This window comes from Nerophis lumbriciformis, linkage group LG28, assembly GCF_033978685.3.
Source record: "Nerophis lumbriciformis linkage group LG28, RoL_Nlum_v2.1, whole genome shotgun sequence".
Classification (NCBI taxonomy): Eukaryota; Metazoa; Chordata; class Actinopteri; order Syngnathiformes; family Syngnathidae; genus Nerophis; species Nerophis lumbriciformis.
Genome location: NC_084575.2, coordinates 29,891,514 through 29,952,461, shown reverse-complemented (window position 1 = coordinate 29,952,461; position 60,948 = coordinate 29,891,514). Strand labels below are relative to the sequence as shown.

Genomic DNA, 60,948 nt, shown 5'->3' with positions numbered 1-60,948 from the left:
TTGACTATTTGCTCACGCAGTTGTGGACAAAGGGGTGTACCTCGCCCCATCCTTTCTTGTGAAAGACTGAGCATTTTTTGGAAAGCTGTTTTTTATACCCAATCATGGCACCCACCTGCTCCCAATTAGCCTGCACACCTGTGGGATGTTCCAATTAAGTGTGTGATGAGCATTCCTCAACTTTATCAGTATTTATTGCCACCTTTCCCAACTTCTTCGTCACGTGTTGCTGGCATCAAATTCTAAAGTTAATGATTATTTGCAAAAAAAAAAAAAAAGTTTATCAGTTTGAACATCAAATATGTTGTCTTTGTAGCATATTCAACTGAATATGGGTTTTGTAAATCATTGTATTCCGTTTATATTTACATCCAACACAATTTCCCAACTCATATGGAAACGGGGTTTGTATATGGTCTTCCCCGAGGCAGGCCCGGTCCTAACCAATCTGGCGCCCTAGGCAAGATTTTAGGTGGCGCCCCCCCACATCGGCAGTGAAGTGTATACACTCACAAGAAACGGAATAGCTTTGTCTTTGACCTTTTTTTTTTTTACTTACAACTATACCTAATATATAAAGGGGTGGAAAAGTGACTATTACCTGCAGGGCAAACATTAGCTAACCAGAAGGCAATAACAATGTAAACAAAAAACACCTGCTTAAAAGATCTAATACAAATGTCCCTGAGGAATGTAAGGTGGGAGTACTGTAATTACCTAACGTTACATTATTATTTTCCATAACAATTTAGCCCCCTCCACAATATTAACCCGACGTTAAAACAGAACTAGCTATTTATTGATTAGCAATTGCCGAGTCATGTAACATTAGCTTAATGCTAAAAAGCCAGGTTACTATCACATTCTGTAACAGACAAATAATTTCATGTAGGCTAACGTTACCTACCTGCTACCTCTGTCTTTTTCTCGTTTCTCCTCCTCTTCTTTTCTCTTTTTTCTTCCCTGGGCACCTGACAGTTTTGGCCGTTTTGACATCTTGTGTTGATTTTTTGATGTGGTGACGTCCAAAAAGAGTCATGATACGGGAAGGGAGGGGGCGCACTGTGTTGTAACAAATAATATTTCTATTATATAGGCTTTACTTTGCATTTTAATTAACGTGGGATTATTTTTTGTATTTAGAAATAACAGTACCAACTTTTTTCTTTTTTTTCTCCTACATTTGTGGCACTGGCGTGGCGCCCCCTGATGGACGGCGCCCTTAGCATTTGCCTATACGGCCTATGCCACGGGCCGGCCCTGATTTAATTAGTACATGTACCATTGACATCAATGTAATGATTGAGGCTAGATGTTCGAGGTAAGATGGCTACAACGTTGCTACGCTGGAGAATGATTGGTCATATGAAAAATGCTCACAGCCAATCAGAAAGAAGGGGCCGTCTAAGCATACCCGCCCCCAAAGTGCCAAAAAGAAACATGACAGCGCGAGGAGAGATGCCAGGAGTACACAGAGAGCGCGCAAAATGGTGTCGCGCGCGCGCACGCAAAATGGTGTCGCGCGCGCGCACGAAGTGGAGAATCAGCACGCGATAACAGTTTTTATGCGCTCGGATTTTTGGCACTAATGCGACGCCATACAGTTGCCATTGTTTCCAAACGAGCGAACGGTCATGGAATCAGCCGGAGAAAAAATCGCAAACGAGTCTTAAACCGAAAAGAAAACTGCAGTCATTCCGTGAAGAATATTCAAAAGCCTATCCGGGAATAATTATCCGTTCCAAAAAGGGTGAAAACTACGCGAATTGCACCTCGTGCAGACAAGATTTTTCGATCGGACACGGAGGAATTAGCGATGTAAAAGACCACGTTGGGACAAAAAAAACACAAGTCTAATGCCGTTGCTAGCGATACAAGTGGAAAACTTTCAACGTTTTTCGTCGCCCAAACAGTGATGGTTTTAGCAACATTTTAACCTGTCTGAATGCTAATAATCATTTTGAACCCCCCCACCAGGACTTTGTCCTGGACCTACCGGGGCCTGCGGCCAGGGCCGGCCCGTGGCATAGGCCGTATAGGCAAATGCTAAGGGCGCCGTCCATCAGGGGGCGCCACGCCAGTGCCAAAAAGTTGGTATTATTATTTCTAAATACAAAAAATAATCCCACGTTAATTAAAATGCAAAGTAAAGTCTATTTAATAGAAATATTATTTGTTACAACATTACGCCCCCCCCCCCCCCTCTCCCCCGCACGGTGCGCCCCCTCCCTTCCCGTATCATGACTCTTTTTGGACGTCACCACATCAAAAAATCAACACAAGATGTCAAAACGGCCAAAACTGTCAGGTGCCCAGGGAAGAAAAAAGAGAAAAGAAGAGGAGGAGAAACGAGAAAAGACAGAGTTAGCAGGTAGGTAACGTTAGCCTACATGAAATTATTTGTCTGTTACAGAATGTGATAGTAACCTGGCTTTTTAGCATTAAGCTAATGTTACATGATTCGGCAATTGCTAATCAATAAATAGCTAGTTCCGTTTTAACGTCGGGTTAATATTGTGGAGGGGGCTAAATTGTTATGGAAAATAATAATGTAACGTTAGGTAATTACAGTACTCCCACCTTACATTCCTCAGGGACATTTGTATTAGATCTTTTAAGCAGGTGTTTTTTGTTTACATTGTTATTGCCTTCTGGTTAGCTAATGTTTGCCCTGCAGGTAATAGTCACTTTTCCACCCCTTTATATATTAGGTATAGTTGTAAGTAAAAAAAAAAAAGGTCAAAGACAAAGCTATTCGGTTTCTTGTGAGTATATACACTTCACTGCCGATGTGGGGGGGCGCCACCTAAAATCTTGCCTAGGGCGCCAGATTGGTTAGGGCCGGGCACTGCCTGCGGCCCCTGGCTACTAGGTTTTTCTGATTTCAAAAGTTGGCAGGTATGGGAGAGGGAAGTCTGGGCTTCCCTGCTTAGGCTACTGCCCCCGCCACCCGACCTCGGACAGGCGGACGAAGATGAATGGATGGATGGATGGGTCAGGACAGGTCTTGTGCAGAATACCGTATGTTGACAGCTGAGTACACGTTGACTGAAATGACCCGCACAACCCCCTTTTTTCTTTCCGCCGTGTCACCACCCCCCCACTTTTTCCCCTTCATAATGACGCATTGTTCAGAAGCGAGACTGTGGCCGAAGGGAACAGCCAGACCTGCCTGGACTCTGGGGCCGGCCAGGGAGTCCTCAAGCTACGAAGAAGGGAACTACAGCAACAGAGGTTTCGAAGTCCGCAAACCCTTCAAGACCGTCCTACAGAAATAAACCAGTAAGTTCCTCGGCTATGACTGTCGTGTATTGATGCCGATCATGTGACGTTCACCACTTATTCATCGGTACAATTGCATCAAGGATAACTACCAATCATATTAAAAAGAACATTCATTTAAATGTGTTCCCCGCTCTTGGCTGATTTAATCAGGGGAGGAATGTGTTTTCTCTTAGCAGGATTAATACCTGACCTCCAGTCAACGTTTATCCCTCGGAAAAAAGTACTTCATACAATCATGTAGATCGCTCAGTCTGTATTGCAATGTAAACAGAATGCTTTTTTTTTTTAAACAAAACAAAAAAACACTACTCAGTCTTTGATTATGCGTACATGGAATGGTAATTGTCGTGGGTGAGGGTTCGAAGTGGTGTGGAATTACACTGCACTATGTTACTATATGTCGCAAACACAATAGTCGTACTTCTTTTAGTCAAAAATGACATGAGCTGAAGAACCTCAGAAACTTGACTCTCTCTTTTTTCCCCTTGACCTAGTCTTTGGACCCTAACCCTCGCAGACTATTGTCACTTTCAGAGTAAACATTCCTCTGGTGTTCTCGCCAAACCGCTAAATTGTCTCTTCGCCTCACCAATTACAACACAACTAGGATGTGACTAGGGAAAAAAAACAGTTGCACATGTAAACGTTATAATTTATATAGCACTTTTCTCTAGTGACTCAAAGCGCTTTTACATAGTGAAACCCAATATCTAAGTTACATTGAAACCAGGGAGCAGGTGGGTAAAGTGTCTTGCCCAAGGACACAACGGCAGAGACTAGGACAACGGAAGCGGGGATCGAACTTGGAACACTCAAGTTGCTGGCACGGCCGCTCTACCAACCGAGCTATACCGCCGCAAAAATACTAAACAGTGTCAGTTCAGCAAGTCCCCAGACAACAATAACAATATAATAACGAGGTGGTGTAGCTCGGTTGGTAGAGTGGGCGTGTCAGCAACTTGAGGGTTCCAGGTTTGATCCCCGCTCCCGCCAATCCGAGTCACTGCCGTTGTGTCCTTGGGCAAGACTCTTTACCCACCTGCTCCCAGTGCCACCCACATTGGTTTAAATGTAGCTTAGATATCGGGTTTCACTATGTAAAAGCGCTTTGAGTCACTAGAGAAAAGAGCTATATAAATATAATTCACTTCACTAGTAATATAATACTTTATTTCGATCTCCCTCGGGAATAGCTGATCCGGAGCCAAGGATGCACAGAAAATACAATTGGGACTATAATGTAGTGCAGGCCTGGGCAATTATTTTGATATATTCATATTCATATATATATATATATATATATATATATATATATATATATATATATATATATATATATATATATATATATATATGTATGTGTGGGAAAAAAATCACAAGACTATTTCATCTCTACAGGCCTGTTTCATGAGGGGGTTCCCTCAATCATCAGGAGATTTTAATGGGAGCATTCACATACCATGGTTTATATAGGGCACAGAGTGGGTGGGTACAGGCTGGTGTAGGGGCGTGGTGATTGGCTCATGTGTTACCTAGGAGGTGTTTCCGTCTGTGGCGGCATGCTGATACAATTTCGCTGCGCTTGTTGAGGGATGACAGGTCTGGACGGTAAATAATAAACAGTTTCTCTTTCAAGCATAGGTTGCATCTTTTATTACCACTATTGTAAGGTGTGCTGGATGCAAGAATTTGCCATGTTATTGAATATTCAACATTATTGTCTTTGAGGTCCCAAATGTGTTTGCTGAGTTCTGTGGTATTCCACAGGTTTTGGTTCCTGAAAGAAGCCTTGTGATTGTTCCATCTGGTTTTAAACTCTCCCTCAGTTAATCCTATATATGTGTCAGATGTGTTAATGTCCTTGCGTGTTACCTTAGATTGGTAGACAACTGATGTTTGTAAGCACCCCCCGTTGAGAGGGCAATCAGGTTTCTTGCGACAGTTGCAGCCTTTGTTGGTTTTGGGGTCGCTCTGTCTGGGGGCCGACGGCTCATTTGCAATTGTTTTGTTGTGGTTTGAGATAATTTGTCGTATATTGTTCATACAGCTGTGGCCAATGTTAGTTGAGACGTTTTTGCTGTATGGGGGGTTGTACCAGATGATGTTGTTTCGTTTTCTGTTCTTTTTTGGTTGGTTTCCTGGCGTGGGTTCATAGGTAAGGGTGAAATTGTATCCGCTTTCATCATTTGATGAAAGCGGATACAATTTCACCCTCACCTATGAACCCACGCCAGGAAACCAATATATGTATATGTGGGAAAAAAATCACAAGACTATTTAATCTCTACAGGCCTGTTTCATGAGGGGGTTCCCTCAATCATCAGGATATTTTAATGGGAGCATTCATAGGTAAGGGTGAAATTGTATCCGCTTTCATCATTTGATGAAAGCGGATACAATTTCACCCTCACCTATGAACCCACGCCAGGAAACCAACCAAAAAAGAACAGAAAACGAAACAACATCATCTGGTACAACCCCCCATACAGCAAAAACGTCTCAACTAACATTGGCCACAAATTCCTCACTCTGATTGACAAACACTTTCCCAAAGGCAACAGCCTAAGAAAAGTATTCATCAAGAACAACATTAAATTGAGCTACAGCTGCATGAACAATATACGACAAATTATCTCAAACCACAACAAAACAATTGCAAATGAGCCGTCGGCCCCCAGACAGAGCGACCCCAAAACCAACAAAGGCTGCAACTGTCGCAAGAAACCTGATTTCCCTCTCAACGGGGGGTGCTTACAAACATCAGTTGTCTACCAATCTAAGGTAACACGCAAGGACATTAACACATCCGACACATATGTAGGATTAACCGAGGGAGAGTTTAAAACCAGATGGAACAATCACAAGGCTTCTTTCAGGAACCAAAACCTGCGGAATACCACAGAACTCAGCAAACACATTTGGGACCTCAAAGACAATAATGTTGAATATTCAATAACATGGCAAATTCTTGCATCCAGCACACCTTACAATAGTGGTAATAAAAGATGCAACCTATGCTTGAAAGAGAAACTGTTTATTATTTACCGTCCAGACCTGTCATCCCTCAACAAGCGCAGCGAAATTGTATCAGCATGCCGCCACAGACGGAAACACCTCCTAGGTAACACATGAGCCAATCACCACGCCCCTACACCAGCCTGTACCCACCCACTCTGTGCCCTATATAAACCATGGTATGTGAATGCTCCCATTAAAATCTCCTGATGATTGAGGGAACCCCCTCATGAAACAGGCCTGTAGAGATGAAATAGTCTTGTGATTTTTTCCCCACACATACATATATTGCGCTCTACTACGGTATCGAGCACTATTTTTTGGATAACCTTATTAAGACATATATATATATATATATATATATATATATATATATATATATATATATATATCCGTAATATACATAATATATATAAAATCCCCTGAAGAGCAGGGAAACCTGCGAAACAGGCTTGTAGGGATGAAATAGCCCCTGTGTTTTTTCCTGACCTAACGTATGTATATACATATATATATATATATATATATATATATATATATATATATATATATATATATATATATATATATATATATATATATATATATATATATATATATATATATATAAAACTGTTAACTGTGAAAATCTGCTGTACAGTATGTGTGCTTGGGTCCTAATTTTAGGAAGACTAATACAAAACCTCACAATAATGTCTGATTGAAAGCTAAAAAAGTTATGACAGACCGCCTTAAAAAACGAAATGGAATTTAATTTTTTTTTTACTGATTGAGACAACCGGAATGTACATGAAAATAAAGAATGTGGGATTTACACTATTACCTATGAACGATAAAACACTGAATATTGACAACGTATGAACGTCACACCCCCTCTCCATCGACATATTTTACGATCAAACAAAAAACGCAAAAAAAAATGCAACAAAATATGAATGCGAAGGGTAAAAAAATAAACCCACCTACAATCTGATACATCTGATACATCACTAAGCTTTAGAACTTTGTAGTAAAAATCTCCTTCCGCGTCTGTTCTCTTTTAACACGTTTATTTACACTTCTGTTAAAATGTAATAATCACTTATTCTTCTGTTGTTTAGATGCTTTGCATACTTATTTTAAGGTATTCTTGGGTTCATTGAGGTTAGCTAATTTTACTTGTTTTGGAAAGTCTTGACAAGCCAAATTTTCTTGTTCTATTGGCAGATAATTTTGCTTAGTTCATGTAAAATACCCCTATTTTTTTTTTTTTTTTTTTTTTTCTTGTTTTTGAACACTGACTTTTTGCAGTGTACTTTCACACCTGTACTTCTTGGGTGTACCACCTGAAGACTAAGCTCCTGCTGGTATATAACTCTTAAGGTCACTCTAGTATGCAAACCCCCTCACCACAAAGTCTAAATAAACTAAAAAAATAAAAGTAAAGTCAATAAAATTGTCATGTCTGTGTAATCATGTTTTGTTTTAGTCATGTTTTGTTTAGTTATTGGACTCTTTAGTTTCTGGCTTTTCACTCCCTTGTCTTGTTTCCATGATTACCCATTAGTTTCACCTGTTCCACGTTTGGACTCATTGTGCACTCTTGTTTGTCACCATAGCAACCCATTAGTTTTCACCTGTCACGTCACGCACCTGTTTCACGTTTTGAGTCACGCACCTGTTTTCGTTAATCATGTCTAGTATTTAAGTTCATTGTTTTCAGTTTGTCTGTCTGGTGACATCCCACAATTATGCTCGGCACATTTCTGACACTTGATTTCATGTCCATCGTTCATGCTGCTCCTTTTAGTCCATGCCAAGTAAGTTTTGTTTATTAATGCTATAGTCTTTTGGTTTCATAGTTTGTTCTCCGCCACTGTGCGCGCTTTTCGTTTGTACTTTATTTTGATATATTAAATAAATCATGTATTTACATTCCCGTCTCGCCCGAGCCAACTTTCCGTTGCATTCCGGAAAAGCAAACACCCAGGACCAAGTAATGACAAAAATAAAGTGTTCCTTATCCACATTTCATCAACCATCACATAGTTTATCTTAACTTGACGGTCTAATTCTTAAATTGAATTTAATCTTAAGTAGGACTTCCCACACAATAGCCAATATATACAAAACTACAAAGTACAGTAGTCTTATGAACAATGTTTGTAATAACCCTGTTACTTTGACTTGTAACGAGTAATCTGATGAATCACTTTTAGGTCCGTTAGCCACAGCTACTTTTTATGTGATTTTAGGTCGACAACAGAGTGCGGAAAGTTCAATGCAGGAAATATATGTTTACTAGTGAAAGCTAGAAGTAGCACTGCACTAAAATAAACTTGATATCAAATAGAACAGCAGACAACATACGCACACGATGGGACTATTGAACAACAAGTCAATGACTTGCCATCCAAACAATACACCGTTTGTTGTCAAGAAGATATGACAGCCATCCAAGCACATGCAATCTCTTTATCAAGCCTAAGTAAACACGATCCGGGGAAAAGACTCAAAAGAGCTGGCGTCAAAAGTGCTAAAGCTAAAAAAACATAACTTCGATGATCCATCCATCCATCCATCCATCTTCTTCCGCTTATCCGAGGTCGGGTCGCGGGGGCAGCAGCCTAAGCAGGGAAGCCCAGACTTCCCTCTCCCCAGCCATTTCGTCCAGCTCTTCCTGTGGGACCCCGAGGCGTTCCCAGTCCAGCCGGGAGACATAGTCTTCCCAACGTGTCCTGGGTCTTCCCCGCGGCCTCCTACCGGTTGGACGTGCCCTAAACACCTCCCTAGGGAGGCGTTCGGGTGGCATCCTGACCAGATGCCCGAACCACTTCATCTGGCTCCTCTCGATGTGGAGGAGCACCGGCTTTACTTTGAGCTCCCCCCGGATGGCAGAGCTTCTCACCCTATCTCTAAGGGAGAGCCCCGCCACCCGGCGGAGGAAACTCATTTCGGCCGCTTGTACCCGTAATCTTGTCCTTTCGGTCATAACCCAAAGCTCATGACCATAGGTGAGGATGGGAACGTAGATCGACCGGTAAATTGAGAGCTTTGCCTTCCGGCTCAGCTCCTTCTTCACCACAACGAATCGATACAGCGTCCGCATTACTGAAGACGCCGCACCGATCCGCCTGTCGATCTCACGATCCACTCTTCCCTCACTCGTGAACAAGACTCCGAGGTACTTGAACTCCTCCACTTGGGGCAAGATCTCCTCCCCAACCCGGAGATGGCACTCCCCCCTTTTCCGGGCGAGAACCATGGACTCGGACTTGGAGGTGCTGATTCTCATCCCAGTCGCTTCACACTCGCCTGCGAACCGATCCAGTGAGAGCTGAAGATCCTGGCCAGATGAAGCCATCAGGACCACATCATCTGCAAAAAGCAGAGACCTAATCCTGCAGCCACCAAACCAGATCCCCTCAACGCCTTGACTGCGCCTAGAAATTCTGTCCATAAAAGTTATGAACAGAATCGGTGACAAAGGGCAGCCTTGGCGGAGTCCAACCCTCACTGGAAATGTGTCCGACTTACTGCCGGCAATGCGGACCAAGCTCTGGCACTGATCATACAGGGAGCGGACTGCCACAATCAGACAGTCCGATACCCCATACTCTCTGAGCACTCCCCACAGGACTTCCCGAGGGACACGGTCGAATGCCTTCTCCAAGTCCACAAAACACATGTAGACTGGTTGGGCAAACTCCCATGCACCCTCAAGGACCCTGCCGAGAGTATAGAGCTGGTCCACAGTTCCACGACCAGGACGAAAACCACACTGTTCCTCCTGAATCCGAGGTTCGACTATCCGGCGTAGCCTCCTCTCCAGTACACCTGAATAGACCTTACCGGGAAGGCTGAGGAGTGTGATCCCACGATAGTTAGAGCACACCCTCCGGTTCCCCTTCTTAAAGAGAGGAACCACCACCCCGGTCTGCCAATCCAGAGGTACCGATGTCCACGCGATGCTGCAGAGTCTTGTCAACCAACTTCGATGATGTCACACGTAAATATGCAACAAGCCCCCCCTTTTAAAAGCACAGACTCTGCATATGCCAGATATTTAAAACATGTTTTAAATAAAGTATAAATTACTTTCCCTAGTAATGAATTACATTTATTGAAGAGTAATTCCGTTGGTAATTCAATTATTTTTTTTCGTAAAGTCGCGAGTAAGTACCGTAATTTTCGGACTATAAGTCGCAGTTTTTTTCATAGTTTTTCATAGTCTCCAGTGCAACTTATATATGTTTTTTTCCTTCTTTATTATGCATTTTCGGCAGGTGCGACTTATACTCCGGTGCGACTTATACTCCGAAAAATACGGTAAAAGGAATTAATTACTGAAAGTAATTTTCAGAACACGACTTACGAATAATAATACAAAAACTGGCATGATCCGTTGCCCGGATCATGCTTTGTTTAGTTTTGGACTCCCTCGGTTCCTGTTTTTGAGCACACCCTGGGTTTTGTGTTTTAGTTGCCATGACTGCAGATTGTTTTTCACCTGCCTCTGATTAGTGTTCGGGATGCTCACCTGCTCCTGTGCACTAATCAGAGAGCTACTTATTTCCGTTGTTCGCCACACTCAGTCTGGCTTCCTTATTTACAAGTTACGTCGTTTACCCTATAGGCACGCTTGCTTTGTTTGTTTGTTCCCGCCTGATTTATGGACTTTAAACCATTTTCTTACCTGTACGTTGCCTCCGGTGTTTTCCGTCTGCATCCTGGGAGAACGATCCACGCAGTAAAATACAAAAACATTCTTCTCAAACTAGTTTATCATCAGGACAGATGCATCATGCTTCAAAGTTTCTGCCTTCTCCATTTTACACAGAGAAACTTAAAAACTATTTGTTTTATTCAAAGTCTATTTGACCAAATATGCCTGATGAGGACTCCAACAAGTCAATAACATCAACAAAGCTCACCTTTGTGCATTCACGCACAGCATAAAAGGTTTGGTGGACAAAATGAGACAAATAAGAAATGGCATTATACAAGTCTTTCTGTGGCAGCGTCGGAGAAAGTTTTGCATGTAAACAAAACTGTCAAAACTTTTATTGTGCAAACACTCAGCTGCAGTAATAGCAGTCTCGGGAACTGAACCCCTTTCTAATGCGTGCAGGTGACTCCCATGTTTGAGCCGAGGGCATCTTTGCCATCTTTGATGGTGGCCGTCGCCTTGGCCTTGCTTGTCTCGGGTCCCTGCCCCGGGTTAACATCGCCACTACATGATCCCAACGACGATGATGGTTTTGACCTGGAGAACTACGACCTGAACACCGTGACGGACTTGGAGACCCTGGGAGCCAACGTTTACGAAGATAACTATGATTATGAAGACTTGGACCAAGAGGTAAGCATGAGGAATATACAGGTAAAAGCCAGTAAATTAGAATATTTTGAAAAACTTGATTTATTTCAGTAATTGCATTCAAAAGGTGTAACTTGTACATTATATTTATTCATTGCACACAGACTGATGCATTCAAATGTTTATTTCATTTAATTTTGATGATTTGAAGTGGCAACAAATGAAAATCCAAAATTCCGTGTGTCACAAAATTAGAATATTACTTAAGGCTAATACAAAAAAGGGATTTTTAGAAATGTTGGCCAACTGAAAAGTATGAAAATGAAAAAGTATGAAAATGAAAAATATTCAATACTTGGTTGGAGCTCCTTTTGCCTCAATTACTGCGTTAATGCGGCGTGGCATGGAGTCGATGAGTTTCTGGCACTGCTCAGGTGTTATGAGAGCCCAGGTTGCTCTGATAGTGGCCTTCAACTCTTCTGCGTTTTTGGGTCTGGCATTCTGCATCTTCCTTTTCACAATACCCCACAGATTTTCTATGGGGCTAAGGTCAGGGGAGTTGGCGGGCCAATTTAGAACAGAAATACCATGGTCCGTAAACCAGGCACGGGTAGATTTTGCGCTGTGTGCAGGCGCCAAGTCCTGTTGGAACTTGAAATCTCCATCTCCATAGAGCAGGTCAGCAGCAGGAAGCATGAAGTGCTCTAAAACTTGCTGGTAGACGGCTGCGTTGACCCTGGATCTCAGGAAACAGAGTGGACCGACACCAGCAGATGACATGGCACCCCAAACCATCACTGATGGTGGAAACTTTACACTAGACTTCAGGCAACGTGGATCCTGTGCCTCTCCTGTCTTCCTCCAGACTCTGGGACCTCGATTTCCAAAGGAAATGCAAAATTTGCATGGTTGGGTGATGGTTTGGGGTGCCATGTCATCTGCTGGTGTCGGTCCACTCTGTTTCCTGAGATCCAGGGTCAACGCAGCCGTCTACCAGCAAGTTTTAGAGCACTTCATGCTTCCTGCTGCTGACCTGCTCTATGGAGATGGAGATTTCAAGTTCCAACAGGACTTGGCGCCTGCACACAGCGCAAAATCTACCCGTGCCTGGTTTACGGACCATGGTATTTCTGTTCTAAATTGGCCCGCCAACTCCCCTGACCTTAGCCCCATAGAAAATCTGTGGGGTATTGTGAAAAGGAAGATGCAGAATGCCAGACCCAAAAACGCAGAAGAGTTGAAGGCCACTATCAGAGCAACCTGGGCTCTCATAACACCTGAGCAGTGCCAGAAACTCATCGACTCCATGCCACGCCGCATTAACGCAGTAATTAAGGCAAAAGGAGCTCCAACCAAGTATTGAGTATTGTACATGCTCATATTTTTCATTTTCATACTTTTCAGTTGGCCAACATTTCTAAAAATCCCTTTTTTGTATTAGCCTTACACAATATTCTAATTTTGTGACACACGGAATTTTGGATTTTCATTTGTTGCCACTTCAAATCATCAAAATTAAATGAAATAAACATTTGAATGCATCAGTCTGTGTGCAATGAATAAATATAATGTACAAGTTACACCTTTTGAATGCAATTACTGAAATAAATCAAGTTTTTCAAAATATTCTAATTTACTGGCTTTTACCTGTATATTAGGCTGCTCGGGACTACAACTTCTACTAATTCATGACGATTATATGCACTGTAAAATGTCAAAATATAAGATAAAAAGACCAGATTTTAGGGAAAAATACTAAATATTTGTGACATTAACTAGCTGCATGGACAGATGATTTTACACAATAAAACATCCTAAATTGTTTTTAATATCAAGAAATCAGCAGGGATTTTAAGATAGAAATAAGTATTTTATTCTGAAAACAAGCATTTTTCAACTTCCATCCACCCGTCCACCACGTTCTACTATTTGTCCCTTTCTGGGTCGCAGGATCATTCAACTTGCGAGATGTTTACAGGTGTCAAAATCAAGGACCGGGGGCCAGTTCTGGCCCGCCACATCATTTTATGTGGCCCGCGAAAGCCTGGAAAAAAATGGTTATCAACAAAATACTAAATGCATTTGTTGTTTCAATTTTGACAGAAAAAAAAAAATGCATATTTTAAACTTTAATCTCATCTGATAATGCCAATTATATTATTATATACTGTATTGCAAAATTGTTTTTGCGAGATTAAAACACATAGTTAAATATCTGCTAGTCACTTTTATTTGTGATTTTAAAGCAAGTTATACATTAAAAAAAAATCTAATAATCAAAATCATATGCATTTTGATTAATCATGATTAATCACAGGTTATTACCCACATGCATAATAGAAATCCATCCATCTATCCATCCATCCACCCATCTTCTTCCGCTTATCCGAGGTCGGGTCGCGGGGGCAGCAGAATAGAATAGAATAGAATATATCTATATTATAAATTGAGAGCTTTTGATAAGTTTGACCAGTAGATGGCAGTCAAACATAAGAGATACATGGAAACTGCAATATGATGCCAATATGACTCAAGTAAACAACACCAACATTTTATATGTTTCAATGAAAATATAGAACATTACACCCGCCGCTCAAAAATCTATCAAAATGTTTTAGTATGACTTTGGTAAGCTATGAAGACGCACCGCTTGATGGATTGTCGGCGCATTAAACATACGAGTATTTTTATGGTGTGTGTAGAAGGTAAGATATATTATTTGGTGTTTTGTTTCGCAATGTTACGCAAAAGCAACTTTTCTTACCTTCTGGTACCTGCTGATCTGTATTTGGGATCTGCATAAGTCCTGAAAAATTGCACGCATCCACCTTTGTAGTCCATGCCGACGCCGTAGTGGGTAAGCTTCTTCTTTTTCTCTATCTTTTTGTTATGGGACATTCATCCTCCGCTGTTGCCATTTCTAATATAAAGTAGTGTAAAGTTCTTACTTATATCTGTCAGTAAACTCGCCATTTAAAAAAAAGCGCTAAAACATACCGGTGTAGTGAGTTTACATTATTCACCCAAGGAACTTTAGTTATTAAAGTTAAAAAGTTAAAGTACCAATGATTGTCACACACACACTAGGTGTGGCGAGATTATTCTCTGCATTTGACCTATCACCCTTGATCACCCCCTGGGAGGTGAGGGGAGCAGTGGGCAGCAGCGGTGGCCGCGCCTGGGAATCATTTTGGTGATTTAACCCCCAATTCCAACCCTTGATGCTGAGTGCCAAGCAGGGAGGTAATGGGTCCCATTTTTTTTTATAGTCTTTGGTATGACTCGGCCGGGGTTTGAACTCACAACCTACCGATCTCAGGGCGGACACTCTAACCACTAGGCCACTGAGTAGGTTAGAGAGTTCCGGTCGGACGGTTTTTCACGGGACACATTTCCGGCCTTGTTGTTGCACTAGTGAGCCACGGATGAGGAGATGCTGCTCCGTTATTGATTGAAGTCAAGTCTGAATGTCATTAAAACAGTTAGCTCCATCTTTTGACAGAGGTGATTAGATAACAAGGCCCACCTGGGCCATCTACGCACATGTCGCTGTCTTCGAGGCCGGGTCCTGACACAGCCCGTTCCGCAGCAGGCCCGCAGGCCACGCCCCCCTCCACATAGACCATTCATCGCCTTATAATCCGGTGCGCTCTATGGTTCGGAAAATACTACAGATATTATAAAATAGCGAAGCGACTTGAAAATGCTACTTCTTTAAAAAGTAGTGCCCATCACTGTTTTTAATACAGCAGTATAGCAAGAACCATATCGACCAAAAGAGGCCATGGTGTACGATTCCAATATTCTGAGGTTACATATACGTAACGTGTGAAATTCAGCCTATTTTTAACTAAAAATATAATTCGGAACAGACTTTGCCGCAAAAGATCTGAACAGTGGGATTTAATGGTCTCAAATACTGACATGTATTTCCCTTGCATGCGGGGTCTTTTTGAAAATATGTTTCTGTCCCTGCGTGTTTGAATACTACTATGTAGGCAGACGAAAAACAAAACCTTAAGATCGGGGGAACAATGACAAATATTCACACTTGAGGATTGTAACCAGATTAAGTAGAGCAATTAAATACAAAAAAAGAGGCGGGATAAAAGAGACAAAAGAGAGTCTGGAATTTATGGATAACTGATTTAAACTCAAACAGGCTGTTCATCAGACAGTCCAGACTTTACGAGACCATGGTCTTGAAAAAAAATGATGAAATCCGACTCTCATGGCATTTTCTGTTCACAATTGTTCAATGTGGGCACAGCGTGAAGTGCACAGGCACGGCTTCTTGCAACCGAAAGTAGACGCAGCAGGACATGTAGTAAAAAAAGATCCTGTTAAAATCCTTTCAAAAATTCCCCAATGCTAAAACGGAGAATGTGACCACTTTAAGGCCTTTACTGCAGCCCCCAAAAAACTGTAAGGCATTCTCTCGATGAGCTTCAAGCACACCTGTGAGGTGAAAACCATTTCAGGTGACTACCTCTTGAAGCTCATCGAGAGAATGCTAAGAGTGTGCAAAGCAGTAATCAGAGTAAAGAGTGGCTATTTTGAAAAAACTAGAATTTAAAACATGTATTTAGTGATTTCACCTTTTTTTGTGAAGTACATAACTCCATATTTGTTCATTCATAGTTTTGATGCCTTCAGTGACAATCTGCAATGTAAATAGTCATGAAAATAAAGAAAACACATTGAATGAGAAGGTGTGTCCAAACTTTTATTAATTTATTTTTGTTTTGTAGGTTAAAGTGTTTTATATATTCTGCTCCTGAGTTAATGTTGCTGATCAAATTAAATGTATTTATTATTTCTCAAGTTTATTTAATTTTATTTTTCAGCATCAAATGAGTCAAGTTGGTGAAAAAATGTTTATAGTTTAAATAGGAATGTATTTATTTTATTTGTTAATTTCAGGAAAATATATGCACTTTAAACATTTCATTTTCCAGACTATAAAACAATGTTAAAGTTATTCTCTGTTGTAAGTTGATCTATATTTTAATTGAAGTTTTTTTTGTTTGTTTTGTTAACAGATATAAGCAACAACAACAATGTGTCCCGTGAAAAACCGTCCGACCGGAACTCTCTAATAACTAAAGTTCCTTGGGTGAATAATGTTACCTCACAACACCGGTATGTTTTAGCGCTTTTTTTAAATGGCGAGTTTACTGACAGATATAAGTAAGAAATTTACACTTCTTTATATTAGAAATGGCAACAGCGGTGGATGAATGTCCCATAACAAAAAGATAGAGAAAAACATTTCATTTTCCAGACTATAAAACAATGTTAAAGTTATTCTCTGTTGTAAGTTGATCTATATTTTAATTCAAGTTTTTTTTGTTTGTTTTGTTAATAGGGATACGAAGTTATGCAGAGGTGTACTTATAACAATTTTATATACAAAACCCAAAACCAGTGAAGTTGGCACGTTGTGTAAATGGTAAATAAAAACAGAATACAATGATTTGCAAATCCCTTTAAACTTATATTCAATTGAATAGACTGCAAATACAAGATTCTTAACATTGGAACTGGAAAACGTTGTTATTTTTTGCAAATATTAGCTCATTTGGAATGTGATGCCTGCAACATGTTTACAAAAAAGCTGGCACAAGTGGCAAAAAAAGACTGAGAAAGTTGAGGAATGCTCATCAAACACTTATTTGGAACATCCCACAGGCGAACAGGCTAATTGGGAACAGGTGGGTGCCATGATTGGGTATAAAAGTAGCTTCCATGAAATGCTCAGTCATTCACAAATAAGGATGGGGCGAGGGTCACCACTTTGTGCGCAAATGTGTGAGCAAAATGTCGAACAGTTTAAGAAAAACCTTTCTCAACCAGCTTTTGCAAGGAATTTAGGGATTTCACCATCTACGGTCCGTAATATCATCAAAGGGTTCCGAGAATCTTTGCAGTCTAATCAATTGAATATAGGTTGAAAAGGATTTGCAAATCATTGTATTCTGTTTTTATTTACCATTTACACAATGTGCCAACTTCGATGGTTTTGGGTTTTGTACGTAGGAATGTAGTTAATCATATACTGGCACCCAATGTTGCTAAAAAATATTGATTGAGAATCGTTTTGAATCGATAATTGTTTCTAAATCGAATCATTACCTCCAAGAATCAAATAAATCGTGTGATGCCTAAAGATTCACCCGGAAAAATTAGGTCAGCGTTTTTCATACTTTTTGTCTGTTTTGAGTAATTTCACTTGACAAACATTTTATAACATTCCCACAAAATGATACAAGAATGTATTGTTCCTGCTAAAATCATATCGGATCATCATCGTTATCGGCCAATACTGGAAGTGAAATAGTTTCGGTACACCCTTATTTTGAGAGACTGCATTTATGTCAATATGTTAATGGTAACCTAACCTAACCTAACCTAACCACTCTACGAACTAACCATATATACCAGTTAATACGAAGGTTCATTAACACTTTCTTCTATTATTATACGTGATTGACAGATTGAAGTGGGCACGGTAGCTGCAAATATTCACCATCCAGACAGCCAAACCAAAGTTGAACACCACCAGGAAAAGGTGGTGACAATAAAGGAACCTCTGCCTCCAACGCTGGACTTCAAAGGATCTGGTTTATTTGGACCTCAGACTGGATTGGGTTGGTCAATTCAATGACTTTTTTCCCCATTAATTGAAATGATGTACACAGCAGGCATGAGATTTGAACTTAATGAAAAAGACTGAAAATAAGCCAAGGTTCTGGGGCTCCAAATGCAAAAATCATAAAGAGTACAAACAATGTTTATTCTATTAGCTAACTTCCTATCTGAATAACCATTTGTGACTTATAGCATGAAATAACAAATACCTTGCAGTCATGTTGTTTATGTTTCCCTTCCTGGTTCGATGACCCGCCCTATCTTGCCTCTGATTGGCCTGTCCGTAATGTTTTGCCCTAATCTCAACCAATCGTAACTCATAGTAAGCCAACCAACCAATCATGGATTTTCTTATACGTAAACCAACCAATCATCATTGAGGATTCCCATATGTTTTGTCCCCTGCCCGTGGAGTTGCTAAGCTACGTAGCTTCGATTTTTAAGTTAATCATTTTTGATGGAAAATCTTAGTTTTTACCACCAGATTATCACAAACTGTACTCATTACGGAAAAAAACTTAATTGTTGGCAGGTATGGCAAAAAGACGGATCAAGATGTTAACACGCACTGTAGGTCGGAAAAAACGAAGAAAAACGGAAAATAATTTTCACAGAGCTAAAATAGACCGATTTCCGACTATAAACGGAAAAATCACATGTCTGACACAGTGAATAAAACCTTACATACCTCTGTTAAACCATCAAATTTGTTTTTCTGATTTTCGTCCCATTTTAAATCTTAGCTTGTAGTGTTCTTATGGTCACATAGTGTGTAGACTTTAGTATCTATTCCCACTTCTCTTCTCCGACTCTGTCGTCGTCATTTGGGACGTCTGTTGTGATTTCCCTTCCTGGTTTCATGACCCGCCCTATCTTGCCTCTGATTGGCCTGTCCGTAATGTTTTGCCCTAATCTCAACCAATCGTGACTCATCATGGTAAACCAACCAACCAATCATGGATTTTCTTATACGTAAACCAACCAATCATCATTGATGTTTCCCGTATGTTTTGTCCCCTGCCCGTGGAGTTGCTTCGCTACGTAGCTTTGATTTTTAAGTTAATCATTTTTAATGAAAACCATAGTTTTTACCATTGGGTTATCAAAAACCGTACTCATTACGGAAAAAAACGTAATTGTTGGCAGGTATGGCAAAGAGACGGATCAAGATTTGAACACGCACTGTGGGTCGGAAAAAACGAAGAAAAACGGAAAATAATTTTCACAGAGATAAAAAAGACAGATTTCAGACTATCACATGCTTGACATAGTGGATAAAACCTTACATTCCTCTGTCAAACTATCTTTTTTTTTTTTTTTCAGATTTTCATCCCATTTTAAATCTTAGCTTGGAGTATTCTTATGGTCACATAGTGTGTAGACTTTAGTATCTATTCCCTCTTCCGTTCTCCGAATCTCTCATTTGGGACGTCTGTTGTGATTTCCCTTCCTGGTTCGATGACCCGCCCTATCTTGCCTCTGATTGGCCTGTCCGTAATGTTTAGCCCTAATCTCAACCAATCGTGACTCATCAAAGTAAACCAACCAACCAATCATGGATTGTCTTATATGTTAACCAAGCAATCTCATACGTTAACCATTTTTAAGTTAATGATTTTTAATAGAAAACCGTAGCTTTTACCACTGGATTATCAAAAACTGTAGTTGTTGGCCGGTATGGCAAAGAGATGGATCAAAATTTTAACAAGCATTGTGGGTTGGAAAAAACTAAGAACAACGGAAAATAATTTTTACAGAGATAAAAAAGACGGATTTCAGACTATCACATGCCTGACATAGTGAATAAAATCCTACATACCTCTGTTTTTTTTTCACATTTTCGTCCCAATCTAAATCTTAGCTCGTAGTGTTCTTATGGTCACATAGTGTGTAGACTTTAGTATCTACTGGAGTTCACCTGTTGCCTTGTTTTGTTCTATTGTGGTAAATCCATCTTGGTACTATATGTAGGTATGCCCACCTGCCTTCTGTGCGTGTGTATCAGTGGAAGTGTGTATTGTGACGACATCGGCTTGGAACAGATACCCCCCATGCCCAAGGAGACCACTCACTTTTATGGACGCTTCAACAAGATCCGACACGTCAAAAACACCGACTTCACGAGCCTCAGTGAGTTAATCAGTTTGGGAAACCGATCAACTTTGAGCGTTTCTCTTTTTCGGAAAACTCACTTTTGATCATTGGTGTCGTTTTAAAAGGCAAGCTCCAATCTATTGATCTCACCGGGAACCAGATTTCAGAAATGGATGAGGACGTGTTTCGCTCGCTGAAGCATCTCCAGCATTTGCTGTTAGCTGACAACAACCTGCAGGTCTTGCCAGAACTGCCAGCGACCTTGAAGCGCATTGATCTACGAAACAACAGGTTGATCAGCCGAGGACTCCACTCAGAGACATTCAAGGTAGAAACATTATAGGTGTTGAATAGGAAGTTTTTGGTCTTTAAAGGGGAACATTATCACAACAAGGGTTAAAACCATTAAAAATCAGTTCCCAGTGGCTTATGTTATTTTTCGAAGTTTTTTTTCAAAATTTTACCCATCACGCAATATCCCTAAAAAAAGCTTCAAAGTGCCTGATTTTAACCATCGTTATATACACCCGTCCATTTTCCTGTGACGTCACATAGTGATGCCAACACAAACAAACGTGGCGGATAGAACAGCAAGGTATAGCGACATTAGCTCGGATTCAGACTCGGATTTCAGCGGCTTAACACTGTCTGATAAGATAATTACCAGAGGTGGGTAGTAACGCGCTACATTTACTCCGTTACATCTACTTGAGTAACTTTTGGGATAAATTGTACTTCTAAGAGTAGTTTTAATGCAACATACTTTTACTTTTACTTGAGTATATTTATAGAGAAGAAACGCTACCGGTACTTTTACTCCGCTACTTTTATCTACATTCAGCTCGCTACTAATTTTTATCGATCTGTTAATGCACGCTTTGTTTGTTTTGGTATGTCAGACAGACCTTCATAGTGCCTGCGTTTCAACAAATACAGTCACTGGTGACGTTCACTCCGTTCCACCAATCAGATGCAGTCACTGGTGACGTTGGACCAATCAAACAGAGCCAGGCGGTCACATGACCTGACTTAAACAAGTTGAAAAACTTATTGGGGTGTTACCATTTAGTGGTCAATTGTACGGAATATATACTGTACTGTGCAATCTACTAATAAAAGTTTCAATCAATCAATCAAAAGTGTGAAGGAAAAAAGACCCTTTTTTATTTCAATCGTACATCCTGTCAAAAGCCTAAAGACTGACTGCACAGTTCCTGTCTTCACAATAAAAGTGCCGCTCCATCGCGCCTGCGCTTTCAAAACAAGAGTCTCCGAAAGCCAGCGCAAACAAGCTAGCAAGCTACGGAGTTTGCCGCCAATGTATTTCTTGTAAAGTGTATAAAAACGAATATGGAAGCTGGACAAATAAGGTGCCAAAAACCAACCACTTTCATGTGGTATTAGACAGAAAGGAGGAACTTTTTTTCTCCTCCATTTGAAAACGTGGACGCTATCATCACTACTGTCTGATTACAATCAATGCAAGTCATCAGAATCAGGTAATACACCAACTTATATTCTTGTCTTCATGAAAGAAAGGAATCTATATGTGTTAAACATGCATGTATATTCATTAAAACACCTTTAACATGTAAACAAAAACGGCAAAATAAATAAATATAAATTATATACTGTATATATATATGTGTGTGTATATATATGTATATGTATATGTATATATATATATGTATATACGTATATATATATATATATATATATATATATATATATATATATATATATATATATATATATATATATATATGATATGTGTGTGTATGTTACTCATCAGTTACTCAGTACTTGAGTAGTTTTTTCACAACATACTTTTTACTTTTACTCAAGTAAATATTTGGGTGACTACTCCTTACTTTTACTTGAGTAATACATCTCTAAAGTAACAGTACTCTTACTTGAGTACAATTTCTGGCTACTCTACCCACCTCTGATAATTACTAACAACTATGAACTAGGTTTACAGCATATGAAATACATTTGGCAACAACATGCACTTTTAGAGTGCAGACAGCCCATTTCAGGCGCGCTAAGAACTTATATTTTTCCACGATTTCAGCACTCAGGTTAACCATACCTAAATAGACACAAAATACTGCTATCCGAATGTACTCGAATGATTGAAAAAAATAAATGTTTTTAAGCTAAATTATTGGTGAACACAGTTTATGTATAATAATTTGCGTAAAACCGCGAGTAATGAATAAAGTTTTCATCAATTAATATATTCTGTAGACATACCCTCCTGAAAGCTGATCTGTCCAGTTTTGGAGTTGATGTCAGCAGGCCAGGGAAGATAGGGTCGATATTCTTCTCTTGATCATCTTCGGTGGCATAAGAGATCCATGGGGTTTAGCTCGCTCGTCTGCGGGAACAAACTGCCGCCATTGCTTGCCGTGCTACCGAGGTCCTTTGTCCCTGAATTGCTCACACACTCCGGCAGATTCAATGGGGGTCTGGCGGCAGATTTCTTTGACTTTATGGTTGGAAATGCATCTGCTTTGAGTGTCGCAGGATATCCACACATTCTTGCCATCTCTGTCGTAGCATAGCTTCCGTCGGTAAAGTGTGCGGAACAAACGACTGACCATTTCGTCGGCTTTCCCCACAGCCTCGTATTTTGAACAAATTTCGTCCAATTTCTTGCCACTTTCGCATCTTTGGGCCACTGGTGCAACTTGAATCCGTCCCTGTTCGTGTTGTTACACCCTCCGACAACACACCGACGAAAGTGAGAAAATGGCGGATTGCTTCCCGATGTGACGTCGAGCGAATAATAGAAAGGCGTTTAATTCGCCAAAATTCACCCATTTAGAGTTCGGAAATCGGTTAAAAAAATATATGGTCTTTTTTCTGCAACATCAAGGTATATATTGACGCTTACATAGGTCTGGTGATAATGTTCCCCTTTAAATAGTTTTTGACATTTTCACAATGGTCTATGACAAGATATTCCTACAACTCACGTTTTGAGCATCCTCTTTAATTTGGAAAATACCATATTTTCCGAACTATAGAAGCCGTACCCACTAAATTTCAGAATAAAATAAGTTTTCCATATATTAGCATACTTGCCAACCTTGAAACCTCCAATTTCGGGAGGTGGGGGGGGGGGGGGTGGTTAAGAGGGGAGGAGTATATTGACAGCTATAATTCACCAAGTCAAGTATTTCATATATATACATATATATATATTTATATATATATATATATATACATCCTGAAAATGTGCAAACAAAACTGTGTTTAGATAATTGATACTTCAAACTTGCATAAATAAATATTAAGGAATATAACATAACTTGGCTTCTGAGAGCTTCAAAATGTAATGAATAAAATGCTAAAGTTGTTGATAAACAAGCAATTATTTTAATAATTAAATTTGGTCATTTTAAATGAATTATTATGATCATTTAAAATTAATTATTTCAAATATGTTTATTTTAATGTATAATTCTATGGCTGAGTGTAATAAGGAGTCAGAAAAAATACAAATAAAACATAATTCATTTTGATGTTTTTAGCTAAATATAGTAAAAACATTTTTTTATTTTTTATTAATATATATATTTATTTTTAGGTAAGATAAACATAATAATACAATTTATCTCTAGTCTGGATGATTTAATTCTTGTCACCCTGTTGTCCTCCCGTCATGAAAAAAGGCTGTCCTCACTCAGGTCCGCATGGAGCTGGAGGGGGCGTGGCCTCCAGCTTCGGCTGAAAATCGGGAGATTTTCGGGAGAATATTTGTCCCGGGAGGTTTTCGGGAGAGGCGCTGAATTTCAGGAGTCTCCCGGAAAATTCGGGAGGGTTGGCAAGTATGATATTAGCTGCACCGGACTATAAATACTTTGTGAAATGAGTTATATACGCATACACACATTATTAAAATAATGTAATTGTTTTTAAACAATGTCTGTAACACGGCAGTAAAACGTCCAAATCAAGCAAAACAGAAGTCATCGTCATGGACCCACTAGCAGCGGAAACTAGCTTTATAATCATCTAAACAGACTCAATAACTCCACTGAGTTTTGGGGACGTTACCGTGGAATTTGTGATACTTTGTGAAAATAGTTATTTACACGGGAAAAAAAACTAAACAGTGCCTGTAACAAAATGTGATCAAACAAAACAGAAGTCATTGTCACTAGCTATGGAAGCTAGCTCCTAAACAGACTCAATAAGTCCACGGTCACTGTGTGGAAGTCGCTGTCTTGCGGCTCCACAGATATGCACGTCAAAGTACACAAGCGTACAAATTTGACAACAGGTGTAATGTTTTTTCAACACAACCATCAAATATGATGTTTTCTTCCAGGACTATCCAGTCTCTCCCCAACCTTCCTCCTTCCCCTGCTCACTCTTAAAGACAACAGATGATTAGATTAACACGTACCACCTGTGAAATCTAATCACCTGCCAGCTGTGTCTCGCCGTCATCACTCGTCCTATGGCGTTCGTCCTCAGCACCACGGACAGCGGCGGTGACTTTTACTCCGACAAACAGCGCTGGCTACACCTCCCCCCCACGGTCACGTTTTGGTGAATTTACGAAACTGGAACAATACAAAATTAAAAATTGATAATACTAACACATCCGCCGCCTCAGGAAGGGGAAGCAGTGCAGTGTCAACACCGTGTATGGTGGGGATGGTGCTCTGCTGACCTCGACTGCGGATGTTGTGGATCGGTGGAGAGAATACTTCGAAGACCTCCTCAATCCTACCAGCACGTCTTCCTATAAGGAAGCAGGGCCTGGGGAATCTGTGGTGGGCTCTCCTATTTCTGGGGCTGAGGTTGCCGAGGTAGTTAAAAAGCTCCTCGGTGGCAAGGCCCCGGGGGTGGATGAGATCCGCCCGGAGTTCCTTAAGGCTCTGGATGTTGTGGGGCTGTCTTGGTTGACAAGACTCTGCAACATCGCGTGGACATCGGGGGCGGTACCTCTGGATTGGCAGACCGGGGTGGTGGTTCCTCTCTTTAAGAAGGGGAACCGGAGGGTGTGTTCCAACTATCGTGGGATCACACTCCTCAGCCTTCCCGGTAAGGTCTATTCAGGTGTACTGGAGAGGAGGCTACGCCGGATAGTCGAACCTCGGATTCAGGAGGAACAGTGTGGTTTTCGTCCTGGTCGTGGAACTGTGGACCAGCTCTATACTCTCGGCAGGGTCCTTGAGGGTGCATGGGAGTTTGCCCAACCAGTCTACATGTGCTTTGTGGACTTGGAGAAGGCATTCGACCGTGTACCCCGGGAAGTCCTGTGGGGAGTGCTCAGAGAGTATGGGGTAACGGACTGTCATATTGTGGCAGTTCGCTCCCTGTATAATCAGTGTCAGAGCTTGGTCCGCATTGCCGGCAGTAAGTCGGACACGTTTCCAGTGAGGGTTGGACTCCGCCAAGGCTGCCCTTTGTCACCGATTCTGTTCATAACCTTTATGGACAGAATTTCTAGGCGCAGTCAAGGCGTTGAGGGGATCCGGTTTGGTGGCTGCAGGATTAGGTCACTGCTATTTGCAGATGATGTGGTCCTGATGGCTTCCTCCGGCCAAGATCTTCAGCTCTCACTGGATCGGTTCGCAGCCGAGTGTGAAGCGACTGGGATGGGAATCAGCACCTCCAAGTCCGAGTCCATGGTTCTCTCCCGGAAAAGGGTGGAGTGCCATCTCCGGGTTGGGGAGGAGATCTTGCCCCAAGTGGAGGAGTTCAAGTACCTCGGAGTCTTGTTCACGAGTGGGGGAAGAGTGGATCGTGAGATCGACAGGCGGATCGGTGCGGCGTCTTCAGTAATGCGGACGCTGTATCGATCCGTTGTGGTGAAGAAGGAGCTGAGCCGGAAGGCAAAGCTCTCGATTTACCGGTCGATCTACGTTCCCATCCTCACCTATGGTCATGAGCTTTGGGTCATGACCGAAAGGACAAGATCACGGGTACAAGCGGCCGAAATGAGTTTCCTCCGCCGAGTGGCAGGGCTCTCCCTTAGAGATAGGGTGAGAAGCTCTGTCATTCGGGGGGAGCTCAAAGTAAAGCCGCTGCTCCTCCACATCGAGAGGAGCCAGATGAGGTGGTTCGGGCATCTGGTCAGGATGCCACCCGAACGCCTCCCTAGGAAGGTGTTTCGGGCACGTCCGACCGGTAGGAGGCCACGGGGAAGACCCAGGACACGCTGGGAAGACTATCTCTCCCGGCTGGCCTGGGAACGCCTCGGGATCCCCCGGGAGGAGCTGGACGAAGTGGCTGGGGAGAGGGAAGTCTGGGCTTCCCTGCTTAGGCTGCCGCCCCCGCGACCCGACCTCGGATAAGCGGAAGAAGATGGATGGATGGATAATACTAACACAGACATTCGTAAATGTGTTAGCATATTAGCTAATGCTAACGACGCTAGCTCGATTACGTTACGATAGCATGCACAAATATGTATGAAAACACTCCAACAGACGTCACACATTAGTCAGTTTGAATAGTTTTAGTTATATTTCAAAGCTTACGAAGAAGGACGGCGTGGCTCGGATGGTCGAGCGGCCATTCCAGGAACTTGAGGGTCCCTGGTTCAATCCCCAGCTTGCGCCATTCTAGTCACGTCTGTTGTATCCTGAGGGGGTCGTGTTTAGGGCCTTGCATGGCATCTCCCGCCATCAGTGTGTGATCCTTTTCAACCCATATTCAGTTGAATATGCTACAAAGACAACATATTTGATGTTCAAACTCATAAACTTTATTTTATTTTTTTGCAAATAAAAATTAACTTAGAATTTCATAGCTGCAACACGTGCCAAAGTAGTTGGGAAAGGGCATGTTCACCACTGTGTTACATGGCCTTTCCTTTTAACAACACTCAGTAAACGTTTGGGAACTGAGGAGACACATTTTTTAAGCTTCTCAGGTGGAATTCTTTCCCATTCTTGCTTGATGTACAGCTTAAGTTGTTCAACAGTCCGGGGGTCTACGATGTGGTATTTTAGGCTTCATAAGGTTTGGACTACAGGCAGGCCAGTCTAGTACCCGCCCTCTTTAACTATGAAGCCACGTTGATGTAACACGTGGCTTGGCATTGTCTTGCTGAAATAAGCAGGGGCGTCCATGATAACGTTGCTTGAATGGCAACATATGTTGCTCCAAAACCTGTATGTACCTTTCAGCATTAATGGTGCCTTCAAAGATGTGTAATTTACCCATGTCTTGGGCACTAATACACCCCCATACCATCACAGATGCTGGATTTTCAACTTGGCGCCTATAACAATCCGGATGGTTCTTTTCCTCTTTGGTCCGGAGGACACGACGTCCACAGTTTCCAAAAAAAATTTGAAATGTGGACTCGTCAGACCACAGAACACTTTTCCACTTTGCATCAGTCCATCTTAGATGAGCTCAGGCCCAGCGAAGCCGACGGCGTTTCTGGGTGTTGTTGATAAACGGTTTTTGCCTTGCATAGGAGAGTTTTAACTTGCACTTACAGATGTAGCGACCAACTGTAGTTACTGACAGTGGGTTTCTGAAGTGTTCCTGAGCCCATGTGGTGATATCCTTTACACACTGATGTCGCTTTTTGATGCAGTTCAGCCTGAGGGATCGAAGGTCACGGGCTTAGCTGCTTACGTGCAGTGATTTCTCCAGATTCTCTGAACCCTTTGATGATATTACGGAGCGTAGATGGTGAAATCCCTAAATTCCTTGCAAAAGCTGGTTGAGAAAGGTTTTTCTTAAACTGTTCAACAATTTGCTCACGCATTTGTTGACAAAGTGGTGACCCTCGCCCCATCCTTGTTTGTGAATGACTGAGCATTTCATGGAATCTACTTTATACCCAATCATGGCACCCACCTGTTCCCAATTTGCCTGTTCACCTGTGGGATGTTCCAAATAAGTGTTTGATGAGCATTCCTCAACTTTATCAGTATTTATTGCCACCTTTCCCAACTTCTTTGTCACGTGTTGCTGGCATCAAATTCTAAAGTTAATGATTATTTGCACAAAAAACAAAAGTTTATCAGTTTGAACATCAAATATGTTGTCTTTGTAGCATATTCAACTGAATATGGGTTGAAAAGGATTTGCAAGTCATTGTATTCCGTTTATATTTACTTCTAACACAATTTCCCAACTCATATGGAAACGGGGTTTGTAATTTCATAGCGTCTGGATGACTTAATGGGCTGATCAAAACAAAATAAATGGATTCGTTTTGCTGTCTGCCAGTGTATTTTCAAATGGTGTTTGTTTTTTTATATAGAAGTGTTTTCATATAGGCGATATACAATGATTTGTCTCCTATATCAGGGTTGTCAAACTAACTTTCATTGAGGGCCACAGAGGCCCGAATGATATATGAATTTCCCTATGCATTTGATTATTATACCTGTATATATTTTTTACATACACTGTGAAAAAAAAATCCTGATTTTTTTTTTTTTTAAATGCACGTTGATTGATTGAAACTTGTATTAGTAGATTGCACAGTACAGTACATATTCAGTACAATTGACCACTAAATGGTAACACCCCAATAAGTTTTTCAACGTGTTTAAGTCGGGGTCCACGTTTATCAATTCATGGTAAAGTTACATTGTTTAATGCATCCAGCGGGGGCATCACAACAAAATTAGGCATAATAATGTGTTAATTCCACGACTGTATATATCTGTATCGGTTGATATCGGAATCAGTATTTAAGAGTTGGACAATATCGGAATATCGGATATCGGCGAACAAGCCATCGTCGGACATCTCTCGTAAAATATGTCGATGGAGAGGGGGTGTGACGTTCATATGTTGTCAATATTCAGTGTTTTATCGCTCATAGTTAGAGGGGAACATTATCACCAGACCTATGTAAGCGTCAATATATACCTTGATGTTGCAGAAAAAAGACCATATATTTTTTTAACCGATTTCCGAACTCTAAATGGGTGAATTTTGGCGAATTAAACGCCTTTCTAATATTCACTCTCGGAGTGATGACGTCACAACAAAGCAATCCGCCATTTTCTCAAACACCGAGTCAAATCAGCTCTGTTATTTTCCGTTTTTTCGACTGTTTTCCGTACCTTGGAGACATTATGCCTCGTCGGTGTGTTGTCGGAGGGTGTAACAACACGAACAGGGACGGATTCAAGTTGCACCAGTGGCCCAAAGATGCCAAAGTGGCAAGAAATTGGACGTTTGTTCCGCACACTTTACCGACGAAAGCTACGACAGAGATGGCAAGAATGTGTGGATATCCTGCGACACTCAAAGCAGATGCATTTCCAACGATAAAGTCAAAGAAATCTGCCGCCAGACCCCCATTGAATCTGCCGGAGTGTGTGAGCAATTCAGGGACAAAGGACCTCGCTAGCACGGCAAGCAATGGCGGCAGTTTGTTCCCGCAGACGAGCGAGCTAAACCCCCCTGGATGTCTTGGCTCACACCGTCCCTTAAACTGGACAGATCAGCTTTCAGGAAAAGAGCATGGATGAGGGTATGTCTACAGAATATATTAATTGATGAAAATTGCGCTGTCTGCACTCTCAAAGTGCATGTTGTTGCCAAATGTATTTCATATGCTGTAAATCTAGTTCATAGTTGTTAGTTTCCTTTAATGCCAAACAAACACATACCAATCGTTGGTTAGAAGGCGATCGCCGAATTCGTCCTCGCTTTCTCCCGTGTCGCTGGCTGTCGTGTCGTTTTCGTCGGTTTCGCTTGCATACGGTTCAAACCGATATGGCTCAGTAGCTTCAGTTTCTTCTTCAATTTCGTTTTCGCTACCTGCCTCCACACTACAACCATCCGTTTCAATACATGCGTAATCTGTTGAATCGCTTAAGCCGCTGAAATCCGAGTCTGAATCCGAGCTAATGTCGCTATAGCTTGCTGTTCTTTCCGCCATGTTTGTTTGTGTTGGCTTCACTATGTGACGTCACAGGAAAATGGACGGGTGTTTATAACGATGGTTAAAAATTTTTAGGGATATTGCGTGATGGGTAAAATTTCAAAAAAAACTTCGGAAAATATAAAAATAATATCGGTTCTTGGCCCTGCACTCTTCAGTATTTACATGCTGCCGCTAGGCGACATCATACGCAAATACGGTGTTAGCTTTCATTGTTATGCTGATGACAGCCAACTCTACATGCCCCTAAAGCTGACCAACACGCCGGATTGTAGTCAGCTGGAGGCGTGTCTTAATGAAATTAAACAATGGATGTCCGCTAACTTCTTGCAACTCAACGCCAAGAAAACGGAAATGCTGATTATCGGTCCTGCTAAACACCGACATTTATTTAATAATACCACCTTAACATTTGACAACCAAACAATTACACAAGGTGAATCAGTAAAGAATCTGGGTATTATCTTCCACCCAACTCTCTCCTTTGAGTCACACATTAAGAGTGTTACTAAAACGGCCTTCTTTCATCTCCGCAATATCACTAAAATGCGTTCTATTTTATCCACTAGCGACGCTGAGATCATTATTCATGTGTTCGTTACGTCTCGTCTCGACTACTGTAACGTATTATTTTCGGGTCTCCCTATGTCTAGCATTAAAAGACTACAATTGGTACAAAATGCGGCTGCTAGACTTTTGACAAGAACAAGAAAGTTTGATCATATTACGCCTATACTGTATATACCTTTATATACATATATACCTATATATATACCTATACTGGCTCACCTGCACTGGCTTCCTGTGCACTTAAGATGTGACTTTAAGGTTTTACTACTTACGTATAAAATACTACACGGTCTAGCTCCGTCCTATCTTGTCGATTGCATTGTACCATATGTCCCGGCAAGAAATCTGCGTTCAAAGAGCTCCGGCTTATTAGTGATTCCCAGAGCCCAAAAAAAGTCTGCGGGCTATAGAGCGTTTTCTATTGGGGCTCCAGTACTATGGAATGCCCTCCCGGTAACAATTACAGATGCTACCTCAGTAGAAGCATTTAAGTCCCATCTTAAAACTCATTTGTATACTCTAGCCTTTAAATAGACCCCCTGTTAGACCAGTTGATCTGCCGTTTCTTTTCTTGTCTCCTCTGCTCCCTTCTTCCTTGTGGAGGGGGGGGGGTGGGCACAGGTCCGGTGGCCATGGATGAAGTGCTGGCTGTCCAGAGTCGGGACCCGGGGTGGACCGCTCGCCTGTGCATCGGCTGGGAACATCTCTGTGCTGCTGACCCGTCTCCGCTCGGGATGGTGTCCTGCTGGCCCCACTATGGACTGGACTCTTACTATTATGTTGGATCCACTATGGACTGGACTCTCACAATATTATGTCAGACCCACTCGACATCCATTGCTTTCGGTCTCCCCTAGAGGGGGGGGGGTTACCCACATATGCGGTCCTCTCCAAGGTTTCTCATAGTCATTCACATCGATGTCCCACTGGGGTGAGTTTTTCCTTGCCCTTATGTGGGCTTTGTACCGAGGATGTCGTTGTGGCTTGTGCAGCCCTTTGAGACACTTGTGATTTAGGGCTATATAAATAAACATTGATTAATTGATTGATTGATAATAAGCCACTGGGAACTGATTTTTAACGGTTTTAACCATTCTGAAATTGTGATAATGTTCCCCTTTAATATTGTAAATCCCACATTCTTTATTTTCATGTACATTCCGGGTGTCTCATTTAGTAAAAAAAAAAAAATCTCCATTGCATTTTTTTAAGGTGGTTTGTCATAACTTTTTTAGCATTCAATTAGACAAAAATGTGTCTGGGGGCCGGTATGTCTATTTTTAGGAACACTAATACAAAACCTCACAATAATGAGGTTTTGTATTAGTGTTCCTAAAAATAGACATACCGGCCCCCAGACACATTTTTGTCTCTAAATTTGGCATCCCCACCACTAGTGGTACATGTCCCAGAGTTTGACAAGCACAGTTTTAGAGGATAAAATATAGCAATTTATAATGCATACACATATGTTTTGTACAGAGCTTTCAAATTATTGAAAAAAAAAAAAAGTCAGTTTAAAAATGACCTGATGTTGATTAATCACCACCTGCAAGTCTCAAACATGCCCATTTCACTCTGTACACAGGATATGAGCCAGCTGCAGTTCTTGTATCTGTCCAATAATAACCTGGATTACATTCCCACGCCCCTGCCTTTGAGCCTCCGAGTATTGCACCTGCAGGTAAGAGCCCAGACAGAAATATATATATATTTTTTTTTATGTATTCACCTGAAATGTGTCTTCATGTAATGTTACCACACCTTTAATTTTATGTTATGGAATATAAGAATTATTTATTTGTTGCATAGGTGGATGTTGTGTTATACTGTAGGTGACTAAGTATATCAATATTTATTATTAGGCTTTTTCTTATTACCGTATTTTCCGCACTATTAGCCGCACCTAAAAACCACAAATTTACTCAAAAGCTGACAGTGCGGCTTTTAACCCGGTGCGCTTTATATATGGATTAATATTAAGATTCATTTTCATAAAGTTTAGGTCTCGCAACTACGGTAAACAGCCGCCATCTTTTTTCCCCGTAGAAGAGGAAGTGCTTCTTCTTCTACGCAAGCAACCGCCAAGGTAAGCACCCGCCCCCATAGAACAGGAAGCGCTTCTTCTTCTACTGTAAGCAACCACCCGCCCGCGTAGAAGAAGAAAAAGCGCGCGGATATTACCGTACGTTTCATTTCCTTTGTGTGTTTACATCTGTAAAGACCACAAAATGGCTCCTACTAAGCGACAGGTTTCCGGTTCATGAAAAGACGCAATCTCTCCATCCGCACACGGATTACTATTTCACAGCAACTGCCTAAAGACTTTCAAGAAAAGCTGGCTACTTTCCGTGGATATTGTAAAAACAAGATAGCTGAAAAAAAGATCCGGCCAGAGAACATTATCAACATGGACGAGGTTCCACTGACTTTTGATATTCCTGTGAACCGCACTGTGGATACAACGGGAGCACGTACGTTGAATATTCGCACCACAGGGAATGAGAAGTCATCCTTCACTGTGGTTCTAGCATGCCATGCTAATGGCCAGAAACTTCCACCCATGGTGATATTCAAAAGGAAGACCTTGCCAAAAGAGACCTTTCCAGCTGGCGTCATCATAAAAGCTAACTCGAAGGGATGGATGAAGAAAAGATGAGCGAGTGGTTAAGGTAAGTTTAAGTTTACGCGAAGAGGCCGGGTGGCTTTTTTCACGCAGCTCCGTCCATGTTGATATACGACTCCATGCGCGCCCACATCACGCTGGTTTTAATATATTATTAAAGTTTGACTGACCTATTTGACTGTTTTTTTGACATTCCTTTAGCGCAGTTAGATGCGGCTTACAACACGGGGCGGCTTATAGGTGGACAAAGTTTTGAAATATGCCGTTCATTGAAGGCGCGGCTTATAACCCAGGGCGCTTTATGGTGCGGAAAATACGGTACATTGTGATATTTCTGCTCTTTTTTTCTTTTTTACTGTTGTGTTTTTTTCAGATAGATTTATTAATCTTTAAAAACTCACGACTCAATAAGGACAATTCAACCCTTAACTCAACAATGAGTAGATGAGTGTTATGCGTGTGTATATGTGTAAATAAATCAAAATACTGCGTCCAATAGTCTGCTTGGTCCTGATGCAGGTCTCCAAGGTGAACAGCCTCTGGCATGTTAGAACAATAGCATTTTAGCAGACACATTAGGTATGTTTGCACAAAGTATCAGTATCTGATTAAGGTCGCCGATACCCGCCTGAAATTGAGCATCCTAGATGCTAGCACGTCATCTGCCGTGAACACAAACCCCAAAACCAGTAAAGCTGGCACGTTGTGTAAATGGTAAATAAAAAGGGTGGCTATTCTGAAGAAACTAGAATATAAAACATGTATTTAGTGATTTCACCTTGTTTTGTTAAGTACATAACTCCATATTTGTCCATTCATACATAATCTGCAATGTAAATAGTCATGAAAATAAAATAAAAAAACACATTAAATGAGAAGGTGTGTCCAAACGTTTGGCCTGTACTGTATAAAAATGAAAATTGTTTTATTTATTTTTGTTTTGTAGGTTAAAATGTTTTATATATTCTGCTCCTGAGTTAATGTTGCTGATCAATTTAAATGTATTTATTATTTATTAAGTTTATTTAATTTAATTTTTCAGCATCAAATGATTCAAGTCGTTGAAAAAATGTTTATAGTTTAAATAGGAATTTATTTATTTTGTTTGTTAATTTCAGGAAAATATATTCACTTTAAACATTTCATTTTCCAGACTATAAAACAATGTTAAAGTTATTCTCTGTTTTAAGTTGATCTATATTTTAATTCAAGTTTGTTTTGTTAATAGGGATACAAAGTTATGCAGAGGTGTACTTATAACAATTTTATATACAAAACCCAAAACCAGTGAAGTTGGCACGTTGTGTAAATGGTAAATAAAAACAGAATACAATGATTTGCAAATCATTTTCAACTTATATTCAATTGAATAGACTGCAAAGACAAGATATTTAACCTTCAAACTGGAAAACTTTGTTATTTTTTGCAAACATAAGCTCATTTGGAATTTGATGCCTGCAACGTGTTTCAAAAAAGCTGGCAAAAGTGGCAAAAAAGACTGAAAAAGTACAGTAATACTCACTAAACACTTATTTGGAACATTCCACAGGTGAACAGGCTAATTGGGAACAGGTGGGTGCCATGATTGGGTATAAAAGCAGCTTGCATGAAATGCTTAGTCATTCCAAAAAAAAAAAGAATGGGGCGAGGGTCACCACTTTGTGAACAAATGCGTGAGCAAGTTGTGGAACAGTTTAAGAACAACATTTCTCAACCAGCTATTGCACGGAATTTAGGGATTTCACCGTCTACGGTCCGTGATATTCTCAAAAGGTTCAGAGAATCTGGAGAAATCACTGCACGTAAGCGATGCTATTACGGACCTTCGATCCCTCAGGCGGTACTGCATCAAAAAGCGACATCGGTGTGTAAAGGATATCACCACATGGGCTCAGGAACACTTCAGAAAAACCACTGTCAGTAACTACAGCTGGTCGCTACGTCTGTAAGTGCAAGTTAAAACTCGACTATGCAAAGCGAAAGCCATTTATCAACAACACCCAGAAATGCTGTAGTTTGGACAACCCTGCTCTAAGCTTAACATAATTAATACCATCCATCCATCCATCCATCTTCTTCCGCTTATCCGAGGTCCGGTCGCGGGGGCAGCAGCCTAAGCAGGGAAGCCCAGACTTCCCTCTCCCCAGCCACTTCGTCCAGCTCCTCCCGGGGGATCCCGAGGCGTTCCCAGGCCAGCCGGGAGACATAGTCTTCCCAGCGTGTCCTGGGTCTTCCCCGTGGCCTCCTACCGGTCGGACGTGCCCTAAACACCTCCCGAGGGAGGCGATCGGGTGGCATCCTGACCAGATGCCCGAACCACCTCATCTGGCTCCTCTCGATGTGGAGGAGCAGCGGCTTTACTTTGAGCTCCCCCCGGATGACAGAACTTCTCACCCTATCTCTAAGGGAGAGCCCTGCCACCCGGCGGAGGAAACTCATTTCGGCCGCTTGTACCCGTGATCTTGTCCTTTCGGTCATAACCCAAAGCTCATGACCATAGGTGAGGATGGGAACGTAGATGGACCGGTAAATTGAGAGCTTTGCCTTCCGGCTCAGCTCCTTCTTCACCACAACGGATCGATACAGCGTCCGCATTACTGAAGATGCCGCACCGATCCGCCTGTCGATCTCACGATCCACTCTTCCCTCACTCGTGAACAAGACTCCGAGGTACTTGAACTCCTCCACTTGGGGCAGGGTCTCCTCCCCAACCCGAAGATGGCATTCCACCTTTTTCCGGGCGAGAACCATGGACTCGGACTTGGAGGTGCTGATTCTCATCCCAGTCGCTTCACACTCGGCTGCGAACCGATCCAGCGAGAGCTGAAGATCCTGGCCAGATGAAGCCATCAGGACCACATCATCTGCAAAAAGCAGAGACCTAATCCTGCAGCCACCAAACCAGATCCCCTCAACGCCTTGACTGCGCCTAGAAATTCTGTCCATAAAAGTTATGAACAGAATCGGTGACAAAGGGCAGCCTTGGCGGAGTCCAACCCTCACTGGAAACGTGTCCGACTTACTGCCGGCAATGCGGACCAAGCTCTGACACTGATCATACAGGGAGCGGACCGCCAAAATCAGACAGTCCAATACCCCATACTCTCTGAGCACTCCCCACAGGACTTCCCGAGGGACACGGTCGAATGCCTTCTCCAAGTCCACAAAACACATGTAGACTGGTTGGGCAAACTCCCATGCACCCTCAAGGACCCTGCCGAGAGTATAGAGCTGGTCCACAGTTCCACGACCAGGACGAAAACTACACTGTTCCTCCTGAATCTGAGGTTCGACTATCCGGCGTAGCCTCCTCTCCAGTACACCTGAATAGACCTTACCAGGAAGGCTGAGGAGTGTGATCCCACGATAGTTAGAACACACCCTCCGGTTCCCCTTCTTAAAGAGAGGAACCACCACCCCGGTCTGCCAATCCAGAGGTACCGCCCCCGATGTCCACGCGATGCTGCAGAGTCTTGTCAACCAAGACAGCCCCACAGCATCCAGAGCCTTAAGGAACTCCGGGCGGATCTCATCCACCCCCGGGGCCTTGCCACCGAGGAGCTTTTTAACTACCTCAGCAACCTCATCCCTAGAAATAGAAGAGCCCACCACAGATTCCCCAGGCACTGCTTCCTCATAGGAAGACGTGTTGGTGGGATTGAGGAGGTCTTCGAAGTATTCCCTCCACCGATCCACAACATCCGCAGTCGAGGTCAGCAGAACACCATCCTCACCATACACGGTGTTGATAGTGCACTGCTTCCCCTTCCTGAGGCGGCGGACGGTGGTCCAGAATCGCTTCGAAGCCGTCCGGAAGTCGTTTTCCATGGCTTCGCCGAACTCCTCCCATGTCCGAGTTTAATTAATACCAATCCACCTATTTTGTTCTCTTTATGTCCAAATAAAAAGCGATAAGAGAACCAATAAGGAACCAAATCGTTAAGCAGAAGTAATTGAAACCGGAAAAAATCCTATTAATTCCCACCCCTACCACTTTTTTAATAATAGGACTGTGGAAGACTTCCTCTTCCGGGTTCATCAGACCACCAATTACGGACATGACTGCCTCGTTCATCCTTTCTGAACAATGATTTATTTTGCAATAAATGTTTTTTGTGTTCGTTTTCAGTCATTTCTGTCCGTCTCGCCCTCACTCTCGTCCGTGCTCGGGTTTTCTCCCCACCATCAACAACCCCTCTCCTTCCCGGCTGCTGCTCTTTAACAGAGCGACCGGTGATTAGATAAGCCAGCCCAGGTGTGCCATCTACGCACCTGTCGCTAATCTCGAAACCGGTCCTGGCACACCCCCGCTTTGCTGCAGGTCCGCAGGCTCAAGCCCCCCTAAAATATTCTTAAGCCCCCCTAAATAATTTGGTGTTTTTTCGTTTTGTTTTTACAAATAAATGTCGACATATTCATTATAAAGTGGCCCAAATATGACTTTAAATAAATAATCATATAACCTGTTATTATTCACTCAGTGGTAGAGAGCCCCTTTCGTGCGTCGGTATCCAATCCATTCCACTTGTTCATATAGAAAATGCCCAAATCACTCAAATTCCAGCCCGCATTTTCTCTGCGACCTTGCTTGCGGTCCTGCAGGTGTACAAAGCACATTATCTTCCTTTACAATGAGTGAAGCTGCACAAAACCTTGTGTGTGCAATTGTAAATCATTTCTTTTTTAAGTTTTGTGTTTCTTGTAGAATCTATATAAAGTAATATGCATAAGCCTATTGTTAAAATAATGAAAAAAGCATCATTAAATATATTTGTTTTATTGTATTGTTACATTAATAGCTGTTTTATTATTATAGGATGGCTTGTTAAACATTTCATAGGATTTTCAGAGGGAGGAAAAACCAAGACATTTAATATAAAATGTAAAATGAATAAATACATAAAAAGAAAAAGAAAATATATGGTTAAAAGCCATCGTCCCAGGGAGCATTTCATTTTTTTTCAAAAATAATAATAATAACAATGAATAATTTCTAAGTCTTTGTTAGCCGTTTGTGACGTTTTGTGCTCGTGCGTAACATTCGCTCGCATCCTGTGCATCTCCTGGGGGCAAAGCCCCCCCCCGTCCTTAAAAGCTAGTGATGCCCCTGGTTGGTAGATACGTATACGCTGAAGAAAAACAAAATAAACACTATTGTAACTTCTCTTTGGAACTGCTATCAGGGCAACAACATCCAGTCCCTGCATGAAGACACTTTCTGTGACAGCAACGACCGCAGCTTCATCCGCCGTAAACTGGAGGACATCCGCCTGGATGGCAATCCCTTGAACATCCATCTGTTTCCACGGGCGTATGTCTGCCTGCCACGCCTGCCTGTCGGGGGTCAATGATAATGATACCGTAGAAAGTCATCAACCTTGCATAGGTGATCTAAATCAGTGGTTCTTAACCAGAGGTGGGTAGTAACGCGCTACATTTACTCCGTTACATCTACTTGAGTAACTTTTGGGATAAATTGTACTTCTAAGAGTAGTTTTAATGCAACATACTTTTACTTTTACTTGAGTATATTTATAGAGAAGAAACGCTACTTTTACTCCGCTACTTTTATCTACATTCAGCTCGCTACTCGCTACTAATTTTTATCGATCTGTTAATGCACGCTTTGTTTGTTTTGGTCTGTCAGACAGACCTTCAAAGTGCCTGCGTTTCAACAAATACAGTCACTGGCGACGTTCACTCCGTTCCACCAATCAGATGCAGTCACTGGTGACGTTGGACCAATCAAACAGAGCCAGGCGGTCACATGACCTGACTTAAACAAGTTGAAAAACTTATTGGGGTGTTACCATTTAGTGGTCAATTGTACGGAATATGTACTGTACTGTGCAATCTACTAATAAAAGTTTCAATCAATCAATCAAAAGTGTGAAGGAAAAAAGACCCTTTTTTATTTCAACCGTACATCCCGTCAAAAGCCTAAAGACTGACTGCACAGTTCCTGTCTTCACAATAAAAGTGCCGCTCCATCGCGACTGCGCTTTCAAAACAAGAGTCTCCGAAAGCCAGCGCAAACAAGCTAGCAAGCTACGGAGTTTGCCGCCAATGTATTTCTTGTAAAGTGTATAAAAACGAATATGGAAGCTGGACAAATAAAATGCCAAAAACCAACCACTTTCATGTGGTATTAGACAGAAAGGAGGAACTTTTTTTCTCCTCCATTTGAAAACGTGGACGCTATCAGCACTACTGTCTGATTACAATCAATGCAAGTCATCAGAATCAGGTAATACACCAACTTATATTCTTGTCTTCATGAAAGAAAGGAATCTATATGTGTTAAACATGCATGTATATTCATTAAAACACCTTTAACATGTAAACAAAAACGGCAAAATAAATAAATATAAATTATATACTGTATATATGTGTGTATATATATATATATATATATATATATATATATGATATGTGTGTGTATGTTACTCATCAGTTACTCAGTACTTGAGTAGTTTTTTCACAACATACTTTTTACTTTTACTCAAGTAAATATTTGGGTGACTACTCCTTACTTTTACTTGAGTAATAAATCTCTAAAGTAACAGTACTCTTACTTGAGTACAATTTCTGGCTACTCTACCCACCTCTGTTCTTAACCTTGTTGGAGGTACTGAACCACACCAGTTTCATAAGCGCTTGCACCGAACCCTTCTTTAGTGAAAAATAAATTGTTTTTTTTCTTAATTTAATCTTAATTTATGAATATGAATCATGAAATGATGTTATTATATTAAATAAATACTAATAAAGATATATTTTACAAACAGAACGTTACAGGAATGTACACATGACCCCCATGTTTACATCTCATTGTGCAAAATGTGAATGTCTTAGTGGGAACTAAATGCGATATCGGAAAGGGTTACAAATTATTTCCGTAGCAGGACCTCCACCCAGACGTACAATACTAGTACACAGCTCATGAAAAACAATATGTTGTGTTACTGTCATTGTAAGTGGGCCAAAACACTTATTTTAGAAAATAATCCCATGGAAACACCTACTCAGTGGCCTAGTGGTTAGAGTGTCCGCCCTGAGATCGGTAGGTTGTGAGTTCAAACCCCGGCCGAGTCATACCAAAGACTATAAAAATGGGACCCATTACCTCCCTGCTTGGCACTCAGCATCAAGGGTTGGAATTGGGGGTTAAATCACCAAAATGATTCCCGGGCGCGGTACCGCTGCTGCCCACTGCTCCCCTCACCTCCTAGTGTGTGTGTGACAATCATTGGTACTTTAACTTTAACTTCAAATGACTGCTGTCATTTGATTATAATAATAAAACATCCATCCATCCATTTTCTACCGCTTGTCCCTTTTGGCGTCATTAACTTGGTATTTAGCAGAGGTGTGGACTCGAGTCACATGACTTGGACTCGAGTCAGACTCGAGTCATGAATTTGATGACTTTAGACTCGACTTGACAAAATGTAAAAAGACTTGCAACTCGACTTAGACTTTAACATCAATGACTTGTGACTTCACTTGGACTTGAGCCTTTTGAATTGACATGACTTGACATGACTTGCTACTTTCCCCAAAACCCAAAGATGAAAAAGTTATTCGGGAGCGCTCCGTATTTTTCATTGTGTACTTGTCTATCAGCGTTGCGTGTGTCAGCTGGTGTGGTCTCAGTACAACAGCCAATCAAATTAGGTCTACTTTGTTTTCATCACACAGCATTCATCCAATCAAATTGCAGGACAACCAACGAAGAAGACATGTCCAAACCACACGCCAGTGAACAAAAAATGATACCTAAAATAATTTCGTTTGGGTATAAAAATTACGAGGTGGTCAACACAAAACCGTTTGCAGTATGCAACACATGCGGTTCGAAAATGACTGATGGAGAGGCAACAACTTCCAACTTCGTCCGGCATTTGAAGTTGCACAAAGAACGGTAAGTTTTGAATGTAAGATAACGTTTATTGGCTAAGTAACGTGACTTTTATTTGCTGTGTAGTTAAATCAGTGAGGCTGTAAACTCACTGCTAACGTTATAACGTTATTGCAAACACGGGAATCTGTTGCAGTTCACTACCTTATTCATACTTTTTGTTCAGTGATTTTTTTTTAAGCAGGGTTACGTTAGTCAACATATCACACGTAACGTTAGACGGCGGTCAGCAGCACCGCGTATTTTAGCCACCTAAAAAAAGACAAAAATAGTCAAATAAAGGTCAGTTAAAATGTATACTATATTATGAATATGTGTACCGTTTTAGCTAGCTTTCTGACATACTGTTGGTTGTTTACCTCAGTGGTCCCCAGCCACCGGGCCGCGGCCCGGTACTGGTCCGTGGATCGATTGGTATCGGGCCGCACAAGAAATATTTTTTTTTTTTTCTTTTTTTAATTAAATCAACATAAAAAACACAAGATACACTTACAAGTAGTGCACCAACCCAAAACAACTCTCTCCCCCCTTTTGTTCTGGGCATTGAACATGAAGACTCTTCCTTCACTGTTCCGAGTGGCCATGAGAGTCTTGGCAGTGCCTGCCTCCAGTGCTCCAGTGGAGCGAGTTTTCAGCCATGGTGGCATCATACTACGCCCCCATCGTGCACAAATGACTGACAGACTCTTGGCTAATTTGGTCTTTTGCAAATGCAATGCAGCATAGGGCCCTGACATATAAAAAGTACAACTTTTTTGTTATGTTCACGTATATGTCATGTTTTTTCAATGTTAACACTTTTGTACAAATAAGTACATTTGCACTTTATTTTTCAATGTGTTTGTTCTGTAAAGGAATGAGTTAATGTTTAAAATGACTGGTTAATAGTGCTATTATAAAGTGCAATGTCAGCACAATTTTCTTTCCTGCAATTTAAAATGCACTTGTTTTAATAAATAAATACAGCGTTTGAAAAGCATACACAATCTGTGTTAATATATTAGTCTGTGGTTAAAAGGACTTGAAAGGACTCGAAACTCAAAATGCAGGACTTAGGACTTGACTTGAGACTTTCCAGTCTTGACTTTGGACTTGACTCGGGGCTTGCCTGTCTTGACTCGGGACTTGAGGGCAAAGACTTGAGACTTACTTGTGACTTGCAAAACAATGACTTGGTCCCACCTCTGGTATTTAGTCAGGTTTGGGACAGGTGTGCTGCTGGTGTGGCCACAGTGTGTGCATCTCAGTTAAAGTACCAATCATTGTCACACACCAGGTGTGGTGAAATGTGTCCTATGCATTTGACCCATTACCCTTGTTCACCCTTGGTGATGTACGACATTAACCCCCAATTCCAACCCTTGATGCTGAGTGCCAAGCAGGGAGGTAACGGGTCCCATTTTTATAGTCTTTGGTATGACTCGGCCGGGGTTTGAACTCACAACCTACCGATCTCAGGACGGACACTCTAACCACTAGGCCACTGAGTTAGAGGGAACATTGTTTGGGGGTATCTATAATACGGCGATAGGGAGAAGTTTTTATTTACATGATGTGTCCTGAGGCCGACTCACCGAGCCCCTAGGGTTCGATCGAGCCCAGGTTAAGAACCACTGATCTAGATGCTATGGAGTATTTTTGTTTTGAACTTCAACCTGGAGCTTTTTGTGTCATGCATGTGCGAGATCTGTCAAGATTCTGCAGTGGATGGTGACAATGTAGTTCATGTGAATGAAATTTAAACACATAAGCAAAGAAGCGTTCATAAGAAAACTGTGTTTATAGACATTAGTGACAAATACACAATTAATTTTCCAAGCCATTGTTGGTGTGCAAACAGTTTTAGAAATACGTCCAAAATGTTCATGGAATTTCTCAATGATTTTCATCGTTGTATCCAGTTGTAAATCATTTTCTTACAGTGAGGAAGGGATTATTCACATAGCCCCATTCCTGAGATGAACAGGGGGGGTAATTATTTTGCAATGCAGTCTGCTGGAAATGATGGAAAGCGGCACTCTACATAGCAACTGATGCTGTGGTTAAAGGTGGAATGGCCACAAAACATATTTTAAGGTATTCAACACTCTACGGCCATCTGGCGGCCAAAGTGGATAGTGCACCACCCAAATTCGTCACGTTTCATGTGTCAGGTGAACCGTGACGAATGGGGTCCATATGAATCGCCTTCTGTCTGCACTGCAAAAACTGAAATCTAAGTAAGATTAAATATCTCAAATAAGGCTGATATTTGTTTATTTTATGTCTGATAAGATAATTCTTCTCACTAAGCAGATTTGATGTTAGAGTGTTTTACTTGTTTTAAGGGTTTCGGTCCTAAATGATCTCAGTAAGATATTACAGCTTGTTGCTGAGATTTGATGACCTATATTGAGTAAAACATGCTTGAAACTAGAATATCAAGTGTTGCAAAGCTGTGTCATCAACACTCACAAGTATAAAATTACTTTTTTAAAGTAATCATTTCTTATTTCAAGCATGAAAAAAAAAAATCATGATTTTTGACACAAATGTGTGTCATAATCAAAACGGACTTTGCTGTTTTATTTTTGATGAAACAATAGAAAATACCTACTCATATAGTAGTACAGTTGGCACAGTACAGTAAACTGACAGTTAATATTTAAACATTTAACATTTCTAACAATTTTGAACAGAAATAGTTCATCCACATTCAGATAAATTCTTCAAAATTACAATAAAACATTTTTAGCCGGGGGCTGGGCTGTATATATGCGCAATAATTGACTGAAAGAGCACGCACTTGACGCGATGATGTCATGTTATCCATGGAAAAATGCATTTTTAGACAATATGATTTGCCTGAGTGGCTAGGAGACCCCGAGAGTAACAAGTGGTTGCCTCGTTGCCTTTCCATTAAGAACAATAAACTAGTTTTTAGTATAAGTTTGCTGGTTTCAAGAAATGTAATGCCGAGCGCTTATCATTGTGTCAAGATAATGGCACTAGCATTTACTTAATTTAAGAATATTTTTCAACATATTGAGCAAAAAGCTTTTTTTTTCTATCAAGAAAAGTTAAGTTGTTATTAGTGAGAATATACTTATTTTAAGGTATTTTTGGGTTCATTGAAGTTAGCTAATTTTACTTGTTTTGGAAAGTCTTGACAAGCCAACTTTTCTTGTTCTATTGGCAGATAATTTTCCTTACTTCAAATAAAATACCCCTAATTTTTGTATTTTTTTTCTTGTTTTTGAACACTGACTTTTTGCAGTGTGGAGCAACATATGTTGCCATCCAAGCAACATGTTTTTAATGGACGCCCCTGCTTATTTCAGCAGTTTTATTTTCAATGAAAGAATAGAAAACACGTACTCATATAGTAGTGCAGTTGGCACAGTACAGTAAACTGACAGTTAATATTTAAACATTTAACATGTGACATTTGTAACAATTTTGAACAGAAATAGTTCATGCACATTCAGATAAATTCTTCAAAATTACAATAAAACATTTTTAGCCGGGGGCGGGGCTGTATATATGCGCACTAATTGACTGAAAGAGCACGCACTTGACGCGATGATGTCATGTTATCCATGGAAAAATGCATTTTTAGACAATATGATGTGCCTGAGCGGCTAGGAGACCCCAAAAGTAACAAGCGGTTGCCTCGTTGCCTTTCCATTAAGGACAATAAACTAGTTTTTAGTATAAGTTTGCTGGTTTCAAGAAATGTAATGCCGAGCGCTTATCATTATGTCAAGATAATGGCACTAGTATTTACTTAATTTAAGAATATTTTTCAACATATTGAGCTTTTCTACCAAGAAAAGTGCACTTGTTATTAGTGAGTATATACTTATTTTAAGGTATTTTTGGGTTCATTGAAGTTAGCTAATTTTACTTGTTTTGGAAAGTCTTGACATAGCCAAATGTTCTTGTTCTATTGGCAGATATTTTTCCTTAGTTCAAGTAAAATACCCCTCATTTTTGTATTTTTTTTCTTGTTTTTGAACACTGACTTTTTGCAGTGTGGAGCAACATATGTTGCCATCCAAGCAACATGTTTTTAATGGACGCCCCTGCTTATTTCAGCAGTTTTATTTTCAATGAAAGAATAGAAAACAAGTACTCATATAGTAGTGCAGTTGGCACAGTACAGTAAACTGACAGTTAATATTTAAACATTTAACATTTGACATTTCTAACTATTTTGAACAGAAATAGTTCATGCACATTCAGATGAATTTTTCAAAATTACAATAAAACATTTTTAGCCGGGGGCGGGGCTGTATATATGCTCACTAATTGACTGAAAGAGCACGCACTTGACGCGATGATGTCATGTTATCCATGGAAAAATGCATTTTTAGACAATATGATGTGCCTGAGTGGCTAGGAGACCCCGAGAGTAACAAGCAGTTGCCTCGTTGCCTTTCCATTAAGAACAATAAACTAGTTTTTAGTATAAGTTTGCTGGTTTCAAGAAATTTAATGCCGAGCGCTTATCATTGTGTCAAGATAATGGCACTAGCATTTACTTAATTTAAGAATATTTTTCAAAATATTGAGCTTTTCTACCAAGAAAAGTGCACTTGTTATTAGTGAGAATATACTTATTTTAAGGTATTTTTGGGTTCATTGAAGTTAGCTAATTTTACTTGTTTTGGAAAGTCTTGACATAGCCAAATGTTCTTGTTCTATTGGCAGATAATTTTGCTTAGTTCAAATAAAATACACCTAATTATTGTATATTTTTTTGTCTTGTTTTTGAACACTGACCTTTTAGACATTGACACCAGCAGTTTTAACAATGAACCAGAACTGAATACTGGCTCTTCTTTCACTCATTTCTAGTGGCAACTGTTGTATTTGTGCTTAACATCTTCCACGTTCTAGGCAATAAAGAGACTTACCCTGTGATTTGTCAATGTACATCCTGTCAAAGCACCTTGATGACTAATAACTGAAGTATGTTCGTCCCGAAGTGCATCTGCATACCACTGAACTCTGGTTCAGGTCCTTCATCTGCTCCTGCACCGCACAAGATACTGTAGAGCTGTACATTCCCCCTGTCCAGTCCATGATCGAGCACCGGGCGCCTCTTGCATTACCGAAGTGTAAAGAGCTTAAACCGCATGTGTCTGCAGCAGTTCCAAGTGTCAGGTTACTGAGCTGCAGCTGTCCGAAGGCCAAGCACCTCTGCCGCAACCATCAAAAACAATGTAAACCCAGAAAAACATGGACTGAGGAAGCCAGAAGTGGTTTTTACTGTACGGTATATTTGAACGTTGAATAATTTGTCTTTGTAGATCAGGAATATTCAACTCAATTGTTTTGAGGGCCACATTTTCAGAAAAAAGCAAAGGCTTCGCAGAACCAACATCCTCTACTGTAGTGTTTTTCAACCACTAGTTTTTCCGTGAGATACAGTCTGGTGTGCCGTGGGAGATTATCTAATTTCACCTCTTTGGGTTAAAAATACTTTTTGCAAACCAGTAATTATAGTCTGCAAATGATGTGTTGTTGTTGAGTGTCGGTGCTGTCTAGAGATCGGCATAGTAACCGTGTAATACTCTTCCACATCAGTAGGTGGCAGCCGGTAGTGAATTGTTTTATAGATGTCGGAAACAGCGGGAGGCAGTCCATCCGTCCATCCATCTTCTTCCGCTTATCCGAGGTCGGGTCGCGGGGGCAGCAGCCAAAGCAGGGAAGCCCAGACTTCCCTCTCCCCAGCCACTTCGTCCAGCTCTTCCCGTGGGACCCCGAGGCGTTCCCAGGCCAGCCGGGAGACATAGTCTTCCCAACGTGTCCTGGGTCTTCCCCGCGGCCTCCTACCGGTCGGACGTGCCCTAAACACCTCCCTAGGGAGGTGTTCGGGTGGCATCCTGACCACATCGAGAGGAGCCAGATGAGCGGCTTTACTTTGAGCTCCTCCCGGATGGCAGAGCTTCTCACCCTATCTCTAAGGGAGAGCCCCGCCACCCGGCGGAGGAAACTCATTTCGGCCGCTTGTACCCGTGATCTTGTCCTTTCGGTCATAACCCAAAGCTCATGACCATAGGTGAGGATGGGAACGTAGATCGACCGGTAAATTGTGAGCTTTGCCTTCCGGCTCAGCTCCTTCTTCACCACAACGGATCGATACAGCGTCCGCATTACTGAAGACGACGCAGCGATCCGCACGTCGATCTCACGATCCACTCTTCCCCCACTCGTGAACAAGACTCTGAGGTACTTGAACTCCTCCACTTGGGGCAAGATCTCCTCCCCAACCCGGAGATGGCACTCCACCCTTTTCCGGGCGAGGACCATGGACTCGGACTTGGAGGTGCTGATTTTCCTCCCAGTCGCTTCACACTCAGCTGCGAACCGATCCAGTGAGAGCTGAAGATCCTGGCCAGATGAAGCCATCAGGACCACATCATCTGCAAAAAGCAGAGACCTAATCCTGCAGCCACCAAACCAGATCCCCTCAACACCTTGACTGCGCCTAGAAATTCTGTCCATAAAAGTTATGAACAGAATCGGTGACAAAGGGCAGCCTTGGCGGAGTCCAACCCTCACTGGAAACGTGTCCGACTTACTACCGGCAATGCGGACCAAGCTCTGGCACTGATCATACAAGGAGCGGACTGCCACAATCAGACAGTCCAATACCCCATACTCTCTGAGCACTCCCCACAGGACTTCCCGAGGGACACGGTCGAATGCCTTCTCCAAGTCCACAAAACACATGTAGACTGGTTGGGCAAACTCCCATGCACCCTCAAGGACCCTGTCGAGCGTATAGAGCTGGTCCACAGTTCCACGACCAGGACGAAAACCACACTGTTCCTCCTGAATCCAAGGTTCGACTATCCGGCGTAGCCTCCTCTCCAGTACACCTGAATAGACCTTACCGGGAAGGCTGAGGAGTGTGATCCCACGATAGTTAGAACACACCCTCCGGTTCCCCTTCTTAAAGAGAGGAACCACCACCCCGGTCTGCCAATCCAGTGGTACCGCCCCCGATGTCGCGGGAGGCAGTGTGCAGGTAAAAAGGTACCTAATGCTTAAACCAAAAACAAATAAAAGGTGAGTGCCCCTAAGAAAAGGCATTGAAGCTTAGGGAAGGCCATGCAGAACGAAACTAAAATTGAACAGACTACAAAGTAAACAAAAACAGAATGCTGGACGACAGCAAAGACTTACTGCGGAGCAAAGACGGCGTCAGAACATGACATGACAATCAACAATGTCCCCACAAATAAGGATAAAAACAATTGAAATATTCTTGATTGCTAAAACAAAGTAGATGCGGGAAATATCGCTCAAAGGAAGACATGAAACTGCTACAGGAAAATACCAAAAAAGGAGAAAATGCCACCAAAATAGGAGCACAAGACAAGAACTAAAAGACTACACACAGGAAAACAGCAAAAAACTCAAAATAAGTCATGGCGTGATGTGAAAGGTGGTGACAGTTCACCTACTTTGAGACAAGAGCTATAGTGATGCATGCTTGGTTATGCTTTAAAGTCATATCCAACAATTGCGACAACGACTTTTTACTGTCAACTGAGTTTCATTTTTTAATGATTTCTGCTGGTGGTGTGCCTCCGCATTATTTCAACGCAAAAAGTGTGCCTTGGCTCAAAAAAAGGTTGAAAAACACTGCTCTACAGTAGACATTTGATTTTGGTCTATCTATTTTGACAGCTTTACAGGAGCCCTCCGCTATTCAAAGATCATCTCGATGACAGCACTCTCGTGTTTCTAAGAATCTTCTGCAAAAATGTGAGTCTCTCACAGGTTTTTTTTTAACTGAACTCACAGGCCACCAGTTGAATAGCCCGAATGGTGATATAAGACAGAACCTAGACTAGAACCCGACGAACTAAGGAACACTACTGGTATAACGAAAGAAGTTGAACTAAGGACTTCTGACTGCATCTGCAGTAAACAAGCTACAGCAACACTTTAGTGACATAAATCACATTACAAAGAGAATTGTAACTGTCAAAAAGGAGCGGACTTAACCCATACTTGCCAACCTTGAGACCTCCGATTTCGGGAGGTGGGGCGGGGGCGTGGTTGGGGGCTTGGCTAAGAGGGGAGGAGTATATTTACAGCTAGAATTGACCAAGTCAAGTATTTCATATATATATATATATAAATAAAAGAAATACTTGAATTTCAGTGTTCATTTATTTATACATATACACACACATAACACTCATCTACTCATTGTTGAATTGTCCATACTTGTTCTATTCTCTGTCACTATTTTTCTAACCATGCTGAACACCCTTTCGCAGGTACGCAGAAAGGTTTCGAGCACCACCAAAAAAACTGAATCTCTGAAGACAGTATAAAAATCAGTGTTAAAGGGCTATAGAGCGTTTTCTATTCGGGCTCCAGTACTATGGAATGCCCTCCCGGTAACAATTAGAGATGCTACCTCAGTAGAAGCATTTAAGTCCCATCTTAAAACTCATTTGTATACTCTAGCCTTTAAATAGCCCCCCTGTTAGACCAGTTGATCTGCCATTTCTTTTCTTTTCTCCTCTGCTCCCCTCTTCCTTGTGGAGGGGGGGGGCACAGGTCCGGTGGCCATGGATGAAGTGCTGGCTGTCCAGAGTCGGGACCCGGGGTGGACCGCTCGCCTGTGCATCGGCTGGGAACATCTCTGCGCTGCTGACCCGTCTCCGCTCGGGATGGTGTCCTGCTGGCCCCACTATGGACTGGACTCTAACTATTATGTTGGATCCACTATGGACTGGACTCTCACAATATTATGTCAGACCCACTCGACATCCATTGCATTCGGTCTCCCCTAGAGGGGGGGGGGGGGGGGGGGGGGGTTACCCACATATGCGGTCCTCTCCAAGGTTTCTCATAGTCATTCACATCGACGTCCCACTGGGGTGAGTTTTTCCTTGCCCTTATGTGGGCTTTGTACCGAGGATGTCGTTGTGGCTTGTGCAGCCCTTTGAGACACTTGTGATTTAGGGCTATATAAATAAACATTGATTGATTGAAAGGTGTACAAATACTGTTTGTATAATAAGCATGTTATTGTTTACAAATGAGGGTTAAGAGTTCAGTACGAAAAAAAAAGAAAAAAGAATGTGGCTTAAGTACAGTTTTTTAATTGAGCTGCTGCATTTTTTGGTTGGGTTGTTCATTTATTTAGAGTAACTTCTACATTTTCTAAAAGGGGAGGAATGTAATAGAGTGATCTATGTTTGTCTGTTGCCATCTCCTGGTGAATGTTGAGATAACTCTCGATTTCAGTTTAGAAAATGGTAAAATGAACCTCAAGAGAATCGTATAAATAAATAAAAGTATTTGTTTTTTTTGTGTACTGGATAATAAGGTAAAATGAGAATCCCCTAAAGCTCACATGATTGCGAGAGGAGCTGGCTGTCAGTTTGTTCAGTTTTGGCTAATTTTTGCTTTATAATCTTATTTTTTATAAATGGGTCGAAACCCTAACAACACCAAGGTCAAAATTTCAACCAGAGCATTTTTTAATTTAGTGAACATTTTGCTTGTGCTAACCGACCTCGAAGCTATTTTATTTGGTACATAGTAAAATGAAAAGTGTGACTGGTAGATGGCAGTCACACATAAGAGATACGTGTAGACTGCAATATGACTCAAGTAAACGACACCAAAATGTTGTATGTTCCATTGAAAATATAAAACATTACACGACGGTGCTCAAAAATCTATCAAAATGTTTTAGTATGACTTTGTCACGGTTTGGTTGCGGCTTACTGCGCGGTTCGTTTTCCCGGGATGCAAACGGACGACTCTGGACAGGACTTTCAGGTAGGAACATCATTTAATTAGAAATAGAGGTTCATGACATAGTCAAAAAGCCTTGATGCAAACAGATACAATAATGTGGTTCTTTTATGCATTTAATAACTAAAACGAGTCAGTGCCGAACCTAACACAAGACGAAGCTTAAATGGGTGCCTTGAAGAACGCCTCAGTTATCTAAATTAGCTTGACCCGTGTACTATGTTTGGTTCGGTCCCTGCTTTCTGTTCCACCTGGGACCCGAACCTTTGTCGCAGGCTATTAGAGACGAGCTTGCTCGAAACTCAGCTAAAAGCCCCGGCAGTCCACCCGATAGCCAGCACTGCTCTTGAGGTTGTCAGGGAGTGAGGTTTACCGACACATGGCCCACACTGCAAAAAGTGAAATGTAAACTAGATTAAATATCTCAAATAAGGGTGATATTTGCTTATTTTCTGTCTGATAAGATAATTCTTCTCACTAAGCAGATTTTATGTTAGAGTGTTTTACTTGATATTACAGCTTGTTGCTGAGATTTGATGACCTATATTGAGTAAAACATGCTTGAAACTAGAATATCAAGTGTTGCAAAGCTGTGTCATCAACACTCACAAGTATAAAACTACTTTTTTAAAGTAATCATTTCTTATTTCAAGCATGAAAAAAAAAAAAATCATGATTTTGACACAATCGTGTCTCATAATTAAAACAGATGACAGCCAAATGGACTTTGCTGTTTTATTTTCAATGAAACAAGAGAAAATACGTACTCATATAGTAGTACTCAGGTAAATTCTTCAAAATTACAATAAAGAAATATTTGGCTGGGGGCCTGGCTGTATATATATATATATATATATATATATATATATATATATATATATATATATATATACACACACACACACATATACACATATATATACTGTAAATATACATATATACATACATATATATATATATAGATATATATTTTGTCTTGAAAATAATTTTTTGTCTTGAAAATCAACTTTTACCTTGAAAATAATTTTTTGTCTTGAAATTCAACTTTTACCTTGAAAATAATTTTTTGTCTTGGAAATCAACTTTTACCTTGAAAATAATTTTTTGTCTTGAAATTCAACTTTTACCTTGAAAATCATTTTTTGTTTTGAAAATCAACTTTTACCTTGAAAATCATTTTTTTCCTTGAAAATCAACTTTTACCTTGAAAATCATTTTTTGTTTTGAAAATCAACTTTTACCTTGAAAATCATTTTTTTCCCTTGAAAATCAACTTTTACCTGGAAAATCATTTTTTGTCTTGAAAATCATTTTTTGTCTTGAAAATCAACTTTTACCTTGAAAATAATTTTTTATCTTGAAAATCATATTTTGTCTTGAAAATCAACTTTTACCTTGAAAATCATTTTTTGTCTTGAAAATCATTTTTTGTCTTGAAAATCAACTTTTACCTTGAAAATCATTTTTTGTCTTGAAAATAATTTTTTGTCTTGAAAATCAACTTTTACCTGGAAAATAATTTTTTATCTTGAAAATCATATTTTGTCTTGAAAATCAACTTTTACCTTGAAAATCATTTTTTGTCTTGAAAATCATATTTTGTCTTGAAAATCAACTTTTACCTTGAAAATCATTTTTTGTCTTGAAAATCATTTTTTGTCTTGAAAATCAACTTTTACCTTGAAAATAATTTTTTATCTTGAAAATCATATTTTGTCTTGAAAATCAACTTTTACCTTGAAAATAATTTTTTATCTTGAAAATCATATTTTGTCTTGAAAATCAACTTTTACCTTGAAAATAATTTTTTGTCTTGAAAATCAACTTTTACCTTGAAAATCATTTTTTGTCTTGAAAATCATTTTTTGTCTTGAAAATCAACTTTTACCTTGAAAATCATTTTTTGTCTTGAAAATCAACTTTTACCTTGAAAATCATTTTTTGTCTTGAAATTCAACAATTCCAAAGACATGCACCTGGGGATAGGTTGATTGGCAACACTAAATGGTCCCTAGTGTGTGAATGTGAGTGTGAATGTTGTCTGTCTATCTGTGTTGGCCCTGCGATGAGGTGGCGACTTGTCCAGGGGCCTTCCGCCCGATTGTAGCTGAGATAGGCTCCAGCACCCCCCGCAACCCCGAAGGGAATAAGCGGTAGAAAATGGATGGATGGATGGATATATTACTCGCGCACTAATTGACTGAAAGAGCACGCACTTGGCGCGATGATGTCATGTTGTCGATGGAAAAATGCATTTTTATACCATATGATTTGCCTGAGCGGCTCGTAGACCCCGAGAGTAACAAGCGGTTGCCTTACAATTAAGAACAATAAATTCGTTTTTAGAAAAAGTTTGCTGGTTTCAAGAAATGTAATGCCGAGCGCATATCATTATGTCAAGATAATGGCACTAGCATTTACCTAATTTAAGAATATTTTTCAACATATTGAGCAAAAAGGTCTCATTTTTTTTTTTTCTGACAAGAAAAGTGCACTTGTTATTAGTGAGAATATACTTATTTTAAGGTATTTTTGGGTTCATTGAGGTTTGGTTATTTTACTTGTTTTGGAAAGTCTTGACAAGCCAAATGTTCTTGTTCTATTGGCAGATACTTTTCCTTAGTTCAAGTAAAATACCCCTCATTTTTGTATTTTTTTTCTTGTTTTTGAACACTGACTTTTTACAGTGTGGAGCAACATATGTTGCCATCCAAGCAACGTGTTTTTAATGGACGCCCCTGCTTATTTCAGCAGTTTTATTTTCAATGAAAGAATAGAAAACACGTACTCATATAGTAGTGCATGTGGCACAGTACAGTAAACTGACAGTTAATATTTAAACATTTAACATTTCTAACAATTTTTAACAGAAATAGTTCATGCACATTCAGATAAATTCTTCAAAATTACAATTAAAAATGTTTTGGCCGGGGGCGGGGCTGTATATATGCGCGCTAATTGACTGAAAGAGCACGCACTTGGCGCGATGATGTCATGTTGTCGATGGAAAAATGCATTTTTAGACAATATGATTTGCCTGAGCGGCTAGGAGACCCCGAGAGTAACAAGCGGTTGCCTTGTTGCCTTTCCATTAAGAACAATAAACTAGTTTTTAGTATAAGTTTGCTGGTTTCAAGAAATGTAATGTCGAGCTTATGTCAAGATAATGGCACTAGCATTTACTTCATTTAAGAATATTTTTCAACATATTGAGCAAAAAGGTTTTTTTTTCAATCAAGAAAATTTCACTTGTTATTAGTGAGAATATACTTATTTTAAGGTATTTTTGGGTTTAATGTGGTAAGCTGATTTTACTTGTTTTGGAAAGTTTTGACAAGCCAAATGTTCTTGTTCTATTGGCAGATAATTTTGCTTAGTTCAAGTAAAATACCCCTCATTTTTGTATATTTCTTTCTTGTTGTTGAACACTGACTTTTTGCAAATAAAATGCAAATCCTAAGATCTACCAATGTGTTTACAGTGGTCCAAGTTTCTCTATAAAACAGGAGCACTGCAGTGTTCTTAGGAATTGCTGCAAAAATGTTTGTCTCACAAGATTTGAATTGAACCCGGGGGAACCGGTATTGTCTCATTTCCAGGCCAGATTTGGCCCTTAGGCTGCCAGTTGAATAGCCCTGTTGTGAATACTGTAGATGTATCCACGTTTCCCAGCTAGTTGTTTTACTGTTAAAGTGGAACATTATCACAATTTCAGAAGGGTTAAAACCATTAAAAATCAGTTCCCAGTGGCTTATTTTATTTTTCAAAGTTTTTTTCAAAATTTTACCCATCACGCAATATCCCTAAAAAAAAGCTTCAAAGTGCCTGATTTTAACCACCGTTATATACACCCGTCCATTTTCCTGTGACGTCACATAGTGATGCCGATACTGTCAAGACTTGGACTTTGGCTTGGTTTGTTCTCCCGAGGTGCAAATGAACATTTGGACCGGATGTGGCGTGAAGGTGATGACATTATTTATTTTACACTAACAAAAGAACAAAAAGCGCGCTCAGGGCGGATGTACAAACTTGACTAACGAAAACAAAAGACTTGCACGGGGGCAAAAAACTATGAACAACAAAAAAACACTAACTGTGGCAATAATAAACAAACTTACTTGGCATGGACATGAAGTGCGCAGAGATGGACAGAGTGTGACAGGGGTCATAAATGCGGGGATGTCGTCAGCACGAACAACAGAAAATGAATGAACTTAAATACTATGGACATGATTAGTGAAAGCAGGTGCGTGACTCAAAACGTGAAACAGGTGCGTGACGTGACAGGTGAAAACTAATGGTTGCTATGGTGACAAACAAGAGTGCACAATGAGTCCAAACGTGGAACAGGTGAAACTAATGGGTAATCATGCAAACAAGACAAGGGAGTGAAAAGCCAGAAACTAAACAAAACATGACTTAAAACAAAACATGATTACACAGACATGACAGATACAAACAAACATGACGGATAGAACAGCAAGTTTATAGCGACATTAGCTCGGATTCAGACTCGGATTTCAGCGGCTTAAGCGATTCAACAGATTACGCATGTATTGAAACGGATGGTTGTAGTGTGGAGGCAGGTAGCGAAAACGAAATTGAAGAAGAAGCTGAAGCTATTGAGCCATATCGGTTTGAACCGTATGCAAGCGAAACCGACGAAAACGACACGACAGCCAGCGACACGGGAGAAAGCGAGGACGAATTCGGCGATCGCCTTCTAACCAACGATTGGTATGTGTTTGTTTGGCATTAAAGGAAACTAACAACTATGAACTAGGTTTACAGCATATGAAATACATTTGGCAACAACATGCACTTTGAGAGTGCAGACAGCCCAATTTTCATCAATTAATATTTTCTGTAGACATACCCTCATCCGCTCTCTTTTCCTGAAAGCTGATCCGTCCAGTCCAGTTGGAAATGCATCTGCTTTGAGTGTCGCAGGATATCCACACATTCTTGCCATCTCTGTCGTAGCATGGCTTTCGTCGGTAAAGTGTGCGGAACAAATTTCTTGCCACTTTCGCATCTTTGGGCCACTGGTGCAACTTGAATCCGTCCCTGTTCGTGTTGTTACACCCTCCGACAACACACCGACGAGGCATGATGTCTCCAAGGTACGGAAAACAGTCGAAAAAACGGAAAATAACAGAGCTGATTTGACTCGGTGTTTGTAATGCATACTTGCCAACCTTAAAACCACCGATTTCGGGAGGTGGGTGGTGGGGGGGCGTGGTCAGGGGTGGGGCGGGGCGTGGTTGGGGGCGTGGGTAAGAGGGGAGGAGTATATTGACAGCTAGGGGGCGGCATGGCGTAGTGGGTAGAGCAACCGTGCCTGAAACCTGAGGGTTGCAGGTTCGCTCCCCGCCGCTTACCATCCAAAAATCGCTGCCGTTGTGTCCTTGGGCAGGACACTTCACCCTTTGCCCCCGGTGCCACTCACACCGGTGAATTGAATGATGAATGATAAGGTGGTGGTCGGAGGGGCCGTTGGCGCAAATTGCAGCCACGCTTCTGTCAGTCTACCCCAGGGCAGCTGTGGCTATGAAAGTAGCTTACCACCACCAGGTGTGAATGATTGATGGGTTCTACATGTAAAGCGACTTTGGGTACTTAGAAAAGCGCTATATAAATCCCAGTTATTATTATTATTATTAGAATTCACCAAGTGAAGTATTTCATATATATATATATATATATATATATATACATATATATATATATATATATATATATATATATATATATATATATATATATATATATAGTTTTGTTTGCATATTTTCAGGATGTAGATTTATATATATATATATATATATATGTATATATATATATATATATATATATATATATATGTATGTGTGGGAAAAAAAATCACAAGACTACTTCATCTCTACAGGCCTGTTTCATGAGGGGTTCCCTCAATCATCAGGAGATTTTTCTGAAATGCCAAAATCTCCTGATGATTGAGGGAACCCCTCATGAAACAGGCCTGTAGAGATGAAGTAGTCTTGTGATTTTTTTCCCCACACATACATATATTGCGCTCTACTACGGTATCGAGCACTATTTTTTGGATAACCTTATTAAGACATATATATATATATATATATATATATATATATATATATATATATATATATATATATAAATCTACATCCTGAAAATATGCAAACAAAACTGTGTTTAGATAATTGATACTTCAAACTTGCATAAATAAATATTAAGGAATATAACATAACTTGGCTTCTGAGAGCTTCAAAATGTAATGAATAAAATGCTAAAGTTGTTGATAAACAAGCAATTATTTTAATAATTAAATATGGTCATTTTAAATGAATTATTATGATCATTTAAAATTTATTATTTCAAATATGTTCATTTTAATGTATAATTCTATGGCTGGATGTAATAAGGAGTCAGAAAATATACAAATAAAAATACAATTAATTTTGATGTTTTTAGCAAAATATAGTAAAAATGTATTTCTTTTTTTTTTTTTTTTTTTTAAATTAATAAATATATTTATTTTTAGGTAAGATAAACATAATAATACAATTTATCTCTAGTCTGGATGATTTAGTTCTTGTCACCCTGTTGTCCTCCCGTTGTGAAAAAAAAAGGCTGTCCTCACTCAGGTCCACATGGAGCTGGAGGGGGCGCGGCCTCCACCTCCTGCTGAAAATCGGGAGATTTTCGGGAGAATATTTGTTCAGGGAGGTTTTCGGGAGAGGCGCTGAATTTCGGGAGTCTCCCGGAAAATCCGGGAGGGTTGGCAAGTATGTTGTAATGTGTTTGAGAAAATGGCGGATTGCTTCCCGATGTGACGTCACAACATTATCGCTCCGAGAGCGAATAATAGAAAGGCGTTTAATTCGCCAAAATTCACCCATTTAGAGTTTGGAAATCGGTTAAAAAAATATATGGTCTTTTTTCTGCAACATCAAGGTATATATTGACGCTTACATAGGTCTGGTGATAATGTTCCCCTTTATCAATCAATCAATCAATCAATGTTTATTTATATAGCCCTAAATCACAAGTGTCTCAAAGGGCTGCACAAGCCACAACGACATCCTCGGTACAAAGCCCACATAAGGGCAAGGAAAAACTCACCCCAGTGGGACGTCGATGTGAATGACTATGAGAAACCTTGGAGAGGACCGCATATGTGGGTAACCCCCCCCCTCTAGGGGAGACCGAAAGCAATGGATGTCGAGTGGGTCTGACATAATATTGTGAGAGTCCAGTCCATAGTGGATCCAACATAATAGTAAGAGTCCAGTCCATAGTGGGGCCAGCAGGACACCATCCCGAGCGGAGACGGGTCAGCAGCGCAGAGATGTTCCCAGCCAATGCACAGGCGAGCGGTCCACCCCGGGTCCCGACTCTGGACAGCCAGCACTTCATCCATGCCCCCCCCCCCTCCACAAGGAAGAGGGGAGCAGAGGAGAAAAGAAAAGAAACGGCAGATCAACTGGTCTAACAGGGGGTCTATTTAAAGGCTAGAGTATACAAATGAGTTTTAAGATGGGACTTAAATGCTTCTACTGAGGTAGCATCTCTAATTGTTACCGGGAGGGCATTCCATAGTACTGGAGCCCCAATAGAAAACGCTCTATAGCCCGCACACTTTTTTTGGGCTCTGGGAATCACTAATAAGCCGGAGTTCTTTGAACGCAGATTTCTTGCCGGGACATATGGTACAATGCAATCGACAAGATAGGACGGAGCTAGACCGTGTAGTATTTTATACGTAAGTAGTAAAACCTTAAAGTCACATCTTAAGTGCACAGGAAGCCAGTGCAGGTGAGCCAGTATAGGTATATATATATATGTATATATGTATATAAAGGTATATACAGTATAGGCGTAATATGATCAAACTTTCTTGTTCTTGTCAAAAGTCTAGCAGCCGCATTTTGTACCAACTGTAATCTTTTAATGCTAGACATAGGGAGACCCGAAAATAATACGTTACAGTAATCGAGACGAGACGTAACGAACGCATGAATAATGATCTCAGCGTCGCTAGTGGATAAAATAGAACGGATTTTAGCGATATTACGGAGATGAAAGAAGGCCGTTTTAGTAACACTCTTAATGTGTGACTCAAAGGAGAGAGTTGGGTGGAAGATAATACCCAGATTCTTTACTGAGCCGCCTTGTGTAATTGTTTGGTTGTCAAATGTTAAGGTGGTATTATTAAATAAATGTCGGTGTTTAGCAGGACCGATAATCAGCATTTCCGTTTTCTTGGCGTTGAGTTGCAAGAAGTTAGCGGACATCCATTGTTTAATTTCATTAAGACACGCCTCCAGCTGACTACAATCCGGCGTGTTGGTCAGCTTTAGGGGCATGTAGAGTTGGGTGTCATCAGCATAGCAATGAAAGCTAACACCGTATTTGCGTATGATGTCGCCTAGCGGCAGCATGTAATTGCTAAAGAGTGCAGGGCCAAGAACCGAACCCTGAGGAACTCCGCACGTTACCTTAACATAGTCCGAGGTTTGCATCTTACTGCATCCTGTCAGTAAGGTAAGAGTTAAACCACGACAAAGCTAAGTCTGACATACCAATACGTGTTTTGATACGCTCTAATAAAATATTATGATCGACGGTATGGAAAGCAGCGCTAAGATCAAGAAGCAGCAACATAGATGACGCATCAGAATCCATCGTTAGCAGTAGATCATTAGTCATTTTTGCGAGGGCTGTCTCCGTAGAGTGATTTGCCCTGAAACCGGATTGAAAAGGTTCACAGAGATTGTTAAGACACTAAGTGTTCATTTAGCTGCTGTGCGACAATTTTTTCGAGGATTTTCGAAATAAAGGGAAGGTGGGACACCGGTCGGTAGTTTACCATGAGGTCAGGATCGAGGTTAGGTCTTTTGAGCAGAGGATGAATAACCGCTTTCTTGAATGCTAGGGGAACAGTGCCAGAGGAAAGTGATAAGTTTATAATATTTAGCACTGATGGACCTAATAATACAAAAAGCTCCTTGATAAGTTTCCCAGGAAGTGGGTCAAGTAAACATGTTGTTTGTTTTATCCCACTTACACGCTGTAATAGTTCCTCTAATGTTATATCATCAAAAAGAGAGAGACTATTTTGTATTGCAGTATCCGTCGTAGATACAGTTGTATCTGTGTTCATAGAACCCAGTTGTAGCTGGGATGATATACACATATATATACTGTAAATATACATATATGCATACATATATATATATATAGAGATATATATTACTCGCGCACTAATTGACTGAAAGAGCACGCACTTGGCGCGATGATGTCATGTTGTCGATGAAAAAATGCATTTTTATACCATATGATTTGCCTGAGCGGCTCGTAGACCCCGAGAGTAACAAGCGGTTGCCTTACAATTAAGAACAATAAATTAGTTTTCAGTATAAGTTTGCTGGTTTCAAGAAATGTAATGCCGAGCGCATATCATTATGTCAAGATAATGGCACTAGCATTTACTTCATTTAAGAATATTTGTCAACATATTGAGCAAAAGGGTCTCTTTTTTTTTTTTTCTATCAAGAAAAGTGCACTTGTTATTAGTGAGAATATACTTATTTTAAGGTATTTTGGGGTTTATTGAGGTTTGCTAATTTTACTTGTTTTGGAAAGTCTTGACAAGCCAAATTTTCTTGTTCTATTGGCAGATAATTTTGCTTAATTCAAATAAAATACCTCTCATTTTTTTATTTTTTTTATTGTTTTTGAACATATGTTGCCATCCAAGCAACATGTTTTTAATGGACGCCCCTGCTTATTTCAGCAGTTTTATTTTCAATGAAAGA

General features: G+C 40.7%; 1 protein-coding gene across 1 annotated transcript; it reads left to right on the top strand.

The window, feature by feature from the left end:
- The first annotated feature begins 3,143 nt into the window (after positions 1-3,143).
- Positions 3,144-39,035, top strand: optc (opticin). The gene is made up of 7 exons (XM_061923482.1): positions 3,144-3,282; positions 11,411-11,641; positions 18,096-18,249; positions 20,222-20,380; positions 20,470-20,672; positions 32,392-32,487; positions 38,613-39,035. Exons 2-7 carry the CDS (start codon positions 11,420-11,422, stop codon positions 38,778-38,780), a joined length of 1,002 nt encoding a protein of 333 aa, XP_061779466.1. The 5' UTR covers positions 3,144-3,282; positions 11,411-11,419; the 3' UTR covers positions 38,781-39,035.
- Positions 39,036-60,948: the final 21,913 nt, after the last annotated feature.

What these genes read in the sequence shown, in the direction of transcription:
- optc (XM_061923482.1), top strand. Translation starts at nt 11,420, where the DNA reads ATGTTTGAGCCGAGGGCATCTTTGCCATCTTTGATGGTGGCCGTCGCC. An exon ending in ATGAAGACTTGGACCAAGAG is followed by an intron (nt 11,642 to 18,095) that starts GTAAGCATGAGG and finishes CGTGATTGACAG; the next exon opens with ATTGAAGTGGGCACGGTAGC. An exon ending in CACCGACTTCACGAGCCTCA is followed by an intron (nt 20,381 to 20,469) that starts GTGAGTTAATCA and finishes TCGTTTTAAAAG; the next exon opens with GCAAGCTCCAATCTATTGAT.